General features: G+C 40.1%; 1 protein-coding gene across 5 annotated transcripts; it reads left to right on the forward strand.

Annotated features, from left to right (window-relative positions):
• Positions 1-13,456: 13,456 nt before the first annotated feature.
• LOC308262218 (acyl-protein thioesterase 1) lies at positions 13,457-55,888 on the forward strand (the record flags this gene model as incomplete). 5 transcript variants are annotated; one of them, XM_080694660.1, is made up of 9 exons in its annotated part: positions 13,457-13,609; positions 14,099-14,130; positions 32,979-33,044; positions 36,595-36,642; positions 41,460-41,530; positions 47,079-47,152; positions 50,303-50,404; positions 53,315-53,491; positions 55,835-55,888. In XM_080694660.1, the coding sequence occupies 9 exons, from the start codon at positions 13,457-13,459 to the stop codon at positions 55,886-55,888; spliced, it is 777 nt and encodes a 258-aa protein (XP_080550786.1). The 5 variants fall into 5 exon arrangements, with proteins under 5 accessions (XP_080550786.1, XP_080550787.1, XP_080550789.1 ...); XM_080694661.1 differs by having other exon boundaries at positions 13,457-13,525; XM_080694663.1 differs by having other exon boundaries at positions 13,457-13,525; positions 53,357-53,491.
• Positions 55,889-61,587: the final 5,699 nt, after the last annotated feature.

A 61,587-nucleotide genomic window follows, 5' to 3' on the forward strand; every position in this document is an offset into this window, starting at 1 on the left:
CCAGCAAGAGGAAACAATGATAATCAACATTTATGGTCCAAACTTAGGTGCAGCTACTTTCATAAACAACATATCAAAACCTCTGGGACAATTTGAAGGCAGTATTAAGAGTAAAATTTATAGCACTGAGAGCTCACATAAGAAAAACAGAAAATTATCAAGTAAATAACCTAATGACACATCTCAAAGCCCTTGAAAAACAGGAACAGTCTAACCACAAATCAGTAGAAGACAGGAAACTATTAAAATGAGAGCAAAAATCAACAAAGTATAAAATAAAAAAATACAGAAAATCAACAAAACCAAAAGCTGCTTCCTAAAGAAAATTAACAAGATAGGTAAACCACTAGCCAATTTAATGAGAGAGAGAGAGAGAGAGAGAGAGAGAGAGAGAGAGAGAGAGAGAGAGGATCAACCCAAATTATGAAGATAAGAGATGAAAAAGGAGATATCACTATTTTTTAATTTTTTATTGGTGCACTGTATTCATACATCATAGTGGGATACAAACTTTTGAAGACATACATGCACACATCGCCCAGTCAGCCCCCACCCGATCCCCACCCCATTCTCTCCCCATCCCTCCTTCCCATGCTTGGCTTAGTGGTTGACATCTAGTATTATAGCAATTTATCCAAAATTAAAAATGATAATCTCACATAACAGTTTCATTTGTCTGATACCAAGCTTTTCATAACTTAAAGATAACATTTCAATATTTCTTTTTGCTTTCTTTCTTACAAGAGTTTTTTTTTTCTTTTCCTTTTTTTAGGTGAAACTATCATATATTTATATATTTATTTTTCAGGAAAAAATCTATCCAAATATAGAATATGGACTCTAGATACCCAAAACGATCTTGAAAAAGAACAAAGCTAGAAGATATATATTTTCTGATTTCAAACCATATAAAGCTACAATAATTGAAACAGTGTAGTACTGTTATAAAGGCAGATATATAAACCATTGGAGTTAAATAAAAGCCTAGAGATAAATTCTTTCATATATTGTCAAGTCATTTTTGACAAGGTTTCCACAAACATTTGGTGGGGGAAATAATAATCTTTTAGCTGAATATTGTTGAAAAATAATAATTATATGAAAAAGAATAAAATTGGACCCTTACCTAACACCATATACAAATATTAACTCAAAATAGATAAAAGACCTTATCTTAAGACTATAAACTTTTAGAAGAAAATCTGGGTCGTAAAACCTCACAACATTGAAATTGGCAGTGATTTCTTGGATATGATTTCAATGGCACAGGCAACAGAAGAGTATACAAACTCCCTAAAAAAAATATTGTATATCCAAAGACAATGTAAACAGAGTTAAAAGTTACTGATTGAATGGGATAAAATATTTCTAAATGTTATATCTGAAGGTTTATTAATATTCCAACTAGAATTCCTAAAAATTAACAACAATAAAAGCAAAAAATACCATTTAGAGATAGGTAAAAGACTAACATAAGTAATGAATCTCCACAAATAACGAATCTTAGTTGTCTGTTGGATGGAAAATCTTGTTTCTCTGGTTCTGGTGTGTGTTACCTATTTCTTCTTTGTAGTTAATCTCTTTGAGTATTTTCTCTAGTGCTGGTTTTGAAGACATAAATTCCTTCAGTTTCTGTTTGTCCTGGAAGCTTCTTATTTCTCCATCTAATTTGATAGAAAGTTTTGCTGGGTAGGAAATTTTTGGCTGGAAGTTGTTTTCTTTCAGAGTTTGGAATATGTTACTCCAAGCCCTTCTGGCTCTCATGACTTGGTTTGGGAAGTCTGGAGTGATTCTAATTGGTTTGCCTCTGAATGTCACTTGGTCCTTTGTTTTTGTTGCCTTTAAGATTACCTGCTTGGCTTCCACATTGATCATTTTGACAATTATGTGGCGTGGGGATCCTCTTCTCCGATCCTGTCTAAAGGGAGTTCTATAAGTTTCCTGGACCTGTGTATCAACCTCTTGCTCTATGTTTGGAAAATTTTCTGCTATTACTTCCTTGAAGAGATTGTTGATCCCTTTGGTTTCACCTTCTTTTCTCTCCTCTATTCCAATTATTCTTAGGTTAGCTCTCTTAAAATGGGCCCATATTTCTTCAATGTCAGATTCCTGCTGTTGGATATTTTTTTCTAGATTAGAAACTATGCGTTCATTTTTGGAATGATCATCTTCTAAGAGCGAGATTCTGTTCTCCATGTGGTCTAATCAGTTGTTTGTGCTTTGAATTGAGGACTTTACTTCATTAATTGCATCCTTTATCTCTTTTTGGCTCTCTCTGAATTCTTTTCAAAACACCTCTATTATTTATACAGTTATTTTCCTGATTTGATCTTCTAGAAATCTCTGATTTTCTGTTTTATTGGGTTCTGATGTTGTGGGGTTGTGGACATTAATTGCTCCATTGTTATTCCTCTTTCCCATGATTTCGGAAGGTTGTGCCTTCTCTGGGTTCTTCCCTTGGGTCACTATGACTTTGCTTAAGGTGCTCTGGATTTCGAGTCTGTGGTATCTCAGACCCCACTAATCCTTTACTGGGTTGTATCACAGAGTTTCAGACCCAGAGAGTCGATAGAGGCAGCTCTAGACTATGGGGGGTGCCAGGTTGGGCATTCTCCTATGATGTGATCTCTGCCACCGCCACTCCCCCACTGGGTCAAGTCCCTGGGAGTACAGTACTGGGATTTCTTCTCTGGGGCCTGCAATTTGACTCACTGTTGTTGAGTACGCAGATGTAGCTGTACTGGACTTGGTGAATTCTCTGCTGCTGCCGCTGGTGGCAATATGGAGCCACTGCCACACCCTCGGCCATGAGGCTGACTTATTTGTTCTCTGTTTTTGAGCTCCGCTCTGAGTCCCTGCAGCATGTGCTGAGCTCAGCCACTGGGAGCTTTAGATTCTCCCTGCGCTGAAAAATCCTGCCCGGCTGTTCCACAGAGGCTCACCTCGGCTCACTGTAGCCATCTGGTGAATTCGCCGCTGCCGCCGGCAGTAAGGCACTGCTGCCGCATCCTCGGGCATGAGGCCAGTGTATCTCCTCTCTGGCTCTGAGCTTTGTTCTGAGTCCCCTTCCTCTCTGGAGCCTGGTGATTCTTTTGTTTCTCTGGTGATGGTGTTTTCTGGCTATGAAAGGCGCTGATTTTGTGGTAATGGAGATTAGTTGTTAGCGGGGCTCTTAAGCCCCGCTTTTCTCGGTCGCCATCTTCCCGGAAGTCCCTTGAGATATCACTATTGGCAATGTAGAAATCCAGAGGATTATCAGAAACTAATTTGAACATCTATACTCTAACATAATGGAAAATCTGGAGGAAATTGACAACTTTCTAGATAATTAAAACCTTCCTAAACTGAGTGAAGAAGATATAGTAAATTTAAACCAACCAATAGGAATCAAAGAGATTGAAACAGTAATAAAGAGCTTACTATCAAAGAAAAGCCCAGGACCAGATGGTATCCCAAGTGAATTTTATAAAACCTATATAGAAAAGCTAATCCCAATACTCTCAATCTATTTCATGAAATAGAAAAAAACAAGACTGTCCCAAATATATTCTAAAAAGCCAACATCACATTAATACCAAAACCAAATAAAGACAGTTCAAGGAAGGAAAACTAAGGCCTATATCTATGATGAACTTGGACACAAAACTGCTAAACAAAATACTAGCAATACGCATTCAAAATCAATTCAAAAAAATCATACACCATGAACAGATAGGGTTCATCCCAGGGATGCATGGCTGATTCAACATATGAAGATCAATTCATGTAATTCATCATATAAATAGAACCAAATATAAAAATCACACGATCATTTCAGTAGATGCTGAAAAAGAATTTGATACAATTCAACATCCATTTATGCTAAAAGCACTGCAGAGAATCAGAATAGAAGAAACATACCTCAACATCATAAAGGCAATCCACAATAAGCCCACAGCCAACATCATATTAAATGGGGGAAAACTTTGAGAATTCCCCCTAAGAACAGGATCAAGACAAGGATGTCCATTATCACCACTTCTTTTCAATATAGTACTTAAGACTCGAGCCAGAGCAATAAGGCAAGAAAAGAAAAAGGAGTACAATTAGGAAAAGAAGAACTCAAAATTTCAATATTTGCAGAAGATCCAACAAAGTCAACCAAAAGGCTTATAGAACTGATCAACTAATTCAAGAAAAGTTTCTGGATACAAAATCAATCTTGAAAAATTAGAAGCATTTCTGTATACCAACCATAAATCCACTGAAAAAGAAATTCAGAAAACATTTCCACTCAGGATTTCCCACAAAAAGTAAAATAAAATACTTAGCAATAAACTTAATCAAGGAGGTAAAAGACCTCTACAAAGAAAATTACAAAACATTGAAAAAAGAAATAGAAAAAGATCTTACAAGATGAAAAAATCTTTCGTGTTCATGGATAAGCAAAATAAATATCATCAAAATGGCCATACTTCCAAAGTGATCTACAAATTCAACATAATACCCATTAAATTACCAAGATCATTCCTCACAGAATAGAAAAATCAGTCCTTAAATTCATTTGGAACAACAAAAAACCCTGAATAGCCAAAATAGTTCTTAGCAACAAAAACTATGCAGGACACATCACAACACCTGGCTTTAAACTATACTACAAAGCCATTGTAATAAAAACAGCATGGTAGCCAGGCGTGGTGGTGCACGCTTGTAATCCCTGTGCTTGGGAGGAGGAGACAGGAGGATCGCGCTGGTTTGAAGCCAGCCTCTCTGGCTTCAGAGACCCTGTTTCCAAATAAAATATAAAACAGGTCTGGGAGTGTAGCCTGGAGGTAGAAGGGTTCCATCCCCAGTAGCAACAACGACAGAAACAGCATGGTACTGGCACAAAAACAGATACATAGACCAATGGAGCAGAATAGAAGACCCAGAAACAAATCCACACACTTACAGCCAATTGATATTTGACAAAGGGCCAAAAACATACATTGGAAGAAAGATAGTGTGTTCAACAAATTGTGTTGGCAAAACTGGTTAGCCGTATGGAAAAAAATGGAAATAAACTCCACTTTCTCACCCTGCACAAGAGTCAATTCGAGATGGATCAAAGACTTGAAAATTAGACCAGAGACCTTGAGGCTCCTTGAAGAGAGCATAGGTCCAACACTGCAACACGTAGGCACAGATAAAACTTTCTCAACAAGAGCCCAAAGGCACAAGAAACTAAAAAGTGAATCAATACATGGGATTGCATGAAACTGAAGAGCTTCTCTTCAGCAAAGGAAACTGTCAAGAACCTCAATCGAGAGCCAACAGAATGGGAGATTTTTGCCACCTACTCCTCCAATAGAGGTCTACCATCTAGAATATACAGAAAACTCAAGAAACTTAGCATTAAGAAAATCAATAATCCAATCAAAAAATGGGCAAGTGAATTAAATAGACACTTCCAAAAAGAAGAAATTCAAATGACCAATAAGTGCATGAAAAAATGCTCAGCATCATTGGCAATCAGAGATGCAAATCAAAACTACCCTGAGATTTCACCTAACTTCAATCAGAATGGCAATCATTCAAAGCACAAACAACAACAAATGCTGGTGAGGATGTGGAGAAGTGGGAACTCTAAAACATTGTTGGTGGGAATGCAAATTAGTGCAACCACTTTGGAAAAAAGTATGAAGTATCCTCAGAAGAATGGGAACAAATTTACTATTTGACCCAGAAATACCACTTCTGGGTATCTACCCCAAAGAAAGAAAACCAAACTACCAAACTAATGCATGTATATCTATGTTCATAGGTGCACAATTCACCATAGCCAAACTATGGAATCAGCCAAGATGTCCATCACAGATGAATGGATTACAAAACTGTGGGATATGTACACAATAGAATTTTACTCAGCCATAAAGAAAAACACTATTATACCATTTACAGAGAAATGGATCGAACTGGAGGACATTATGCTAAGTGAGTTTAGCCCATCACAAAACATAAGAAACTGGATGTTTCCCCTAATATGTGAAAGCTAAGGAGGAATTGGTATCAGGAGGAACTCTAGATGAAAAAGGAGATCCTATAGAGGAGCAAATAAGGCAACCTAACTGAGGGGATGGGAGGGGGAAAAGAAAAACTCTCTAAAGCACATGTTGTACTTAAACAAACATATCAAAGTCAATCACTAAGCCAAGCATGGGAAGGAGGGATGGGGGGAATAGGGGTGGGGATTGGGAAAGGGCTAATTGTGTGATGTGTGTATGTATGTCTACACAAGTCTTTTATCCCATTAAGATGTATGACTACATTGCACCAATAAAAATTTTTTTAAAAATTAAAGCTGGGCATTATGACATATGCTTGTAATCCCAGTACTTGGGAGACTGAGTCAGGAGGGTCGCTTGGGTTTGAAGCCAGCCTTAGCTACTTAGTGAGGATCTTGGCACCTCAATGAGACCCTGTTTCCAAATAAAAATATAAAATAGGTCTGGGAGTATAGCCTTAAGGTAGAATGGTCCCATCCCCAGTACCAAAAATAATAATAATAATAAAATAAATTAAATTAAAGAATTAGTGTTAGAATTTGCCCTAATTTAATGACAACTATAAACCTATAATTCTAGAAAAATAATTCCCCAAAGCAGGAGAAACTAACAAAGACTAAACCAAACCTGGGCATGGTGGGGGCACACCCGCAATCTCAATACTTGGTAGGCTAAGACTGGAAATTTGCAGATTTGAAGCCAGCCTCAGCAATTCAAAGAAATCCTCAGCAACTTAGATCATTTCAAAATAAAAAAATAAAAATAGCTGGAGTAAGCTGGGTGTGGTGGTGCACACTTGTAATCCCAGTATTTGGGAGGCTGAGTCAGGAGGACCATAGGTTCAGCACCAGCCTTAGCAACTTAGTGAGGCCCTCTACACTTGGTGAGACCCTGTTTCAAAATTATACATACATACATATATATATATATATATATATATATATATATATATATATATATTTGGGGGTGTAGCTCAGAGGTAGAATTCTCCTCTTTTTAATCCCCAGTACCACATACACACAAAAAGGGGGGAGGAGAGGGCTTGGTGTATATTTCAGAGATAGAATGCCTCTGGGTTTAATTCCTAGTTCCAAAAAAAAAAAAAAAAAGGAAGAAAGAAAGAAAGAAAAGGGAAACTTAGACACATAGACCAGTGAAGCAGAATAGATATCCCAGAAATAAACCCATCAATAAGTAGTCAACTAATTTTATATAATTGTACCAAAAATACACAATGGGGAAGGGATAGTCTCTTTTAATCAGTGTTGTTGGAAAAACTGGATGTACTCATGTCCAAGAATGAGTTAGATCTCACACACACACACACACACACACACACACACACACACACGATACACAAACGAAAACTGGAAATGTATTGAAGTCTTAAACTTGGGACTTGAAGCCATGAGAATCCTCAAAGAAAACACAGGAACAATGTTGACAGTGGTTTTAGCAATGTGATATTTAACAGCACCAGCAACAAAAGTAAAAATAAAACAACAATGAGTAGTAAAAATGAGAAGCTGCCCAACATTGCTCACCATCAGGGGATGCAAATCAACCCACAGAGAGATGTCAGTGTACACCTGTTAGTGTGACCTGTTAGCAAGAAAGCAAATAAAAGCAAGTGTTGGCAATAATATGCAGAAAAAGGTACACTTCATACAATGTTAATAGGAATGCAAACCTGCACAGCATCAAAAACATTATGGGATTTTTTTCAAAAAAATAAAAAGAAATTGAGTGTGGTGGTGTACCCCTGTAATCCCAGCATGGAAGGCTGCAATGAGAGGATTGAAAGTTTGAGGCCAGCCTGGGCAATTTAGAGAGATCCTGTTTCAAACAGAATATATCCAGGCGTGGTAACACATGCTGGTTATCCCAGCATTTGAGAGGCTGAGACAGGAGGATCTCTGTTTGATGCCAGCCTCAGCTACTTAGTGAGGCCCTTTGCAACTCAGTGAGACTCTATTTCGAAATAAAGAATAAAAAGTAGGGCTGGGGGTGTAGCTTGGAGATAGAATGCCCCTGGGTTTCATTATACACACACACACACACACACACACACACACACACACATGTGATGGGGGAACTAGGCGTGGTGGCACATGCTTGTAATCCCAGTCCTTGAGAGGCTGAGATAGGAGGATCAAAGTTTTGCAACCAGCCTCAGCTACGTAGTGAGGCCTTCCGCAAATTAGTGAGATCCTGTATCAAAATAAAGAAAAAAAAATAGGGCAGGGGGGTGTAGCTCGGAGGTCGAATGCCTTTGGGTTCCATCCCTAGAGCCACAAAAAAAAAAAAAAAAAAAAAAAGGGCTGGAAGCCAGGCAAGGTGGTACATGCTTGTAATCCCAGCATTCGGGAAATGGAAATCGGAGGATCATGGTTCATGGACAGCCTCAACTACTTAGCAAGGCCCTTTGCAACTCAGTAAGACTCTGATTCAAAAATAAAAAGACTAAAATATAGGGCTGTGGGTCTAGCTCAGAGGTAGAATGCCCCTGGGTTCCATCCCCAGTACCAAAAAAAAAAAAAAAGAAAAAAAAAGAAAAAGAAAAAAATATAGGGCTGGGCGTATAGCTTGGAGGTCGAATGCCCCTGGGTTCAGTCCCCAGGATTGTCCCCCCACCCCCAAAAAAAAATTGAAGGGAGGAGGGCCGATGTGATAGCCCATGCCTGTAATCCCAGTGTTTAGAAGGTTTAGACAGGAGGATTTCAGACTCAAGGCCAGGCTTAACAATTTAGTGAGACCTTGTTAGCAAACAAAATTAAAAATAGCTGGGGAAAGTCAGGTGTGGGGAGGCTGAGACAGGAGGATCAAGGTTTTTGGACAGCCTGGGCTACTTAATGAGGCCCTCTGCAACTTAGTGAGATCTTATTTCAAAGTAAAGAATAAAAAATAGGGTTGGGGGTGTAACTCAGAGGTAAAATGCCCCTGGGTTCTGTCTGCAGTAAAACACACACACACACACACACACACACACACACACACACACACACACACGGGATGGAGATGTAAATAAATAAATAATAAAAATAAAACTCTCCTAATGAAAGGCTCCATTTTAAAAGTCTCTCTTATATACTTGGACTCGCGTATCCCAAGGCTTGATTGAGGGTCTCCCCTCTGCGGGGGTCTTTCACTACTACTTCTGGCTATCAATCCAAAGGAATTAAAATCAGAATCTCAAGGAATTGTCTGCACTCCCATGTTTGTTTGTTTGTTTTCTTTTGTTTTTTGCGTACTGAGGATAAAACCCAGGGGGCATTCTACCTCTGAGCTACACCCCCAGCCTTAGTTTTTATTCTTTATTTTGAAACAGGGTCTCACTGAGTTGCAAAGGGCCTCAGTAAGTAGCTGGGGCTGACCATGAACCTTTGATCCTCCTGTCTCAGCCTCCCAAATGCTGGGATTACAAGTGTGTGCCACCATGCACAGCTAATAACCACCCTTTTAAAATTTTTTCTTTTGTAGTACTGAAAATTGAACCCAGAGACACTCAGCCACTGAGCTACATTTCCTAGCCATTTTTTATTTTACTTTTTAATTTTGAGACAGGGTCTCACTAAATTGCCAAGGCTGGCTTCAGACTTGTGATCTTCCTGCCTCAGCCTCCCAAGTTCCTGGGGTCAAAGGCGTGTGCCACCATGCCAAGCAGAAGTCATCCTCTTTTGTACATTGATTCAGTAATTGGCTCTATTGTTGAATTTTCTTAGTAATTTTTTTGTGTGTGGTATAGGGGCATTCTACCTCCGGGCTCTACTCCCAGACCTATTTTATATTTTATTTGGAAACAGGCTCTCACTAAGTTGATGAAAGCCTAACTAATTAGCTGAGGCTGGCTTTGAACCTGTGCGATCCTCCTCTCTCAGCCTCCCAAGCGTGGGGATTACAAGCGTGCGCCACCACGCCTGGCTTTTCTTAGTAATTTAAAAACAGCTTTTTATTGAGATTTTCTTTGTACAATTGTATCATCTGAAATAATTGTCTTTTTCCAGTTATCATATTTATTTCATTTCCTAACCCAGAGAAGAGAGAGGTCATTTACTTAGAACAGTATTTTATTTTTTAACTTAGATGATGCAGGACTTGGGGTGAACCTCATTGGGCAGTGGTATTTGGTTGGAAAGAAATATGTGACTAAGATACCTCAACATGAGTGATTCTACTTTCCACCTATGTAGTAGGCTAATAGAACCATTGGTAGTTCCCAGAATTTCTCATATTGCATCATAGTAAATTCACATAGGCCCTGTGTGGTGGCACAAACCTGTAATCCCAGAATTTGGGAGGCCAAAAGAGGAGGATTACAAATTTGGGATAACCTCGGCAACTCAAGGAGACCTTATTTCTCTCGCTTTTTTTTTCTTTTCTTCTTTCCTTCTTTCTTTCTTTTTCTTTTTCTTTTCTTTTCTTTTTTGTACTGGGGATTTCAGTACCTCTGAGCTTCACCCTTAGTCCTAATTTTTATTTTGAAACAGGGTCTTACTAAGTTGCTACAAGTCTCACTAAATTTCTGAGGCTGGCCAAAACCTGCAATCTTCCTGTCCTATCCTCCTGAGATTATAGTTGTGCACCATCAAAACTAGCTTCTATTAAAAAAAAAAAAAAAAGCTGGGCATGGTGGTGCATGCTTGTAATTCCAGTACTTGGGAGGTTGAGACAGGAGGATCTCAGGTTAGTGGCCAGCCTCAGCTACTTAGTGAGACACTGTTTCAAAATAAAAAAATAAAAACTAGGGCTGTGGGTGTGGCTCAGAGGTAGAATGCCCCTGGGTTCAATTCCCAGTACTACAAACAAACAGGCTGTGGGTACAGCTCAGTGGTATATTTCTCCTGAGTTCAATCCCCAATACCATGAAGGAAAGGAAGGAAGGAAGGAAGGGAGGGAGGGAGGAAGTGAGAGAAGAAAGGAAGGGAGAAAAGAACAAGCCAGGTGCTACCTAGTGAGCCTCTCTGCAACTTAGTGAGACCCTGTTTCAAAATGAAAAATAAAGCCAGGCGTGGTGGCACACGCTTGTAATTCCCACGCTTGGGAGGCAGAGACAGGAGGATCACGCAGGTCCCAAACCAGCTATGCTGGCTTAAGAGAGACCCTGTTTCCAAATAAAATATAAAATAGGTCTGGGAGTGTAGTCCAGAGGTAGAAGGGTTCCATCCCCAGTACCACCAAAAATAAACAAAGAAAGAAAGAAAGAAAGAAAGAATAAAAAATAGGGCTGGCAGTGTAGTTCAGAGGTAGAATAAATAAATAACAGAACTGCAAAAAAAAAAAGGAAGGAGGGAGGAATAAAGGAGGAAAGAAGGAAAGGAAAAGGATGGAACCAAAGAGAAGGAGGAAAGAAAGAAGGGGAGGGAAGAAAAAAGGGAAAAAAGAAAAATTTATATAATAGTGATTTGCAACATGTGATGGTTATAGTAATAATAAGTTGGGTCCCTCCTCCGCGTGATCTCACAGTGGAACAGGAAGCGGAACCATGGAAGCCAGAAGTGGAGATATCGCAAGACTCCAGGTGCTTCGAGACTCCAAACATCGTGATGCTACAGATGTTGCAAGAGAACCGGTATGCCTATAAAACATTGGTGCCTCCTATCCGCCAGGAGACTCAGCCGGTTGATGAGGACTATGCGCAACTCTCTAGAGGCGTGGCCCGTCGGTCCTTTCCACCCCGGCTGGCTGACTCTCCAGAGGGGCCGGGTCTGAATCAGCGGTCTCTGATAACCCGGTTAGTGTTTTTTGCCTCCCTCCTAAACCCCCTATTCTATTTTCAACCTAACAAGTAATAGTTAAAGAGAGTTTTATTTTCCATAGTAACATCCGAACTAGATGATTTAAAAGTGTGACACATATATTAGTATGTCCTGTGAGTTCTATTATTATCATTTTGATAAATCAGCATTGATTTAACACTGAGATATCAAGTCCACAAAATTCTCACAATTGAAATCCAAGGCAAGAATGACAAAAAAAAAAAAAAAAAGACCCCAAACCGATCAGCACTGAATTAAATAAAGTGAAGTGTGGTTTTCTTTGACCCTTTTGCTTCCCAGAAGCTCCCTAAGGACTGTGGACAACCTTTGAGTTGGCCTATGGGCACTGTTTCTATCTTTTGGCACCTCCCAGATCATACCACGTTAGCAATAAATTAAAGATGCAATAAGTCGGTTGAATAAACTACTTGTTATTTATTCCTTTATTTTTATTTTTATTTTTTGTCCTACTGGGGTAGAACCCAGAGGCCTTCTACTTCTGGTCTATACCCTCAGCCCAATTTAACTTTTATTTGGAAACAGGGTCTTGCTAAATTGCTGGCAGCCTAAGTTGCTGAGTCTGACTTTAGACCTGAGATCCTCCTGTCTCAGCCTACCAGGTACTGGGATTACAGGCCTACACCACCACGCCCGGTTTATACTACATTTTAGTAATCGAGCCACTGGTGCAGGAAAGGGACTGTCCAATCTCATCCTTGTTAGTACGGTTCTGTATCAATATCTGTATTAATATCTGATCTGTATTGGTTCTGTATCAATATCTGATCGAGTAAGTTGAGTCACATGCTTGTAACACGTTTCTGGGAGGGAGGCTGAGACAGGAGAATCACAGGTTGGCCACCAGTCCCAGCAATTTAGCAAACGATGTTTCAAAATAATAAAAAAAAGGCCATAGTGTACCTCAGAGATAGAATGCCTCTGTATTCAGTCCCCTGTACATCCCCACCCCCTTCCAGTGTCGATCAGTTCAGGGAAACTGAAGATTTCCTGGTGACAACTGAATGTTTTCCATTCTACAGTTTTAAGAAGAGGTGTCAAACCAGGTGTGGTGGCGCACACGTGTAATCCCAGTGCTTGGGAGGCTGAGACAGGAGGATCGCGCAGGTTCGAAGCTAGGCTCAGCAACTTAGTGAGGCTCTCAGCAACTTAGTGAGACCCTGTTTCCAAATAAAATATAAAATAGGTCTGGGAGTATAGCCCAGAGGTAGAGATCCCTGAGTTCCATCCCCAGCAACACACAACACACACACACACACACACACACACACACACACACACACACACACACACAGAGGAAGTGGCCCTAAAACGGAGGATACAGAAAAAGTCTGAAAGGGCTCTCCAGGTCACGCCCCTTTGGCGCGGGACCCGCCCTGCTCCGGTCGCTCCTCCCCGCGGGGCGGGGCCGCGAGTCTGTGACGCGAGGGCGGGGCGGGGCGAGGCCCTCGGGGGCGGGGCCGCGAGTCTGTGACGCGAGGGCGGGGCGGGGCGAGGCCTTTGGGGCGGGCGCGCGGGGAGGCGGTGCGCAGGCGCCCTGAGCGCCGGCGGCGGGGGCGGGGCGGCCGGACTCGCGGGCAGGGCCTCGCCGCTCGCACGCCCTTGGCGCGGCCGGGCCGGCGCTCCTCCCGCTGCCGACGCTGCCCGCCGAGCCGGTGGATGTGCGGGAACAACATGTCCGCACCGCTGCCCGCCGTCGTGCCCGCCGCCCGGAAGGCCACCGCCGCGGTGAGTGGGGCCCGAGGCCCCTTGCCGCCCGCCGCCCGCGGAGCAGGCCCCGCGCCCTCCGCCCGCACGGGCAGCGCGTGGCCGGCCCACCTGGCGCCCGGGTCCTGGAGCAAGGGGCTTGAGATGGTGTCTTAAGGATTAGACGTGCACGGTGCTTTTTTTTTTTTTTTAAAGGAAACTTGTGAATGAGAAATTGCAAACTTCTTTTTGCCCCCGGAAAGTCCCTTTTGTGATGGAATAATTCTACAGTATCTGTGAGGCTTCCATAGTTTGACTTGAAAGAGTTTGACTAGAACGTGATAATCTGCACTTGAATGTCTAACTGGGACCTCTAAGTGCTAAATACCCACGTTAATGGTCTCAGGAACGAAAAGGAGAGAAGTCGATTGGTATTTTGCCATTTAAAAAAGTCCGTAGAGAGGGATTAACTTGCTGAATAGTGTTATGGAATTGTGTGGCAGGCTTTTAAGAACCTTCGTTCCCTTTTCCACCTTAACCAAAAGGACAGTGTGTAACCGTTCTGCGAAGTCTTATTTAGGCATTACCTAATTATTTTTTCCTCTTCTCTTTTAGGTTATTTTCCTTCATGGATTGGGAGATACTGGGTAGGTACCATTATTAGTCATGGTAGTTAAATGATATTAAAAAAATTAGTGTTTAAGAAGGGGGGCATTGTATATAAAAAGATTGCTAGTAATAATCACAATCTTTTCAGTTTGCAAAGTCTCCAGAACTTCTCCCTTATCATCTTAAATTTATCATTTTTCAACTCCTATTTTTCTGGAATATATTAAAATTGTAAACTACTCCTTGGTTTACTTTGGGTATTGGATACCAGAGAACAGTGGAATGTTTGTACAGGCAGTGCGCGATTGAGAGCATTCCAGGAAAGTTAAAATTTCAGAGCAGGTTGAGAAAGACTACTTGATTTTGTTAAGAGAAATAGTTGCAGTAGAAGGCATACAGAGCTGTGAATGACAAATTAGGTAATTTCTTTAAAGAGAAGATCAACTGAAGGGTAGGGGAGACAGCTCAAAGATTTATTTATAGGCTTATCAAACACATTTTGTTGTATTAACCTCTTATTTTTGTGATACTGGGAATTTAACCCAGGGGCATTTTACCTCTGATCTACACCCCCAGTCCTGTTTTTTATTCTTTATTTTGAAACAGATCAAGTTGCAGAAGACTTTACTAAGTAGCTGAGGCTGGCTCTAAACCTGTGGTCCTCCAGTCTCAGCCTCCCAAGTACTAGTACAAGTGTATGCCACCACACCCTTGCTTGTATTAACTTTAGATTGTGATATTTTTACTTGGGCTTTTTCCATATTGAGAGCTTTTTATATTTTATTTATTTGGTACTGGGGATTGAACACAGGGCCATTCTGCCTCAGACCTACACCTGCAGCCTTTTTTATTTTTTTAATGGTCTCACTAAGTTAGCATACACTGAGCACAAACTTTCAATCATCCTATCTTGATCTTCCCAAGTACTGTGATTACAGGCATGCACCACTTCGTTCGAGTTATTTTTTGTGGTACTGGAATGGAACCCAGGGCCTTTCTACCTCCAGGCTACACTCCCAGACCTGTTTTGTATTTTATTTGGAAACAGGGTCTCACTAAATAGCTGAGGCTGGCTTTGAACCTGTGTTTCAAACTCCTGTTTCAGCCTCCCAGGTACTGGAATTTCAAGTGTGCACCACCATGCTCAGCTCTGTATTTAATTTAAATCAGTGATGATCTGTTTGAAATTTAGGTAAAATGGGCAATCAGGTTGTCCAATGAAAATGACAGATTTTTTTTACTGATTATAATTCAAATAGCAGAACTTCAGATTTATTTATTTATTATTTTCGGGTTTGGGGATGGAACCCAGGGGCATTTGACCTCAGAGCCCCATTTTTTATTCTTTTATTTGAAACAGGGTCTCACTGAGTTGCCAAAGCCCTCACTAAGTAGCTGAGGCTGTCCGTGAACCGCGATCCTCTGGTCTCAGCCTTCCAAATGCTGGGATTACAAACCTGCGCCACCACGCCCGGCTAGTTTTATTTATATATGTACTTGAGGCTCAACTCAGGATTATTCTACCTCTCTGCTATACATCCAAGTCCTTTATTTTTATTTTTATTTTTTGTGTATGTGTAATACTGGGGTTTGAATCCAGAGGGATTCTTTCTTCAAGCTACACCCTAGCCCTTTTTATTTTTTTGTTTTGAACAGGATCTCTCCAGATTATTGGGAATATCACTTCTTTCCTGAGGCTGTCCTTAAACCTGTGATCCTTTGTCTTAGTCTCCCAAGTACTGGGATTACACCATGCCTGTCTCAAGCCCACTTTTTAAATATTTTTTTGTTTTGTTTTGTTTTGATTTGTTTTGTGGTACTGGGGTTCTTGGAAGCCCTTCTACCTCTACCTCTGGGTTACACTCCCAGACCTATTTTATACTTTTTATTTGGAAACAGGGTCTTTTTATTTGGAACTTGCGCGATCCTCCTGTCTAAGCCTCCCTAGCTCAGGGATTACAAGCATGCACCACCACGCCCAGCCTAATATTTTGTTTTGAAACAGGTTCTCACTAGGTTACTAATAGTCTCACAATATTCCTGAAGCTGGCCTCAAAATCAACTATCCTCCTGTCCCAGCCTCCCTAGTATTAAGGTTACAGGCATGTGCCATTGACCCCTGGCTAGAACTTTTTTTTTAAGCAAACCTTTCTTGGTTCTGGGAGCCAGGAAGATGCTTGCTATTTTGCAACCTTGTTTATAACGAGAGCTTCCAGGCATGAAGAAACAGTCCAAGGAAAAATGCTTCAATGTAAGAGAATTTCTGTGGCCTCTACTGTAACCAGACTCCACACTGAAGAGTCAAATGGTGAAGAAAATCAAGATCAGGTTAAAAATACCAGGAGCATCCATGACATCTTGATTGGAGTAAAGTTTATATAAAAAAATAAGAGTTTTCCAGTTCTGAAAAGACATTGCCACACACCCTAAAGAAAAGCTGACTCATTGGTTCTGTGAATACGTGATGAAGAAAAATCAGTGCCAATCTTGACTAGTGGCAATTTAATGTTTAAAATGATTCCAAAAAATATACCTGACCATCAAAGTGCTCATACTTTTTTTCCCTTTTTTGCGGTACTGGAAATTGAACCCAAGGCCATTCTACCTCTGAGCTATACCCCCACCCTTATTTTTATTCTTTATTTTGGAACAGAATCTCACTAAGTTGTGGAGAGCCTCAACTGCAAACTTGAAATCCTCCTGACTCAGCCTCCCAAGTACAGGAATTACAAGTGTGTACCACCACACTTGACTAGTATTTATACTTATAATGTGTAACTAACCGTGATACTCATATTCAGAGAAACAGAGCATATTGTATTGCAGAAGATGTGTTTTCCTCCTAAAATAAAAATATCTTTTGATTTTGAAAATGTCACATTTGTGTTGTAAGTAAAAAAATTCAAAATGCAAATGTGTTTAAGGAGAATCATATGCGTGTGGTGACTCATGCCTATAATCTCAGTACTTAGGAGGCTGAGACAGGAGGATCACAAGTTTGAGAACAGTCTCAATGAGTAGTGACACTCATCAACCTAGTAAGACCCTGTTTCAAAATAAAAGTGAAATAGGACAAGATGTATAGCTTGGAGATAGAATGCCCCTGGGTTCAATCCCCAGGGCATATTTAAAAAAAAAAAAGAGTGACTGGTGGCATGTGCTTATAATCTCAGTACTTGGGAGGTTGAGACAGAAGGATTGCAGGTTCATTGTCATCCTCAGCTACTTATGCCCTCTGAAACCTAGTGAGACCCTGTTTCAAAATTAAGAATAAAAAATCAGGACAAGGGTGTTGCTTGGAGGTAGAATGCTCCAGGGTTCAATCCCTCATATTGTAAAAAAAAAAAAAAAAAAGAAAATGAGTTGAAATCCCACAATTCAGAGATAACATTTTTAAAAATTTTTTTTCAGTACCAAGGATGGAACTCAGGGGTATTCTACCTCCAAGCCCTATTTTTTGTTATTTTTATTTTGAAACAGGGTCTCACTGAGTTGCAAAGGGCCTCACTAAGTAGCTGGGGTTGCCTGTGAACTGTGATCCTCCTGTATCAGCCTCCCAAATGCTGGGATTACAAGTGTGCACCACAACGCCTGGCTCTTTTATATCATTTAAGAAATAATTTTATTTTGAAACGTATGGAAGAGTTTCAAGAAACTCTTTACCTCAATACTCTTTACCCAGATTTACTAATATCTCTACCTTTGGAATATATACATGCTGGGCATGGTTGCACATGCCTGTAAAGCCAGTACTTAGGAGGCTGAGATAGGAGGATTAAAAGTTCAAGGCCAGGCTTAGAGGTAGAAAGACCCTGAATTCAACCTCAGTACCAAAAAAAAAGAAAAGAAAAAAAATTTTTTGAGTATACATTCTGTGTACTGTACCTTTTAGGGCAAGTTGCAGATATGATTCTTTATTTTCACATACTTTAGCATAATCTTTTATATACTACATAAGTTATGTTATATATATATTATATATATAAAGATAATGCTATGTGATTATATAAAGATAGTCTTATATAACCACTGACCAGTTATAAAATTCAAGATTATTTTTTTCAGTATTGGGGATGGAACCTGGGCATTCTACCTTTGAGCTACAACCCAGCCCTATTTTTTCTTCTTTATTGAAGCAGGGTCTCACTGAGTTACAAAGGGCCTCACTAAGTAACTGAGACTCCTCGAACCGCATCCTCCTGTCTCAGTCTCCCAAATGCTGGGATTACAAGCGTGCGCCACCATGCCCAGCAAAATTCAGGATATTTAATGTTAACACTACATGTTCAGACTTTGCCAGTTTATCCCAGTAATGTCCTTTGTAGCCATTCCTTCTCTGCAGTCCAGTTCTCAGTTGCACTTTGCATTTGTCACATCTCTCTCTTTTTTTTTGAGGGACCGGCAGTGGAACCCAGGGGCACTCTACCTCCGAACTACACCCCCAGCCCTATTTTTTATTCTTTTATTTTAAAACAGGGTCTCACTGAGTTGTAAAGGGCCTCACTAAGTAGCTGAGGCTGTCCGTGAACTGTGATTCTCCAGTCATAGCCTCTCAAATGCTGGGATCACAAGCATGTGCTATGGTGCCTCTTTTTTAATCTGACAAAATCCCTCAGCTTTTTTTTGGTCTTTGTGTATATGTCTGTGTGTTTGTGGTACTAGAGATTGAACCCAGGGGCATTCTACCTCTGATTTAGACTTTAGACCTTTAGCCCTTTTTTTTTTTTTTTTTTTTTTTTTCTGGCTGTACTGGGAATGGAACCCAGAGGCATTCTACCTCTGAGCTACACCCCCAGCCCTATTTTTTTATTCTTTATTTTTGAAACAGGGTCTCACTAAGTTGCGGAGGACCTCACTAAGTAGCTGAGGCTGTCCGCAAACCGCGATCCTCCTGTGTCAGCCTGTTGAATGCTGGGATTACAAGCGTGCGCCACCATGCCTGGCAATGTTAGCCCTTTTATTTATTTATTTTTTAAATTTTGAAACAGGGTCTTATAAGATTTCTCAGAGCCTTGCTAAATTGCTGAGGCTGGCTGTGAAATCTTTGATTCTCCTGTACTTTGATCCTCCCAAGTACTGGGATTACAGGTGTGTGCTACCACACCTGTCTTTTTGCTCTTTGTTTTGTTTTATTCTGTAGTACTGAGGACTGAAACCAGGAGCAGTCTACCTCTGAGCTATACCCCTAGCTCTATTTTTTTAAACAGGTCTCTTTAGGTTGATGAGATTCTCACTATTTGCTGAGGCTGTTCTCAAACATGTAATCCTCCTGACTCAGCCTCCCAAATACTGTGATTATAGACAGACACATCATGTCTAGCTTGATTTTTTTTTTTTTTTTTTTTTTTTTTTGCAGTACTGGGGATGGAACCCAGGGGCATTCTACCTCTGAGCTATACTCACAGCCCTATTTTTATTTTTTATTTTGAAACAGGGTCTCATTAAGTTGCAAAGGGCCTCATTAAATAGCTGAGGTTGTCTTCGAACTGCAGTCCTCCTGTCTCAGCCTCCCAGATGCTGAGATTACAAGCATACACCACCATGCCTGGCTGCTTGGTCTCTCTTGATGTTCAAATTTTTGTAAAGAGCAAGTTAGCCAATGTGTGATATTTCTTATGATTAGATCCATTTGCACATCTTTGGTATGAATAATATAAGAGTGGTGTGTTTTATTTAAAGCATCATATCAGGAGATAAATGATGCCATTTGTCTCAATATTAGTATTAATTAGGACCACTTGATTAAGATGGCATCTTTTCAGGTTTCTGTATTTATTTTCCCTTTGTAATTAACAAAGTTGTGGGGAGATAACTTTGTGACTATGCAGATTTCCCTTACCAAACTTTTCACCTGGTATTTTAAGCATCTATGGCTGATTCTTGCTTGAATCAGTTATTATGATGTATTTGTAATGTGTGTGTGTGTGTGTGTGTGTGTGTGTGTGTGTGTGTGTGTGTGTTGGGGGGTACTAGGGATTGAAACTAATGGTGTTCTACCTCTAAGCTACACCCCCAGCCCTCTTTTTATTTTTTGTTTCAAAGTAATGCGCTCTTTGATACAGGAGCCAGTCCTGGATCTCATTCCTTGATCTTCAGTCTGAAACAGTCCTTCCTTGTCTTTGATGACCTTGATACTTTTGAAGAATACAGGCCAATTACTTTGTAGACTGTCTTTCAGTTTGGGTTTTTGATGTCTCCTTGTGATTTATGTCTTTGTAGCAAAAATGTGGTTCCTGTCTCAGTGCATCAAATCAGGCACCACGGTCTCTTAGTTAAGACAGTACCTGTTGGGTTTCTCCAGGGTAAAATTGATAATTATTAAACACAAGATATTTAAATTTTTATATATTTACATTTTTAAAAATGTTTTTGTGGTACTGGGAGTGGAACCCAGAGGCTTTCTACCTCTGAGCTATACTCCCAGAATACTTTATATTTTATTTGGAAACAGGGTCTCACTAAGTTGCTTAGAGCCTCACTAAGTAGCTGAGGCTGGCTTTGAACCTGTGGGATCTTCCTGTCTCAGCCTCCCAAGCACGGGGATTACAAGTGTACACCACCATGCCTGGCTACAGAGTGAGGATTGAATCCAGGGACACTCTACCTCTGAGTTACACACCCAGCCCTTTTTATTTTGAAACAGAGCCTCCTTAGGTCTTACTTGAGTCTTCTTGAGGGTCTAAGTTGCTGAGACTGGCCTCCAGCTTGAACTCTTCCTTTCTCACCCTCTCAAGTACTGTGGTTACAGGCCTGTACAACCACAGCCAGCTTAATACTTAGAATATTAAATATTTTGTGGGGGGATACCTTGACATCATGAAGATATTCTTGGCCTCATAATATTTTCACTCATGGGTTTAGCATCTATCAATGGTTCTTGCCTGAATCTATTATTATGATAGTTGCTAAGTTTATTTATTTATTTATTTATTTATTTATTTATTTATTTATTTATTTATTGTACTGGAGATTGAACCCAGAGGCATTCTACTCTGAGCTACACTCCCAGCCCCTTTTTTGTGTGTGTGTGTGCGTGTTTGGGTCTGGGGATGGAACCCAGGGGCATTTGACCTCCGAGCTACACTTCCTGTCCTGTTTTTTATTCTTTATTTTGAAACAGGGTCTCACTAAGTTGCGGAGGGCCTCACTAAGAAGCTGAGGCTGTCCATGAACCACGGTCCTCTGGTCTCAGCCTCCCGAATGCTGGGATTACAAGCGTGTGCCACCACGCCCGGCTCTATTTTTATTTTGAAATAGGATTTCACTAGTTTGATGAGGGTCTCACTGCTAGCTGAGGCTGTCCTTGAACCATCCTTGAACCTGTGATCCTCCTGTTTTAGCCTCCCAAGTACTGGGATTAAAGCACATGCCACCATGCTTAGCTATATTTTAGATTATTTAAACATTGAAAGATAAAATATCTTTAGAAAATTTTCTCCATTCTTAATTTATTATTTTGCAGACTACCATAGGGTAGAACTTTTGCTTCTCCTTTAGTTGTTAAACATGTATGTATGTATATATTCTCTTAAAAAAAATTTTTTTTTTTTTTTTTGTGCTACTGGGGGTGGAACCCAGGGGCTTTCTACCTCTGGGCTCTACTCCCAGACCTATTTTATGTATTTTTAAAATTTGGAAACAGGGTCTCACTAAGTTGCTGAGAGCCTCACTAAGTAGCTGAGGCTGGCTTTGAACCTGTGCGATCCTCCTGTCTCAGCCTCCCAAGTGCGAGGATTACAAGTGTGCGCCACCATGCCCAGCTCTTAAAAATTTTAAATCATTACAAACTCTTGGATTTTTGTTTTACTCTTTTGAATCATTTATTTTGATACTCAGGTTGTCTTATACTTTGTGTTATTGGGTTTTTTTCAGTTTGGCTCTCATATCTTTTGGGCACATATTCATCATTACTTGAGAACTTCTGTACTGTGGTACAAAATCTTTTCCAGCCAGGTGCAGTGGCCTGTTATCTCAGCTACTAGGGAGGCTGAAATGGGAGGATTGCAAGTCCAAGGCCAGTGTGCAGTAACTTAGCAAAACCCTCTTTCAAAATAAATAAAAAAGGTTAGGGATGTAGCTTGGAGGTACACTAGTCCTGGGTCCAGTCCCCAGTGGACACATATGTCACATGGACACACAAACACACACACCTTTTCTAGATTGGTTATAATGCTCTTGTCCTGATTTAGCCGTTTTTCTAAGGACCAGATTCCTCTTGGTGGAGAATGATATTTAAGAGCCAGGTCTGGGTGCTGTGTGTATTATTGCTTCACTTGTCTCTTGAGGTCCTTCACAGAGCAAGGGATATGTATGTGTACACATGTGCAAATCCATACATAAATCTCTGGGTTTTGTTTTATTTTTTGATTTTGCAGTACTAGGTTGAACCCAGGGCCGTGCATACTAAGCTACACCCCCAACCCTTTTCAGTTTTACTTTACTACAGAGTCTCACTAATCTGCCCACACAGACCTCAAACTTGCAGTCTTAACCACAGTCTCCTAAGTTTCTGGGATTACAGGCATGCCACACCATGCCCAGCACATCTCTATCAAGTTTGATATGTATAAATATGAAAAAATTTGAGCTAACATCGATTCCTCCAATTCATTTCCAGTATCACAGGGTTGTTGTGGTCTACCCACTTTACTTCTGGCAGTTGTGGTCTGTAGTGCAGCTCTGGTATGCCTCTTCACTGTAGTAGTACACAGCTGTTCACACAGGAGGACCTTCTCCTACCTTCTGACTGATACCTGAAACCTCAGTTTCAATGAAGGGGACTGAGCAAGGAGGATAAGCCAGGTAGAAAGTTAGTTATTTTCATGCCCCCAACCCCAGTATGCCCAGCCCTTGATATATTCCTGGAATTGCTGGCCTGTACTAACAGTCTCTATGAGATTTTCTAGGTCAAGACTATTATAAGAAGCTGGGTGTGGTGGTGCACGCTTGTAATCCCAGGACTTGGGAGGCTGAGACAGGAGGTTTGTAGGTTTGCAGTTAACCTCAGCTACTTAGTCCCTCTGCAACATAGTGAAACTGTTTCAAAATATAGGGCTGGGGGGTGTAGCTCAGAGGTAGAATGTCCCTGAGTTCCAACCCCAGTACCACATACACACAAAAAGAATATTATAAAAGCATAGAAAAGACACATACATAAATACCACAATAAAACAAATTTATTTATTTATTTGTGGTACTAGGGATTGAATCCAGGGGCATTCTAACTCCAAGCTATACCCCCAGCCCTATTTTTTTTTTTTATTCTTTATTTTGAAATGGTCTCCCTAAGTTGCAGAGGGCCTCATTAGCTGAGGCTGGCCACAAACATGCTATCTTTAAAGATAAAGACTTGCAGGGCGTGATGGCGTACACTTGTAATCCCGGCATTCAGGAAGCTGAGACAGGAGGATCGCAGTGTGTGGACAGCCTCAGCTACTTAGTGAGACCCTCCACAACTTGGTGAGACCCTGTTTGAAAAATAAATAAGAGCCGTGCATGGTGGTGCATGCGTGTAATCCCAGTGCTTGGGAGGCTGGATAAGAGGATCGTACAGGTTCAAAGCCAGCCTCAAGCTACTTAGTGAGGCTCTCAGCAACTTAGTGAGACTCTGTTTCCAAATAAAGTATAAAAATAGGTCTGGGAGTGTAGCCTGGAGGTAGAAAGTCCCTGGGTTCCACCCTCAGTACCACACACACACAAAATAATAATAATCAGAATAAAAAAGAGGACTGGGGTTGTACCTCAGAGGTAGAATGCCCCTGGGTTCTATCCCCAGTACTGCAAAAAAAATATAAATAAATAAAGACTTAATTGACTGGGTCACATTTTCAGTAATCAAAAACTGATAGCATTATGGAATGTGATTTTGATTCATGCTAATCCAAGAGAATCAATGCCTTCAAATCTTTAGTTTTCCTATTCATAACCTGAACTAGTTGTGGATAATTTCAAAGGCCCCTATTGAGTATAAAATATTTTTACTCCAACTATATAAAAGTACATTTAACTTAAATTGGGTGGAATCATGAATAGTCAAGATTTAAGATGAAATATTGCTGCATGTTCTTAAATTTGGATTGAATGGTTGAAATATAACTCTTATCAGGCATAGTGGACCACACCTGTAATTCTAGCAATGAGGAGATAGAGGATCATAGTTTGAGGCCAGCCTCAGCAATTTAGTGAGACCCTGTTTGGAAAAAAAGGGGGTGAGGACTGATGGTATAGCTCAGAGTTAATGCCCCATGGATTCAGTCCCCAGTACCAAAGGGAAGAGAGGGGAAGATAACTCTTCAGAGGCCTCTCTTCCAAATGAGGTAAAAAATAAGTAAATTTGAAAGCTTTGAACTGCAGAGTCTATATCCTCAGGCTCTTAGACTTTACCACAGTAGATTCTGGCTTTTTTAGTTTTAGTCAGATGTTCATGTGTATATGGGGGAGTTACAAAGGTCACAAGAATTTTTAAAAGCTAGCCACATAGAATTCTTGTTATGGATAAAATGGCCAAGGTTTCATGTGTTAAGAACAATTCTAAAATTAACATTAAATTTAAATCTTAACTGTTACTATAGTCACCATAGCTTTATTGTTTTTTGTTTTTTGCGGTACTGGGGATGGAACCCAGAGGCATTCTACCTCCGAGAAGCACCTCCAGCCCTATTTTTTATTCTTTAATTTGAAACCAGGTCTCATTGAGTTGCAAAGGGCCTCACTAATTAGCTGAGGCTGCCCGCGAACCATGATCTTCTGGTCTCAGCCTCCCAAAGGTGGGATTACAAGCGTGCGCCACCACGCCCGGCAGATTTATGTTTTTAATAATTTATTAAGTGGCTTTACTTTGTAAAATATAAAGGTGTAAGGCTGTCATCCACCCTAGCCAGCCGTATTCATGCTTTTATTATATGTAATAATATTCTGAGGATTATAATTGAATCTGTGTTGCATTTGGACTCTTAATAAATAAGTGGGAAATTGTTTGATAAATGTGATTTTTAGTGGCTGTGTATTCCCAGAGCTATAATTAGCTGAAATAGCACCATGATGTTTAGGGCTTATTTAGTTATCCCTGAGGTCATTAGTACAAATCCTGAGATAGAAAATAAACTAATGATATACTTAGAAATTGAAAATGAAGGAACTGAAACAGCATACGTAAAATCAGCCTTGGTGGTGACCTTGAAGAGAATATTTTGTGACATGGCTATATTTTTGTCTTTTGCAAGAGGTAGCAGATAGGATTTATTTATTCATTTATTTACTTGTACTGGAGATTGAACCCAGGGTGTTCAGTCTCCAAGCTATACTCTCAGCCCTTATTGTTGGTTTTTGTGGCTCTGGGGATGGAACTCAGGGGCATTCTACCTTTAAGCTATACCCACCAACCCTATTTTTATTCTTTATTTTAAAACAGGGTCTCACTAAGTTGTGGAGGCCTCACTGAGTAGCTGAGGCTGGCCACAAACCTCGATCTTCCCATTTTAGCCTCCCAAGTACTGGGATTACAAGTATGTGCCACCATGCCTCAACTCCTTATTTTTTATTTTGAAATAAGGACTTGCTAAGTTGCTGAATTTGGCTGCCTGTTTCAGCCTCCCATGTACTGGGATTATAGGTGTGTGCCACACCTGGCTAGGTTTTATATTTTAAATACTCCCTGGATCACTGTGTTGACAAGATCTCTAAATCAGTAGTGGTGGACACCTGTAAGCCCAGTACTTGGGAGGCCGAGACTGGAGGATTCCAGGTTTCAGGCCAGCCTCAGCAGTTTAGTGTGAGCCTCAGCAAATTAGCAGGCTCTGTTGAAAAAATGAAAAGGGCTGAGGGTGTAGCTCAGTTGTAAAATGTCTCTGGGCTAAATCTCCAGTACCAAATAAATAAGTAAATACAAGTAAAAATAGCTGAGGGTATAGCTTGGAGTTAGAATGCTCTTGGTTTCAACGTGGGAGTAGGAAGGAAAAAAGATCTCTCAATGCTCTGAAGTAGTGCCTTGATTGATTGATAACTTCTGGTCTAGGCCCATAATTTGGGAGTGATAGACTGCCAGGTATTTATCATTACTAAATAATGTTGTTTATTGTATACATTAAAGGGTAAGTATACTATTCACAATGCAAACTACACATATATTATAAAATATTATTCCTAATTTTCCTGAAAATACTAAACAGAAAACTCAGTGATCATTAACATCAAAAAGATACATTGAGTAACTTATTACAGGGTATAATAAATTGGAATATAAAATAAAAAGCAAAGGAAAACTTACTAAAGGTCTTATTTAACATAGACTTGTAGTATGTACTTGAATCATTTAATAAAACACATACCATTACATTTCTCTACTTTTTTATTAGCATGTGGCACAAGGTGCCTTTACCTGCATATTCTATGATCTTTATTTTTATCATAAAATATGTAAAATATTTATAACACATTAAATACATATATTAAGTAATATATATAATCTTTAAATGATTTTCTCAGTCTTTTCAGACTAATCTCAGAGCAGATAGTACATTTCCTTCAGCTTTATCTCTTGTACTTCTTACCCTGGAGTCAGTAGTTTGTGTCTGCAGTGAGCAGCTGGACCCCCACAAAAGCCACATTGCCAGCTCTAGTGACCTTTCACCCAGTATTTCCGTGATGGCCAAATCTGGCAGGTAGAAGAGAATTTACTAGTTGTGTTGCCTCTGTTAACATGGTTCTTAACTAAGATTTGCTTAGTCTAGGAGCCTATTTGAGTTGGATGTGCTATTTTTAAAAAATGGACTTTAGCTGGGCATAGTGGTGCCCACTTGTAATCCCAGCTTTTGGGAGGCTTGTGGTTCGTGGGCAACCTCAGCTATTTAGTGAGGTCCTTTGCAACTCAGTGAGACCCTGTTTCAAAATAAAGACTAAAAAATAGGGCTAAGGGTGTAGCTCAGAGAGGTAGAATGCACCTGGGTTTCATCCTAAGTACTGCAAAAAAAAAAAAAAAAGACTTTATTTTAAAAACTACATTGGGGTATAATAGTGACCTATTCATGTCTTAAAATATTTCACTGGATAAATTTATACACACACCCATGGAATCATTAAACTTAATACAGAATAATTGCTGTTCTTCAGAAGTTTCTTCCTTTGACTTCTGTTGGTATAGAGTAGTTTTGTCTGTTACTGACTTTCATGTAAATAGAATCATTGGTAAGTTCTCTTCAGTGTCCAGTTGCTTTTGCTCATTTTATTTGTAAGATTTATTCATTGGGACATAATTTTTACCGTACCTACAGGGGTGGTGTGTGTGTGTGTGTGTGTGTGTGTGTGTGTGTGTGTGTTATACAAAGACATCCCATGGAGCGGAGAGTGGTGGCACATGCTTGTAATCCCAGTAGTTGGGAGACTGAGACAGGAGGATCACAAATTCGTAGCAGGCCTCAGTTACTTAGCGAGGTCCTTTGCAACTTAGTGAGACCCTGTTTCAAAATCAAGAATAAAAAATAGGCTGTGGGTGTTGCTCAGAGGTAGAATGGTTCTGGGTTCAGTTCCTAGTACAGCAAAAACAAAGACAAACCATGTTTCTGTCACAGAGCTTTCCTAGTTGTCTTTTGCTTCGTAGTTTTCTTGTGCACTCACTCAGTTCTGTGTGCTTGTGTTTGCTGGCATTTGGGCTCCCTCCCCCCAACTCATCTGATGGTTGTAAGTCTTGTAAATCTTTTAACTCTTGAGGGCCACCTGCAGACAAATGATCTTCCATCGTGTGTGTGTGTGTGTGTGTGTGTGTGTGTGTGTGTGTGTGTGGTACTGGGGATGGAACCCAGGGGCTTTCTACCTCAAGGCTATACTCCCAGACTTATTTTATATTTTATTTGGAAACAGGGTCTCACTAAGTTGCAGAGAACTTCACTAAGTAGCTGAGGCTGGCTTACAAAATGTGCAATCCTCCTGTCTCAGCCTCACAAGTATTGGTATTACAAGCATGTGCACCAGGCCTGGCTTTCTGTTGTTGTTGTTGTTGTTGTTGTTGTTGTTGTTGTTGTTGTTGTTTTCTGGTGGCTCCAGGGATTGAGCCCAAGGCATTGAACCTCTGAGCCAAACCCCAGTCCAATTTTATTTCTTATTTGGAAGCAGGGTCTCACTAAGTTGCAGAGGGCCTCACTAAGTTGTCGAGGCTGACTTCAGACCTGTGATCCTCCTGTCTCAGCCTCCCAAGTACTGGCATTACAAGTATGTGTCACCATGAATCTTCCTGTGTGTATGTTCCATGCAGAAGGACATTTGTACAGACCAGGAAATAGCACTTCAGATTAGGAAATCATCACTGGTCTGACTCAGCCCCTTAGTTCACAGGCTCCATTCAGTGTTTTGCCAGGCGTTCCTTTAGCAAGATCTGTTTCCTTCCTGGTTCAGAACCCTGTCCAGGAATGTGTGTTACTCTTTTTGGTGCTGGGGATTGAACCCAGGGCCCAGAGAATGCTAAGCATGTGTGTGCTCTATTGCTGAGCATATCCCAGCTCTCAGCCTTATGTATATTCTGTTGAGTGACCTTCAGCCTGAGTTTATCTCATGGCTCCTCACTACTGGCCTATCATGTGTTCTTTTTCTTTCCATTTTGTTTTGACAATAGTTTTATTGAAATGTAATTCATATATCATATACCACAAAATTCATCCATTTGGAGTATGTAATTCAGTGGTTTTTAATATATTCATTACAGGTTGTTCAATCATTACTATAATCAATTTTTGAATGTTTTTTGTTGACCCCAAGAGAAACCTTTGCTTTTTTTTTTTTTTTTTTGTGGTGCTGAGAGTGGAACCCAGGTTTTTCTACTTCCGGGCTATACTCCCAGACCTATTTTATATTTTATTTGGAAACAGGGTCTCACTAAATTGCTGAGAGCCTCACTAAGTAGCTGAGGCTGCTTCGAACCTAACTTTGGCATTTCATAAAATACTTGGTTCTTTGTAACTGGCATCTTTCGCTTATAATATTTTCAAGTTTCATGCACGTTATAACATGTATCAGTACTTTATTCCTTTCTGTTGTTGAATCATACACCATGGTGTGGATGTGCTACATTTTGCTTATTCATTTGTTTGATAAACATTTGAGCTGTTTCCACTTTGGGGGTGAATAATGCTTTTAAGAATATTTGTGGGCTGGGCATGGTGGCGCACTCTTGTAATCCCAGCATTCAGGAGGCTGAGACGAGAGAATTGCAGTTCGGGGACAGCCTCAGCTACTTAGTGAGGCCCTCTGCAACTTAGTTAGACCTTGTTTTCAAAATAAAGAATAAAATATAGGGCAGGGGGTGTAGCTGGGAGGTCGAATGGCCCTGGGTTCCATCCTCAGACCTGCAAATAAATAAATAAGTAAATAAATAAATAAATAAAATATTTGTGTACAAGTTTTTATATGGACATAATGTTTTCAGTATCCTCAGGTGTAGGCCTAGGGGAAGAATCACTGAATCATACAGTAATTTCATGAGGAATTCTCAGGTGGTTTTTAGAAGTAGCTGTAACATATTTCCACCAGCAGTGTAGTAGAGCTGATTTCTCATGATCCTCTTCAATTCTTTTATCTCTCTCTCTCTCTCTTTTTTTTTTTTTTTTTTTTTTTTTTTTTGGTGGTCCTTGGAGGTAGAATGTTCCTGAACCCAGGAACATTCTATGTTCAGGAACATTCTACCTCCAAGCTACACCTCACCCCCAGCCCTATTTCTTATTCTTTATCTTGAAACACGGTCTCACTAACTTGCAGAGGCCTCACCAAGGAGCTGAGGCAATCCTCCTATCTCAACTTCCCAAATACTGGGATTACAAGAGTGCACCAGTGTGCCCAGCTATCCCTGTCTTTTTTTGTTATAGCCATCATGGTGGGCATCCTGTGGTATACTGTAGTGATTTTGATTTGCCTTTTCTCATAACTAATGGTGTTGAGCATCTTTCAGTGTGCTTATTAGCATTTACATATATTTTTGGAGAAATGTCAGTTTGTTTTTATATTTAATTGGGATATTTTTTAAATTAATTAATTATTATTTATTTTTGCAGTACTGGAGATGGAACCCAGGGACATTATACCGCCGAGCTACACCCTGAGCCCTATCTTTTATTCTTTATTTTGAAAAAGGGTCTCACTGAGTTGCAAAGGGCCTCACTAAGTATTAGCTAAGGCTGTTCGGGAACCGTGCTTCTCCTTTCTCAGCCTCCCAAATGCTGGAATTATAAGCACCTGGCTCTAACTGGGGTATCTTTTTTGAAAAAAAATTCTTTTTTTTTTTTTTTTTTTTTGTGGTTCTGTGGGTTGAACCCAGAGGCATTCTTTGAGCTACACCCCCAGCCCAATTTTAGTTCTTACGTGGAAACAAGATCTCACAAGTTGATGAGAGTCTCACTACTTGCTGAGGCTGTCCTCGAACTTGTGATCTTCCTTTCTCAGCCTCCTAAGTACTGGGATGACAGGCATGTACCACCACACCTGGCTTTTATTAAATAGACTTCTAAATGAATAAATTCTAAATAAGTAGACTTCTATTAAATGTATGATTTACAAATATTTATTGCATAGTATATGTTGCCTTCCAAATTTCTTCACTATGTCTTTTTTTTCTTTTTTTTTTTCCTTTTTTTCAGAACTGGGGATTGAACTCAAAGACTGTACATTCCAGCTATACCTCTAGCCCTATTATTTATTTTTTATTTTGAAACAGGTTCTCACTAAGTTGCAGAGCACCTCACTATATAGCTGAGGCTGACCGCAAACCTGTGATCATCCTCTCTCAGCCTCCCAAGTAGTGAAAGTATGAGCATGGGCCACCTCGTCAGGCTTCAACAACCTTGTGAGGCCCTCTACAACATAGTGCAACCCTGTTTCTTTCTTTTTCTTTCTTTTTATTCTTCTTCTTTTTTTTTTTTTTTCTGATACTGGGGATGGAATCCAGGGGCATTCTCCCTCTGAGTTCCACACCCAAACCTATTTTTTATTCTTTATTATGAAACAGGGTGTCACTGAGTTTCAGAGGTCATCACTAAGTAGCTGAGGCTGTCCGTGAACCGCTGTCTTTCTGTCTCAGCCTCCCAAATGCTGGTATTACAAGTGTGCACCCCAACGCCTGGCTGTGAGACCCTGTTTCTAAATTAAGAAAATGAGTTGCTGACAGTGTAGTTTGCTGAGGCTGGTCTTAAACCTGTGATCCTCCTGTCTAAGTCTCCTAAGTACTATGATTATAGGTATACACCACCATGCCTGGCTCTGTTTTGTAGTTTTCAGAGTAAAATCTTTAGTATGGGTACACAGGCATATACCCATAACACACATATATAAACTTGTACCTATACACAGGAACACACACACACACACACACACACACACACACACACTGAACTAAAATAGTATGGCTCATAATTGGTGTTATGTGCCAGGCATGGTGTCCCACCCTTGTAATCCCAGCACTTGGGAGGCTGAGATAGGAGGATCACAGGTTCGCTGACAGACTCAGCTACTTAGTGAGGCGTTCAGAACTTAGTGAGGTCCTGTTTCACAATAAAGAATACAAAATAGGGCTGGGAGTGTAGCTTGGAGGTAGAATGCCCCTGGGTTCAATCCCCAGTACTACACCAGCACATAAATATTGTAAAACCCTGCAGACATATATGAAGGAGCACACATTGCTATTTAATACTGTTGTGTTAAATCTTTGTATAGCCGGGCGTGGTGGTGCATGCTTGTAATCCCTGCACTTTGGAGGCTGAGACAGGAGGATCGCACAGGTTCAAAGCCAGCTTCAGCTACTTAGTGAAGCTCTCAGCAACCTAGTGAGACCTTGTTTCTAAATAAAATATAAAATAGGTCTGGGAGTATAGCCCAGAGGTAGAAAGCCCCTGGGTTCCACCCCCAATACCACCAAAAACAAAATTTAAAAAAAATCTTTGTATATGTGTCTCATATATACAAAGGTAGATTAAAACAGAAAAATAGTTAAAGTATTATTGAAGTTGTTATGAATAACAACTTTGTTCATATGAAATCTGAATTATATGCCTTGCCTATGTGATAGATATACTGTTGTAAAGTTATAAAGCAATTAATATGCATACCTATATATGTGTATATGTACATACATACAAACATACATCCTTATGTATATATGTATATATAAAATTGTAGCCAGGAGTGGTGAACACCCGTATTCCTAGTACTTGAGGCTGAGACAGAAGGATCACAGGTTTGCCACTAGCCTCCACAATTAGCATGGCCCCTACAACTTAGCAAGATCCTATTTCAAAATAAAACATAAGTCTGGAGGTGTAACTCAGAGATAGAATGCTCCTGGGTTCAATCCCCAGTACCACACCATCACATAAATATTGTAAAGCCCAGCAGACATATACGAAGGAGCACACACTGCTATTCAGACACCATGAGAGATCATCTTTATCCATAGGTAAAGATTAAATAACAGCTCTTTGGGACTCTCAGAGGTTCATGGTGTTGTGTAAATAGCATGTTTAAGATTTTTTTTTTTTTTTTTTTTTTTTTTTTTGCGGTACTGGGGATTGAAACCCGGGGGCATTCTATTTCTGAGCTATACTGCAGCCCTGTAAAAACAGGGCTTTACTTTGGAACAGGGTCTTGTTTGGAATTCTTTACTTTGGAACAGGGTCTCAGTAAGTTGCAGCGGGCCTCACTAAGGAGATGAAGCTGACTATGAATGTGCAATCCTCCTGTCTCAGCCTCCCAAGTGCTGGGATTTCAAGCATGTGGCACCACTCCTGGCAACTTTTAAGATATTTTAAGGAGCTAATGTTAATCCTCACAAAATGTTGAAGTACTATTTTGTTACTTATTTGTTGGACTTTAAAACAGTTTATTAACAGCAGTATTCAACTATTTTTTCCACCAGGCATGGATGGGCAGAAGCTTTTGCAGGTATCAGAAGTTCACATATCAAATATATCTGCCCGCATGCGTGAGTATTTCTAGTCTTTAGGCTTGTGATTCAGAATCCGGGAAAAACATGCTTTACTTTCTCCCAGAGCACTTGAATATAGTGGTTTTTTTTTTTTTATCTTTTAAATATTCAGATAAGAATAAAGCTTAATGGAATTCCTTAAAACTAAAAAGGCTTTTGGTTACATTGAATATCCCCCCCAACTACCTATTTTTGAGAAATTTAAGATAATGTCTTAAGGGTCAGTTGACTGTAATGCCAGAAAATTTCTTTAAGATATATAAATATCTCAAAGTTCTACAAATATGCATTGGTATCTGTAAAGCAGATTCACCTGCCATATTTTCTTTTTTTTTTTTTTTCTTTTTTTTTTTTTAGTACTGGGGATTAAACCTAAGGGCATTCTACCTCTGAGCTACACCCATAGCCCTATTTTATATTCTCTCTTTTGAAACAGGGTCTCACTAAGTTGCAGAAGGCCTCACTAAGTAGCTGAGACTGACCGTGAATCCCCGGATCCTCCTGTGTCAGCCTCCTAAGTACTGAGATTACAAGTGTGGGCCACCATACCTGGCACCTGCCAGATTTACGAAAAACCTTTAGTTTGAAAACATTCCTGAATGCCATCCAATAGCATTCAGGCACTGTGAGGTCATATGGACAAAACACAGACTTTGGTGTCTTATAAATTTGGTTTCGAGTTCTGACTCTAGAAATGTTTGTGGATGTCAAAAAGAAAATACCAAGTTTGAGCAAACTGAGAAAATGAGTAGGCTTGGCAGGTTTTAGATCAAGTGGTTGCTGAGAAGCAGCAACCATGGAGAGAGATACCAGAGATTACACACGTGCTAGTAAGTGACTAATCCACCCGCAGAAGTGGCAGTAGCAATAAACTTGAGCTGCATGTGTGAATGTAAGTACTTGGGAGTCGAGGACAGGAGAATCTTAGCTTTGAGGCCAGCACATGTTAGTTTAGCAAGATTCAGTTTCAAAATAAAAAAAAGTAAACAGGGCTGGGGTATGGCTCAGAGGTAACCTCTGGATTTAATCCCCAGTTCCGCAAAAAAATAATTTAAAAAGATATATGAATATGGGGAAATAAATTATATTCGAGATTAAGGAAGAAAACCTTCCTTCTTTTTATCCTGAAATAAAGAGCAGCTGTCTTACCGCTTTAGGTTATAGCAGAATACTGTGGCTAGTGCAGCTGTGTCCTCTATGATTTGGTTCAAACAAGAAACAGAATTCTTGAGTATGTTGGAATTTCTGTTATATTGCTATTTGCCCCAGGATTAAATTGTTAAAGAGTATTTCCTATTCTCAAAATTAAAAAATCACTATTTTTTTATTTTTAGATACGAGGGATTGGGAATTGAACCCAGGGGCATTCTACCTCTGAGCTATACCTCTACCCCTATTTGTTTTAGAAACAGGGTCTCCCTAGGTTGCTGAAAATCTTATTACATTGCTGAGGCTGTCCTTGAACTTGCAGTTTTCTTGTTGGCCTCCCAAGTTCTGGTATTACAGGCCTGGGCAGCAACTCCAGGTTCAATTTTTTTTTTTTTTTTTTTTTGCGAGTCTGGGGATGGAACCCAGGGGCATTCTACCTCTGAGCTACACACACCCCGCCTGCCCTATTTTTTCTTTCTTTCTTTCTTTCTTTCTTTCTTTCTTTCTTTCTTTCTTTCTTTCTTCTTTCTTTTTTTATGGGTCTGGGGATGGAACCCAGAGGCATTTGACCTCCGAGCTACACCCCCTGCCCAATTTTTTATTCCTTATTTTGAAACAGGGTCTCATTATTCTTTATTTTGAAACCAGGTCTCACTGAGTTGCAGAGGGCCTCACTAAGTAGCTGAGGCTGGCGCGAACTGTGATCCTTCGGTCTCAGCCTCCTGAATGCTGGGGTTACAAGTGTGTGCCACCACACCTGGCTCAAATTTTTTTTTTTTCTTTTTTTTTTTTTGCGGGTCTGGGGATAGAATCCAGAGGCATTTGACCTCCAAGCCATACCCCCTGCCCAGTTTTTTTTTATTCTTTATTTTGAAACAGAGTCTCACAAAGTTGCAGAGGGCTTCACTAAGTAGCTGAGGCTGTCCTTGAACCAGGGCTTCCCAAATGCTGGGATTACAAGCTTAAGCCACCACAACTGGCTTCAAAAAGTTTTTGATACAGTTGTATAACCTCCAAAGTAGATTTGTTCCAAGAATCAGGATAGTGCTGAGATATAAAGTTATTTATTTTTCTTTCCTTTTGTACTTGGTTAAATTCAGATTGTCTTGTTCAGCATAGGCTTTTTTTCCCAGGCTTGAACTGGATGTAATGGATATGTAGGCAGATCATGTTTACTTATCCGTCCCTTAATTAAGCAGGAATATAGCTAAGAAAGCAACAGTAAGTGAAATGCAACCAGCACACATGGGAAGCACTGTTATAGTATCTGTGCAGTACATTGCTCATACCAGCTTCATGTTGAATGCATTTCCAGCTGTCTTAGTTCTTGGGCTTCCCTTCTCATGTTTGAGAAGTTACAAGTATTTAAGTAAGGATTTGAGAAAGGAAAATTTTTTTATTATTTATTATTATTATTATATATATATATATATTTTTGCAGTACTGGGGATTGAACCCAGGGACATTCTACCACTGAGTTACATTTCCAACCTCATTTATTTTTTTATTCCTTATTTTGTATTTTGTTTTTATTTATTTTTTGTGATACCCAGGCTATACTCCCAGACCTATTTTATACTTGATTTGGAAACAGGGTCTCATTAAGTTGCTGAGAGCTTCACTCAGTAGCTGAGGCTGGCTTCAAACCTGTGCTATCATCCTGTCTTAGCCTTCCAAGCGCTGGGATTACAAGCATGTGCCTTTATGCCAAGTTTTTTATTCTTCCTTTTTATTTTTTTTTGGTAGAGGAGATTGTACCCAGAGGCAGTCTACCTCCAAGCTACACTGCAGCCCAATTTTACTTTTTTTTTGTGTGTGTGTGTGTGGTGCTGGGGATGGAACCAGGGGCATTTCTACCTCTGGGGTATACTCCCAGACCTATTTTATGCTTTATTTGGAAACAGGGTCTCATTAAGTAACTGAGGCTGGCTTCGAACCTGTGCAATCCTCCTGTCTCAACCTCCCAAGCGCTGGGATTACAAGTGTGCGCCACCACAAGCGGCTTATTCTTTATTTTGAAACAGGGTGTCACTAAGTTGTGGAGGGCCTCACTAAGTAGCTGAGGGTGGCTGTAAACCGTGATCCTCTTGTCTCAGCCTTCCGAATGCTGGGATTAGAAGCGTGCGACACCGTGTCTGGCCAGAAAATTTATTTTTAATACTTATTACTTGCCAAGCTTAGTCCTTCACAGCTGTTGCTCTGTCTTCAGAGCACACTTGGTGGGCATAGAAAACAGAATTGTTTAAAGGTAACTACATAAAACATATGTAAGTATATAATGTATGTTAAAACTATAGCATACAGTTTTGTGTGAGCCTAAAGTAGTTATTGACTGATGGAATTTATCAAGTTTTGTGTTTTATTTTTCTAATTTTGCTGTTTTTTATTTTCTTTGTAGGCCAGTTATGCCTGTTACATTAAATATGAACATGGCCATGCCTTCTTGGTAAGTACTAAATAATTTACTTAGCCGAGCATGGTGGCACATGCCTATTATAAACTCAGTACTTGGACAGAAGGATGACAGGTTCAAGGTCATCCCCAGAAAGACTCTCAGCAGTGTAGTGAGACCCTATTTCAAAAGCAAAACATCAAAAAGGGCTGGGGGTGTAGCTCAGTGATAAATACCCCTGGGTTCAATCCCCAGCACCATAAAAACAAACAAAACTTAGCTATCCAATAAGAACTTTTTAATTTTTTATCAGAAGTACTTTTGCCTACAGCAGTTTATTTAGCTATCTTATCTTTTATTTTGTATTGGTACATTGTAGTCATACATCTTAATGGAATGTAAGATGGTAGAGGCATACATGCACACATCATTTATTTAGCCCTTCCCCAATTGCCATCCCATTCTCTCCCCCCCTCCTTCTCATGTTTGGCTTAATTATTGACTTTGATATGTTTGTTAATGTACATCATGTACATTTGGGAATTTCCCTCTTCCTCTCTCCCATCACTTTCAGTTAGGTTGCCATATTTCCTTATCTATAGTTTCTCCTTCTTTGTCTAGAGTTCCTCCTATTACCCATTTTCTCCCAGCATCCCTATATTGGGAAGAACATCCAATTTTTTACTTTTTGTGACCAACTAATCTCACTTAGCATAATGTTCTCCAGTTCCATCCATTTCCCTGCAAATGATGAAATTTTGTCCTTCCTTAAGACTGAGTAGAATTCCATTGTATACATAGCCTATAGTTTTGTAATCCATTCATCATTTGATGGACATCTTGGCTGGTTCCATAGTTTGGCACTTGTGAATTGTGTGGGTGTGAACATGAATATGCATGCACTAGTTTGGTTTCCTTTCTTTTAGGTAGATACCCAGAAGTGGTATTGCTGGATCATATGGTAGTTTCATTCCCATTTTTCTGAGAATCCTCCTTACTGTTTTCCATAGTAGTTACACTAATTTGCAATTTAACCAACAATGTATTAGAGTTCCCACTTCTCCACATCCTTACCAGCATTTGTTGTTGTTTTTTTTGTTTTGAATGATTGCCATTCTAATTGGAGTTAGGTGAAATTTCAGTGTAGTTTTGATTTGCATCTCTCCAATTACTAATGATGTTGAAAATTTTTCATACATTTATTGGCCATTTAAATTTCTTCTAATGCCGGGCGTGGTGGTGCATGTTTGTAATCCCTACGCTTGGGAGGCGGAGACAGGAGGATCACGCAGGTTCAAAGCCAGCCGTGCTGGTTTAAGAGACCCTGTTTCCAAATAAAAATATAAAAAATAGGTCTGTGCGTGTAGCCCGGAGGTAGAAGGGCTTCCAGGAACCCCAGTACCACGAAATAAATTAAATAAATAAATAAATAAATAAATAAATAAATAAATAAATAAATTTCTTCTAAGCTGGGTTTGGTGGTGCATGCTTATAATCTCAGCATTTGGGAGACTGAGACAGGAGGATCGCAGTTTATGGACAGCCTCAGCTACTTAGTGAGCCCATTTGCAACTCAGTGAGACCCTTTTTCAAAATAAAGACTAAAAAATAGGGCTGGGATGTAGCTCAGAGGTGGAATTACCCTGGGTTCTATCCCCAGTACCGAAAATCAATCAATTAATCAATCAATCAGTTTCTTCTTTTGTGAAGTGTCTATTTAGTGTCTTGCCCATTTTTTGATTGGGTTATATGTTTTCTTAGTGGTGCATTTCTTGAGTTCTCTATATATTCTTTTTTTTAATTATTAAATTATTTTTATTTTTATTTATTTTTTGCTGGTTTGGGGATGAAACCCAGGGGCATTTGACCTCTGAACTACACCCCCTGCCCTATTTTTTATTCTTTATTTTGAAACAGGGTTTCACTAAGTAGCAGAGGGCCTGTCTAAGTAACTGAGGCTGTCCACGAACCGAATCCTCCCGTCTCAGACTCCCAAATGCTGGGATTACAATCATGCGCCACCACACCCGGCTTCTCTATATATTGTAGATATTAGTCCTCTATTGGAGGAATAGTTGGCAAAATATTTCTCCCCTTCTGTTGGAGGATTCTAGTAACTAGTGTACATCAATTAGGTGTAGTAATATGAAGTGGATTTATTTATTTTTGGTGGTATGGGGATGGAACCCTTCTACCTCCGGACTACACTCCAGACCTATTATATATTTTATTTGGAAACAGGGTCTCTTTAGCCAGTGAGGCTGGCTTCAAACCTGTGCGATCCTCCTGTCTCCGCCTCCCAAGCGTAGGGATTACAAGTGTGCACCACCACGCCCGGCCTATTTATTTATTTTTATTTATTTAATTTTTTTTTGTATGTGTGTGGTACTGGGGGTGGAATCCAGGAGCTTTCTACCTCTGGGCTACACTCAGACCTATTTTTTTATATTTTATTAGAAATGGTCTCACTAAGCTGGGCATGGTGGCGCACACTTGTAATCCCCGCGCTTGGGGGATTACAGATTCGAAGCCACCCTCGCTGGCTTAAGAGACCCTGTTTCCAAATAAAAATATAAAAATAGGGTTGGGAGTATAGTCTGGAGGTAGAAGGGCTTCCAGGAACCCCCAGTACTACCAAAAAAAAAAAAAAAAAACAACAGAAAAGAAAAAAGAAACGGTCTCACTAAGTTGCTGAGAGCCTAAGCAGCTGAGGCTGGCTTCGAACCCATGTGATCCTCCTGTCTCAGCCTCCCAAGCACTGAGATTACAAGCGTGCGCCACCACTCCTGGCTTTTATGAAGTAGATTTAATGGACAAAGAAAAGAAAAAAAGGAACGGAGATAAAGAGTAGATATGAAAGAAAGAAGCTTGTAAAAGGGGTGGGGAGGAGAGCAAACAAATAAGCAAAAACACAAAAAACAATAACAAAACAACTCTACAGATAGATCAGTATAGAGCTGACCTGACCTTTGCAGTCCTCCAGGTTCTGTGGATTCTTTTAGACATTTTACAGTGTGTGTGTGTGGGGGGGGGTACTGGGGATGGAACCCAGGGGCCTTCTATCTCCAGGCTACAGTCCCAGACCTGTTTTATATTTTATTTAGAAACAGGGTCTCACTAAGTTATAGAGGGCCTCATTAAGTAGCTGAGGCTGGTTTTGAAACTGTATGATTCTCCTATCTCAGCCTCTCAAGTACTGGGATTACAAGCATGCACAAGCATGCACCACTACGCCCTGTAAAGTTGACTTTCTATATTAGGTTCTCAAGCATGTTCCAAGCATACTCATTTACTCATAACCTAGAGTAAAGATGTTAGTTTGTAGCCTCACTTTTTGGTCTCCTTCATTGATTGGGACCCTGGCCTGGTATGTCTCTCTCTGCAGGGACCAAGTGCCACTAGCACTTTTCCCTCTATAAGCCTGGGTCTCTGAGCTCAGTCTCTCTCGTCTACACAGGCTGCTGTTATCACCGGGGTTGGATCTAGTGTAAGCAAGGGTGACCACATTTTCCACAAGCCCTGAGCATATGTTTCTCTCCACCAACATAGGTGGCATACACCTGTAATCACACTACTAGGGAGGCTGAGACTGGAGGATCACAGGTTCAAAGACATCAGGTAGTGAGTCTAATCAATTTAGAGAGATCTTGTTTCAAAATAAAAATAAAATTCGGTTAAGGTGTAGTTCAGAGGTAGAATGCTCCTGGGTTCAATCCCTAGTAACACACAGACAGGAAAAAAATGACAGGAGAAAAAGACAAAATAGACTGACACTTACTTGATGGGTGCTTTGCTTTCCCCCAGTCCTGCCCAGTGACACATTTTATAGCCCCACCCTTCTCCGGGATTTCTTTAGCTTTGGTCATCCACAGTCATTCCTTGCAACTCTCCCATCTCTGAAGTCACTTAAATCACATTTATTAGTGTGCAAACTTGTTACAAATCCTTGAATTTTTTTCTCTGTTCCTACACTGTTCATTCTGAGATGCAGCCAGGGACTCTAGTCTGTTTTCTTCTTGTCCCCTCCACTTATCCTAACCACCTAGAACTTCCTTTTTTATCTACTTAGATTCCTTGGCAAATTTTGCAAAATCTCCATTCCTGAACTAAAAATTTCTACCTAATGATGCTAGAGACCATAATGTGAGTATGTAAGCATAAAACCAGGTAGAGAATTAGGGCCAGCGGAAGGCTTCCCTTGGTTTCTGGTTTGAAGAGGCTACAATGCATAATGGAAGTTTTGCAGAATATGGACAAAGATCAGAATAAGAACCTATGTTTGATGGATATGAGGTAGCACATACAATAGCAACGTGATACAGAAAGGTAACTTTTCCACTGCAGTGACTGCAGTATAGCAGAAGGGGTATGAGGAGCTAGAATGTATTACAAATATTTCAGGACCATGGAATGAAATCCTGAAAGATACTTTTGCTTGAATGTAAGTTGAACTAAGGAATTTTTTAAGCTTTTCTCACCATAAAATTGTATGATGCTGTAACTTTTCAGTATTAGAAACTGTTTCCTGTTCTATAATGTACCTTTGGTTAGTGCTTCCCATCCAACCATGACTTTAGGAAAATATATTTACCAAGAATATACTATCTTAAAGCTGGGCATGGTGGTACAGGTTTGAATCCCAGCATTTGGGAGGCTGAGACAGGAGGATTGCAGTTCGTGGCCAGCCTCAGCTGCTTAATGAGGTGAGGCCCTTTGCAACTCAGTGAGACCCTGTTTCAAAATAATAAAAAATATGGCTGGGGGTGTGGCTTGGGTGTAGAATGACTCTGGGTTCCATCCCCAGTACTGCAAGAAAAAAAAAAAATCTTAGAATCAAATGGCTTTTTTAAGATTTGGCCTTATTTTTCTAGGTTTGATATTATTGGGCTTTCACCAGATTCTCAGGAAGATGAACCCGGAATTAAACAGGCTGCAGAAAATGGTAAGTATAGAATTAAAAACAAAAGGCATCTATAAATGTTTTAGTTGGTCCAGTAGTTCAGTTCATATTGACTAAAGATGGCATAGCTATACAATCTCAGGAGGCAGAGCTGTTTCCTTCCTTTTTTGTCACTCTCTAATTTGTTTGCCATGGTGGTGGTCTGCATGGTGGTCCACCATGTCTGCATTACTTGCCTACAGTGGAGGTAAGGTGGATGGGGAAAGTGGCATTTATCAAGCTTCAGCTCTGGTGGCTACCTAAGAGTGTAAAGCAGTGGAGAAAATAGCGCAGTCTTTAGTAGTTGTGGCCAATTATCTTCCCTCAGGAGACTTGAAGTAGTAATAAAAGTGATGACATAAGTCATGTAAAAGTAATAAAATGAAAATGGTGTTGTGATTTTTAGTGTGGTAATAATGGATGCCACCGTTTAACTGCTTAGCTTTTTTTTTTTTTTTTTTTTTTTTTTTGTGGTAATGAGAGTGGAACCCAGGCTTTTCTACTTCCAGGCTATACTCCCAGACCTATTTTCTATTTTATTTGGAAACAGGGTCTCACTAAGATGCTGAGAGCCTTACTCAGTAGCTGAGGCTGGCTTTGAACCTGTGTGATCCTCTTGTCTCGGCCTCTCAAGAGCTGGGATTACAAGCATGTGCCACCACGCCCAGCTGCTTAGCCATTTAAAAGCTGGTTTCCTCCTGTAAATGACCTCACTTAAAACCTGTTCAGTATGTTAGGTTTTACAGAATTGCCAGAGCCTATCCATTCTTTTTTTTTTTTTTTTTTTTTTTTTTTTGGTGGTACTGGGGTTCCTGGAAACCCTTCTACCTCCGGCTACACTCCCAGACCTATTTTATACTTTTTTATTTGGAAACAGGGTCTCTTAAGCCAGCATGGCTGGCTTCGAACCTGTTCCATCATTCTGTCTCTGCCTCCCAAGCGTGGGGATTACAAGCATGCACCATCACGCCCGGCTCCCCATTCTTCTTTATGGTAACTGAGCTTTTTTTTTTGTGGGTGAAAACATAAAGAAAACTAACTCAGCGACAGATAGTTTGTAATGCATGGAAGAAAACATCCTTTTCTTTTTCATGTTATCTACTGAATATTTATAAGAACTTTTATTTTTGCAATACTGGAGATGGAATCCAGGGCATTCTACCTCCAAGCTACATCCCCAGTCCTATTTTTTATTTTTTATTTTGAAACAGGGTCTCACTAAGTTTCAGAGGACCCCATTAAGTAGCTGAGGCTAGCTGCAAACCTGAGATCCTCCTGTCTCAGCCTTCCAAGTACTGGGATTATAAGTGTGTACCTCCACACCTGGTTCCATGTGATGATATGGATTGACTTCAGAGTAATTTGGGTGTGGGTGGGAATTAGTAAAGCAAGCCTGGCTGTGAATTGATAGTTGCAGGATTGAGGTGATTTAAAAAGGGCCAAGCAGGACATGGTGGCACACGCTTGTGATCCCAGTACTTGGGAGGCTGAGACAGGAGGATCATGGTTTACTGCCGGCCTCAGCTACTTAGTGAGACCTTTTGCAACTTAGTGAGACCCTGGTTCAAAATAAAGAATATAAAATATGGCTGAGGGTATGGCTCAGGGCTAGAATGCCCCAGGGTTTCATCTCCAGTACCATTAAAAAGGGGGGGGGGTAGGCAAAGGAAGGATTCCAAGGGAATCAGTCTACTGCTCTTTTACTTTTATCGTTTTTGAAACTTTATAAAATAGATTAAAAACCTAATCAGGTAAGCCTTTCATTCTTTTTAAAAAGCTCTATTAAGATCTTGGAGAGCCAGGTTAGTGTAATTACACTTGCAATCCCAGCATTTGGGAGGCTGAGACAGGAAGATCTCTGTGGACAAACTCAGCTACTTAGTGAGGCCTTTTGCAACTCAGTGAAATTTGTTTCGAAATAAAGAATAAGAGCCAGGCATGGTGGTGCACACTTGTAATCCTAGCATTCGGGCGGCTAAGACTGGGTCTCACTAAGTTGGTTCTCAGACAATCTCAGTTACTTAGTGAGGCCCTCCGCAACTTAGATCATTTCAAATTAAAGATTAAAAAATAGGGAGCCTGGCATGGTGGCGCACATGCTTGTAATCCCAGCATTTGGGAGACTGAGACAGGATGATTGCAGTTTGTGAAAAGCCTCAGCTACTCAGTAAGGCCCTCTGCAACTAAGTGAGACCCTGTTTCAAAATAAAGAATAAAAAATATGACAGGGGCCGGGTGTGGTGGCGCACGCTTGTAATCCCTGCACTTGGGAGGCTGAGACAGGAGGATTACACAGGTTCAAAGCCAGCCTCAGCTACTGAGTGAGGCTCTCAGCAACTTAGTGAGACCCTGTTTCCAAATAAATAGAAAATAGGTCTGTGAGTATAGCCCAGAAGTAGAAAGCCTCTGGGTTCCACCCCTAGTGCCACAAAAAAAAAAAAAAAAAAAATAGGGCAGGGAGTGTAGCTCGGGGGTCAAATGCCCCTGGGTTCCATCCCCAGACCCACAAAATAAACAAACAAACAAACAAATAAACAGGGCAGAGGGTGTAGTTCAGAGGTCGCATGCCCCTGGACTCCATCCTCAGACCCGCAAAAAAAAAAAATAGAAATAAAAATAAATTATAAAATAAAAAATAAAAAGTGCTGGGGTATAGCTCTAAGAATGCCCCTGGGTTCCATCCCCAGTACTGCACACAAAAAAATCAACAACAACAACAAAAAGATTTTGGAGAAAGAGCTGTGTGTGGTGGTACATACCTATAATTCCATTACTTGAGAGGCTGAGACAGAGGATTGTAGATTCAAGGTGAATCCCAGCAAGTAGTGAGACTCATCAACCTAGTAAGACCCTGATTCAAAATAAAAATAAAATAGACGTGGGAGTGTAGCAGCTCAGAGGTAAAATGCCCTGGGTTTAATATTTAGTATCACACACACACGCACACACACACACACACACACACACACACACACACACACATCTTAGAGAGCCAGGTGTGGTGGTATACTGCAATCTCAGTACTTAGGCAACCTAGCAAGACCCTGTTTTAAAATAAAACAAAATGCATGTATGCCTCTACCATCATGTACTCGATTAAGGTATATGACTATAATGTACCAATAAAAAATTAAAAATAAACAAAAAGTAAATTAAAAAAATGCTGAAATTAAAAGCATGCGCCTCCACGCCTGGCTTTTGTCCTGTTCTTTTTGCATTAGTCGGATTTCCCTCCCTTGCTTTTTCATACTAATTCTAAGAGCTAAATTTTATGTAAAACAAAAATAACATATTTTTTGTACTGAGGATTAGGTCCAGGAGCATTCTTCCTCTGAGCTGTACTCTAAGACCTTTATAGTTTTTCATTTAATTAATTCATTATTTTTATGGTACTAGGTATTAAACCCAGATGCGTTCTACCTTCGAGATACATACCCAGCTCAATGTTATTTCTATTTTGAAACTGTCTTGCTAGGTTGATGATATTCTTGCTACTTGCTGAGGCTATCCTCCAGTCTTCCATCCTCCTGCTATGGCCTCCCACATACTGAGATTACATGTAACCACCACACCCAGCTTTTTTTTTTTTTTTTTTTGATACTAGGGGTGGAACCCAGGAGCTTTTCTACCTCCGGGCTATACTCCCAGACCTATATTATACTTTATTTGGAAACAGGGTCTCATCAAGTTGCTGAGAACCTCACTAAGTGGCTGAGGCTGGCTTTAAACTTGTGCAATCCTCCTGTCTCAGCCTCCTAAGTGCTGGGATTACAAGTGTGCACCACCACGTCCAGCTTATTTTTTATTTTAAAACAGGATCTTGCTAGTTTGCTGAAGGGCTCACCAAACTGCTGAGGCTGGACTCAAACCTACAGTCCTCCTGTCTAAGCCTCCCAAATATTCAAAAATAACTTTTAAACCAGGCATAGTGCCTGTAATCCCAGCTATTCTGGAGCCTGAAGCCGAAATTTCACAAGTTAGAGTGTAGCCTCTCCTCTCTCTTTTCAGTACTGGGGATTGAACCCAGGGGCATTTTACCTCTGACTATACCCCCAGATTTTTTTTCTATTCTTTATTTTGATACAGTAACTCAATATGTTGTAGAGGGCCTCACTAAGTAGCTGAGGCTGCCTACGAACCTGTCTCAGCCCCCCAGATACTGGGATTACAAGTACCTCACATGTCTGTCTGTCTGTCTTTCTGTCTGTCTGTCTGTCTGTCTGTCTGTGCTGGGAATTGAGCCCAGGGCCTTGAGCATGCTAGGCAAGTGTCGTACCACTGAGCTATATTCCCATTTTTTTTATTTTGAAACAGAAGTCTTGCTAAATTTCCCAGGTTGGCCTTGGCCTTTTTAGTAGCTGGGATTATAGGTGTGTGCCAGCACATTTAACAAGAATGTCCATCTTTATTTATTATTTTATTTTTTTATGTGATAATGGGGGTGGAACCCAGGGCTTTTCTACATCCCAGACCTATTTTATACTATTTTATACTTTATTTAGAAACAGAGTCTCACTAAGTTGCTGAGAGCCACACTAAGTATCTGAGGCTGGCTTCAAACTTGTGCAATCCTCCTGTCTCAGCCTCCCAAGGGCTGAGATTACAAGCATGCGCCACCACATCCAGCGAATGTCCACCTTTTGATGAGGGAACTGGTACAAAGTATGTAACAAGAAATAATTGAAATTTTAGGTTGTGTAGATCCTGCAACATCTGAGATGTTTTATAATGAAAGTATATTTTAATGGAATTCTTTTAAGTTTTTCACTCATTTCCATCTGAATGTACTTTTATTTTCTGTTCCTTTTTATCTTTTTTCCTTTATTTTATTTATTTATTACTCTTTTGATGGTACTGGAGATTGAAATCAGGGGTCTTCTACCTCTGAGCTATACCCCAACTATATTTTTTATTCTTTATTTTGAAACAGGTTCTCACTGAGTTACTGAGGGCCTCACTAAGTACCTGAGGCTGGCTTCGAACCTGCGATCCTCCTGTCTTGGCCTTCCAAGTACTGGGATTATAAACATGAGCCACCACACCTGGCTTTTTCTTATCTCTTTCCTATTTTAAGTTATATCAGTGGGCTTAACTTTGAAAATATCTGTGGAGCCAGGCATGATGGCTCACATTTGTAATCCCAGTATTTAGGAGGCTGAGACTAGAGGATCATGGTTTGCGGACAGCCTTAGCTACTTATGAGGCCCTTTGCAACTAAGACCCTATTTCAAACTAAAAAATAAGGCTGGGCTGGGCGTGGCTCACGCTTGTAATTCCCACGCTTGGGAGGCAGAGAAATTAGGATTGTGCAGGTTTGAAGCCAGTCATGCTGGTTTAAGAGACCCTGTTTCCAAATAAATATAAAAATAGGTCTGGGAGTTTAGCCCGGAGGTAGAAGGGTTTCCAGGAACCCCAGTACCACACACACACACACACACAAAAAAATAGGGCTGGATGTAGCTCGGAGGTAGAATGCCCCTGGGTTTCATCCCAGTACCAAAAAAATTTTTAAAAAGAAAATATTTGTGATTGACTTTCTTGTTGTTTCTAGTAAAAGCTTTAATAGATCAAGAGGTGAAGAATGGCATTCCTTCTAACAGAATTATTTTGGGAGGATTTTCTCAGGTAAGATAAAGTTCATAGTATCTTAATATTTATCTGAGAATTGTTGGTTTCAATCCTTTTTCTATGAAAAAATTATTTTTCTAAGAAGTTACAGAATCTTGACTAATATTAATACTGAATTAAGTTCAGTTGAACTGAAACTCATTTCTACTGCCTATACATTTTTGCTTTTATGCTTTCCTATCTCTTTAGCAATAGTCTTTACCTGTTATATTGTTTTCAGAATCAATTAAGTTAATTGATTGGAACCTGTTATGGTATGAGATGTTGATGTGGGTCTTGTGCTTAGCTACTTTTAGAAAAGAATAGCCAGCACTATTTACTGTAAGTTTAATCAGTTTTTATTATTACAAAGGCAGAAAGATGGGACAGAAATTATAAAGCACTATATCAGAGAGTGATATGGTGAAGTAACTTGAAAATAAGACACCGAAGCCGGGCGTGGTGGTGCACGCTTGTAATCCCCGCGCTTGGGAGGCGGAGACAGGAGGATCGCGCAGGTTCGAAGGCAGCCGCGCTGGCTTAAGAGACCCTGTTTCAAAATAAAAATATAAATTTAGGTCTGGGAATATAGCCCGGAGGTAGAAGGGCATCCAGGAACCCCAGTACCACCACCACCACCCCAAAAAAAATAAAAGAAAAGAAGACACTGAAATTTTTGGATATAGAACAGTTTTTATATGAATTCATTATCTTCTTTTTCCCATCATACTTAGCTAATAGTCTTTTTACCCCCCCTCCCCCCCCACCTAATGCAGGTACAGGTCCACCAATTATTTCCATAGTGTTAGCCTTTCTTGTTAGGTTTATGACCAAGATGTGTTACTTAGTTAACAAAGGCAGGAGTTACATGATGTGCCCACTTTGGAGAAGGCCTATACCATATTCCCGTGTCCTTGGGGAGTTTTTAACCATTTTTATCTGTATCTATTAGAAGTTATTATGTACAAGCTTGCCATTAAAGTATGAAGACTTTGGGCTATAACTCTTTTGTGTACTTGGTAATTAATATAGGGTTCTCTTAATTTAAACTACAGTGAGAATTGAGTGTTTGTTTTAACATTCCATGGTTAGCTGGGCTAACAGCTAACTTTTAGCTGACCGAGGTCAATATTGGCTGCAGCTCTTAGCTGACAGCTTAGAGGCAGAAAAAAGGATTTTATTGTTTTGCCTAAGTATGAAATCTTATTATTAGCCATTAGTACAGCTCTTATTAACAATCAATACAGGCTCAATCCCCATTAGAACCTACAATATATTTTCTTAAAATAACCATAATACACTACATATAGGTTTCTAATACCACATACCATTTTAATTAACTAGAATCTGCTAACATAGGCATATGCCCCTGTAGTAGGAAAGAGACTATTAGCAGGAATAATAAGATGAGACAATTGCTTCCTCTTTTTGGCCATGTAAAATAAATAAGTTTTTGGTATAAATAGTGTGATGTTTATTTTGGCATCTTTGTTTCTTTGTTGGAAAAAGAACTTTCATCAACATTCTCTATGTTAACAGCCAGTTTTTTATATTGGCTTTACACCTTAACTTCAGCTTTTTACCCTTTGTTCACGTAACATGTCCTGAGAATGTTCTAGTATGTAGATCTTCTTTTTTTTTTTTTTTTTTTTTTGGTGGTACTGGGGTTCCTGGAAGCCCTTCTTCCTCTGGGCTACACTCCCAGACCTATTTTATATTTTTGAAACAGGGTCTCTTACGCCAGCACGGCTGGCTTGGAACCTGCGCGATCCTCCTGTCTCCGCCTCCCAAGCGCGGGGATTACAAGCGTGCGCCACCACGCCCGGCGCTAATATGTAGATCTTCTAAATCAACAACTTAGTTTTCTTTTATGGAAATGTCAGAATTGTAGAATCATTTAGACAATAGAATTCAACATAAACATATTGTTGATAGAGACAGAAAAAAGTATTATTGTTATGATTGTTAAGATGTACACACTTATGCACATCTTTCTGGTTTTTTTTTGGAGGGGTACTGGGGGTGGAACCCAGGGGCCTTCTACCTCTGGGCTACACTCCTGGACCTATTTCATACTTTATTTGGAAACAGGGTCTCACTAAGTTGCTGAGAGCCTCACTAAGTAGCTGAGGCTGGCTTCAAACCTATGCAATCCTCCTATCTCGGCCTCCCAAGTGCTGGGATTACAACTGTGCACCATCATGCCCAGCTAATTATACACATCTTGAGACAAGAATTGTTTAATTTAAAATAAGTTCACATCATAGTCATTGAGATACATTCATTATTGCCTACAAAAAAACATTTCTAATATCTTAAAACCCATCATGTCTTGTGTCCTATAAACTTTTACAGGTTTTATAGATGTTCTATATGTAGGGTGATGGACACAGTGGGATTGAGCAAGAAGGAATAAGTTCTGGTGTGTCATGTGATATTTAAGAGACTGTGGATGAAGATAGAGCAAGGTCTCCGGAAGTAGCTAGGACCTGGAAAACCATCAGGACTTTCTCCCCCACCTGCATCTCTTTTTCTCTTTAGCAGCTTTGTTTGCTTTTCCATCTAATGTTGAAACTGTAGCTTTTGAAACCTGTAGCTTTTCTTGAGGTGAGATGTTATATAGTTCCAGCGGCACAGAGACTGCCTGGCAGTTACTGAATCCCAAGTCTACAGTCCTAGGAAAAAGAACATCACTGTCTGGGGTGAGAAGGACTTTTGTGTTCTCCTGTGCTAAAGTGAGTCTTGGGCTCTGTCGGAATGACAAACATCTAGGTAGCTGACAGTTGTTGGCCTGTGGCACAAGATACTGTGAGCTGGGGAGCAGGCACTCTCAGGTGTCTGCCCCATAGTCCTTACTATCTTGACCTCCTCTTTGAGAACATAAGATCAATTAAAGCCTGATGATTATGAATTCAGAACATTGCTCAGGCATGCTGTTAGCTATTTATAGTACTATCACAGTTTGTTGGTTGATCAGGTGGTTGGTATGTTCTGGTGGTGTACAGAACTGTGCCCCTTATGAGCAGGCATTTCTTCTGTTGGCCTAATTTGATTTGTTATCGGCCACTCAGTTTGGTTTTCTTTATGAGCATCATTAATAACAGGAAATCTCCTGCCTCGCTCTTGGCAGATTGTGCATCCTGGTGACTGTCCCTGCTTGCTTTCCAGGGAGGAGCCCTGTCTTTATACACCGCTCTCACCACGCAACAGAAACTGGCAGGGGTCACTGCGCTCAGCTGCTGGCTTCCACTTAGGTCCTCATTCCCACAGGTAACCTGATTGATGCATACCATATGAAATCTCAGAGCTAAGTCGTAGCAGATAATGTTGGGGAGACGATCATCATTTTTCCTTAAATTAATGAACGTTATTTTTTTTTTAAAGAGCCATTTTAGATTTATAGCAAAATTTAGCTCATAGCACAAAGTCCCATTTACCCTCTGTAACCTCTGGTACAGTTGGTGAACCCAGAGTGATATGTCATTCTACCTGGAGTCCACAATTTATATCAGTCATCCTTTAAAAGAATTTTCTTGAGCTCAGTGTGGTAGCACACACTTGTACTTGGGAGGCTGAGACAAGAAGATCGTAGGTTTTGAGCCAGCTTCAGCAATTTGTGAGGCCCTCTGCAAAATAAAGAATAAAATAGAGCTGGGAGTGCAGCTCAGAGGTAAGAATGCCCCAGAATTCAATCCCTAGTGAGACACACACACACACACACACACACTTTCCTTGGACTTTTGTGATGTTACTAGGTTTTATCTATATACTCTACCATCTTTGTTGTGGATTGTATAGAAATGGGTAAAACATAAGCCATACTGTCATAAATTTTATATTTGAAGATTTGATAATATTTTAGGATGTATTTGAAAATTAGAGCTATTTGCAATGTTTAATATTTTCAGTGATAATAGAATTTTACCATAGAAAATAATTTCTCAATATTCAACAGCAAAGCAGTATTTAGTACACACAGGAGATATAGACATTTATTTTCAGATTCTTTTTTGTCTTCTTTTTTTTTCCAGTGCCTGGGATCAAACCCAGAGCCTTGTACATACTGGGCAGGCAAACTATCTCTTAGCTGCACCCCCATCCACAAATGTATTTTTCCTTTTTTTTTTTTTTTTTTTTTTTGTGGTTCTGGGCATTGAATCCAGGGGCATTCTACCTCCATGCTACAACCCCATCCCTATTTTACTCTTATTTTGTTTTCTTGTTTGTTTTGTTTTGTTTTGTTTTGTTGGTGGTACTGGGGTTCCTGAAAACCCTTCTACCTCTGGGCTAAACTCCCAGACCTATTTTTATACTTTTTTATTTAAAAACAGGGTCTCTTAAGCCAGTGCACGTGGCTGGCTTCAAACCTGTGTGATCCCCCTGTCTCCACCTACCAAGCGCAGGGATTACAAGCGTGTGCCACTGTGCCCAGCCCTTTACTCTTAATTTGAAACAGTGTCTCACTAGGTTGAGGAGAGCCTCGCTATTTTTCTGAGGCTGTCCTTGAGCCTGTGATCCCCCTGTCTCAGCTTCCCAAGTACTTGGATTATAAGCATACGCCACCCTTCCTGGGTCCCAAATAGTTTTCAGCCTGAGATTTTGTTATGGCACTAGTAACTGTTAGGTGTCTTGCACATAATAGGTATTATTTATTGACTGTTTTATTTAATTCAGTTACATAAAAACTGAAGAGAACATGTTTTACCTAATGTTTCTTAATAGTTACTGATTAATTCTCATATCAAGAAAGTGAAAATAAAAGAATGAATTTAGATATAATTGACTTTAAGAAACTAATACTTGGGAGGCTGAGATAGGAGGTTCTCAGGTTTGAAGACAGCCTCAGACTATCAGCAACCTAGCAAGACTGTTTCAAAATAAAAATGGTTGGAGCCTGAGACAAGAAGATCGAGCAGGTTCAAAGCCAGCCTCAGCTACTTAGTGAGGCCTTTTGCAACTCAGTGAGACCCTGTTTCAAAAAATAAAGAATAAAAAAATAGGTTTGGGGATGTAGCTCGGAGGTAGAATGCCTCTGGGTTCCATCCCAGTACTGCAAAAATAAAGTAAAATAGCTGGGCGTGGTGGCGCACGCTTGTAATCCCCGTGCTTGGGAGGATGAGACAGGAGGATTGCACAGGTTCAAAGCCAGCTTCAGCTACTGAGTGAGGCTCTCAGCATCTTAGTGAGACCCTGTTTCCAAATAAAATAGAAAATAGGTCTGGGAGCGTAGCCCCAAGGTAAAAGGCCTCTGGATTCCATCCCCAGCACCACACACACACACAAAAAGTAAAATAAAATAAAAATGGATGGGCCTGAAAGTATTATGTTAAGTGAGATTAGCTAGTCACAGAAAGTGAAGGGTCAGTCATATGTTTCTCATTTGGAAGCTATGGAGTAATTGGAATACAAGAGGGACTTTAGATAAAGGAGGACAAACCCCAGCGGTGAGCGAATGTACAGGAAAATGGAGGGAGGGGAATTAATAAAGGAAACACTTCCATTGACATTATGTACAAATAAGAAGCTATCAGTGCCAATCTCGATATCATGTATGGGGAAGGGGAGAGTGGGGAAGGAACTGGAGGAAGCTTACCAAGTGCTGTGTGCACATATGTCCCTATCGCCCAGGACTTCACAGTGATGTGAAAGTATAATGCATCAATAAAAGTATATTTTAAAAAATAAGACAGGGCTGAAGGTGTAGCTCTGAGTTAGAATCTTGGGTTCAATCCCCAGTACCCCTCAAAAAAATAATTTGTTGGGAAGGCATGTATTACAAGGCAAGGTAATCATTCAGACTACAGAAGTTTAAATAAAGATGTGAGACCTGGGCGTGTTGGCGCATGGCTTCTAATCCCAGTATTTGGGGGGCTGAGACAGTAGGATCACAGGTTCAAAGCCAGCCGTTGCAACTTAGTGAGGCTTTCAGCAACCTAGTAAGATCTTGTTTCAAAATAAGAAAATTGGGCTGGAGTGTATCTTGGAGGTTGAATGCCTCTGGGTTCAATCCCCAGTACCAAAAAAAAATGAGAGGAATATAAGGATGAAAGGAACTTTATTTCTTTGGCCAAATATAACCTGAATAATAATGTCTGTGCATATCTATCTACAATTTTAAGTGTCTGGGATACTGTTTATACATTTGAATAACACTGTTTTTTGTTTTTGTTTTTTTGGCAGGGTCCTATCAGTGGTGTTAATAGAGATATTTCTATTCTTCAGTGCCATGGAGATTGTGACCCATTAGTTCCTCTAATGTTTGGTTCCCTTACTGTTGAAAAACTAAAAACATTGGTAAATCCAGCCAATGTAGCCTTCAAAATTTACGAAGGCATGATGCACAGTTCTTGTCAACAGGTAGGTAGCTAGAGTGATCAGAGCCATAGATGCAACTTCTCCCATGTTATACTTTCAGGATATAACATTTGATACTTCTGGATTTAAAGGAGTTAAAGAGCCGGGCATGGTGGCGCACACTTGTAATCCCAGCATTTGGGAGGCTGACACGGGAGGATTGCAGTTCATGGACAGCCTCAGCTACTTAGTGAGGCCCTTCCCAACTCAGTGAGACACTGTTTCAAAATAAAGAATAAAAAATAAAGCAGGGGGTGTAGCTCAGAGGTCGAATGCCCCTGAGATCCAGACCCACAAAAAAGGAAAACAAGAAGTTAAAGAGTTCATACTAAATTATAGGTCTTTGAGTGAAATTTATTCGTTAAATTTAACAAAGCTGGGTGTGGTGGCCCAGGCTTGTAATCCCAGCATTTGGGAGGCAGAGATAGGAGGATCATGGTTCATGGACAGCCTCAGGTACTGAGAAGGCCCTTTGCAACTCAGTGAGACCCTGTTTCAAAATGAAGAATAGAAAATAGGGCTGGAGGTGTAGCTCAGGGGTAGAATGCCTCTGGGTTCCATCCCCAGTGCCGCAAAAAAAAAAAAAAAAAAGAAAAATCAAATATTTAGCTGGGTGTAGTGGCACATGCCTATAATCTCAGGACTTGGAGGCTGATACAGGAGGATTGCAGGTTTGAAGACAGCTTTAGCAACTTAGTGAGACCCTTTTCAAAATAAAAGAATAAAATCAGGCTGGGAGCAACCTAGCAATACCCCATTTCTTTCTTTTTTTTTTTTTTTTTAATCGAGGTCACTTGATAAAAATGAAGGGAATTGTGATCCTAATACTTGGGAGGCTAAGACAGGAGGATTGCAGGTTCAGAGCCAGCCTTAGCAACTTAGTGAGACCCTTTTCAAAATAAAAGGATAAAGTCGAGCTGGGAGTATAGCTTTGAGGTAGAAAGCCCTTGACTTCAATCCCAGTACCCCCACTTCAAAAAATGAAGGGGCACTGGATAAGGGCTTGAAAAGGCTTAAAGACTGAATGCTAAGCAGCACAGTAGTCCAAGTAAGCACTGTTATCTAGCCACTTGGCCTGGTTAAATCATCATTTGTTTTAGGACAAGAAGTGAGTAGTAAAATGATTTATCCAGAAGGACAGGGGTGTTTGACATCTACTCAGGAGAGATGAGGATTCAGTGCATCATGAATCCCTGCTCATAATGAGGGAGTGCCTATGCAGTCATACTTGAGGACATTGCGCTGAATGAGCAGGAGGGGAAGCGCAGCAGGATGTGGGAGTGGTGTCAGGGTCTCAGGATGTTGTAAAATAGAACACTTTCACACTTTGGTTCTTGTCTTTTTTTTCTTTGTGTTTGTGTGGGGGGGAGTGGTTTTGGGATTGAACTGAAAACCTCACACTTGCTAGGAAAGCACTCTGTGTTTCTCTTTTCCGAGTGACCACATTATAAGGTGGAAGCTTTTCTGCATGGCTAATTTGCAGAACAGTGAGGCCAAATCCTTGAGATGCAAGAGCTGATGGCAGGCAGAGATGTGTTTGAGGGAGATGGGAAACTATGAGCCAGACACGGGGGCTTCCAGGAAAAATCTGTTCCATAGTAAATCCTTGGTATATTCATGTCTTTCCAGACCAGTCTCAGGCACATGCTTTCTTTCAGATGGTTAGTTGTTTACAATTCCTTATGAAAGGCACAAAGCAGTTCATGCTGTGGATCTAGCATTTCACTCTAATGAGGGAGTGGTAAAAGCTAGGCTTTTACCCCTGACAGTTCAGAAATTGTACACTTACTGAGACTTATTGGTGTAGGTACTATCACTTGTAAACTTCCTCATTCCCCAGTGTTTTATTTTACTTAAGGATTGGGAAATGCAGCCCATGTTTGTAGAAGTAAATAATAATTGGGAACTATCATTTTAGTGTGCAATAATACTAGAGGGAATGTTTTAACATTGCTGTTAGAGCCTCATTATTTTTTCTTTTTTTCCTTAGTACTGAGGTTGGGACCCAGGGGGATTCTACCTCTGAGCTATACCCCAACCCCCCCCTTTTTTTTTTATTATTCTTTATTTTGAAACAGGGTCTCACTGAGTTGCGAAGGGCATCACTAAGTAGCTGAGGCTGTCCGCAAACCACGATCCTCCTGTGTAAGCCTCTTGAATGCTGAGATTACAAGTGCGCGCCACCACACCCAGCCTCATTATTCTTTTATACCTTTTTGTTACAGTAATAAAAACGGTGGTTTCACCTTACTTATACACCCACTTGGAATTCACTAATGAAATCTTGATAAGAATTTTATTTCTGGCTTACAACAGCTGTTTACTAAATCACTTTATCCCAAACAGGAAATGATGGATGTCAAGCAATTCATTGATAAACTCCTACCTCCAATTGACTGACATCCCTCAGAGGCCTGTGTGGAAGCACACCAGCATCACTGCAGTAGAGGTCTTCTCCGTGCCCCATCCCGAGACTTCCCATGTTTGCAGTGTTAACATGTTTTGCAAATACACCAATGATACAGACTAAGTGGCTCTTCATGGGAAGTTGATGATCTTCAAGTTTCTTTACATATATTTGTATATGATCTAAAATATACTAGTATTATAGTGGGTGAAGCAGCTTGCTTCTTTTTCTCAAATGTAATTCAGTAAAATAATAAAATATTTCAACCAGATTTTTTATTACCTCCTTTGAAAGTTACTAGTATGCTTAATGAAAATGTGTTCAGAAAAAAGCAAGCAGTTAAGGTATCAACAGTTACACATGCTGTGGCTGGTTTGTGGATTTCTCAGTCACCATGCACTGTCTGCGTTTTTACATATGTATTCATCAATACATGACTGTAATACATGAAGATTGGATAATATTACACTATTCCTGATACTAGGAATAGTGCTCTAAAGTGTTAATAAAGAATACTGTGGCTCTCTTCAGTTAACGGCTCTTAATTTTGGGAACCAGGCTGTTCTTTTTTCCTGATATTATTTCTATTTAATATTCTTTTCTCCTCTCAAGAAAAAAATTCTTTTCTTTCTTGATTTTCCTTTATAGCAGACCAAATATTGTCTCCCTGCGACAGACATCTACTGTCAGTACATGCTGTTATTTAATATTCGGAATCACAGACACTTGACATTTAAAACCTATGTATACTTTAAAAGAAACCAACCATTGCTTAAACTTCCTTCATTGTGTATTTCAAATAATAATATCTTAGTCCAAATTTAGATCTATGTAGTTATTAGCGTCTTCAATCCATGTAATAAGAGTAATTCTGTGATTTTATTTTTCTGTAAGCAACTGAAATAATAAGTAGATCATGTTCTGGTATGGCCTGAAATATTTTATTTTAAAAACTAACTTCTAAAATAATTGGTCTCTTAAAAAAATATCCTTTAAGAAATAAATGAAATGACCTAGGCATGGGGGAACATGCCTATAATCCCAGTACTTAAGGAGCCTGAGAGAGAAGGATCACAAATTCAAGACCAACCTTAGCAACTTAGACTCTCAGCAACCTAGCAAGATCCTGTTTCAAAACAAAAAATAACCGGGCATGGTGACACACGCTTGTAATCCCAGCATTTGGGAGGCTGAGACAGGAAGATCATGGTTCACAGACAGCCTCAGCTACTTAGGCTTTTTGCAACTCAGTGAGAAAAAAAAATAAAAAATAGGATGAGGGGTGTATCTCAGAGTTAGAATGCCCCTAGGTTCCATCCCCAGTACCACAATAAAAAATAAAAAAGGGCTGGGGGTGTAGCTTGGAGGTAGAACATACTTGTTCATTCCCCAATACTACCCCCTCCCCCACACACCACATAAATAAAATTAGGTTACTTTTTAGCATAGAATTTAGTTTTACTTTTTCTGTACATATGTTTGAAACCAACTACAGTAGAATCTGAGCAATTCATTAGAAAAATTTTCTCTTTTCTTCCAATGAACTTGTTTGAAATTTTTACCTTAGTCAAATGACCTTTTTTTTTTTGGTGGGGGGATTGGATGTTCTACCTCCAAGCTACACCCTCAACTCAGTTTTATTTTGAAACAGGCTATCCTTGAACCTGTGATCCTCCAGTCTCATCCTCCCAAGTACTGGAAATAGGCGTGCACCACCACGCTTGGCTTAGTAAAAAATCTTTTTTTAAATTAGTCTTTTGTGCAGACAAGAAAATAGCCATCATTCGAGTTTCATTAGTAAGAATTTCTAAGTTACTGGTAAAAATTATTTGAAAATAAGTTTATAAGAAATAAAGGCTAATCAAAATGTCCTATATACAGTATAGTTTCCACACAATAATGTGTAACAAGAATGTATGTTTATTTTTGAACTATGTTAATTTTTCTGCTGTATTCCATCTGGCCAAAACAATATTAAAGAGTGCATCTTTATAAATGGGTGCTAATTGATAATGGAAATAACTTAGTAATGAACTATATAGGATTTTAATAATGAAGCCATAAGCTTATGTGTCTAGATTTGAAATTTTTAAACAATCACTAAGTCATTTTGCTTTATCTTGAACATACACTTATTTTAGTTATAAAAATCAGTAAACTATTCATGGCAAGAAATATTCCATTGAAATACTGTGTTGTAATATGGAAAAAATGTTTTTCACAGTTTCTATCAATGTGAAATAAAACTTAATTCTGACTTTTCTGTGACTTTTTGGTTTTATTATTTAAACCCATTTGAGTTTACTTTGAGATGGGTGTCTGCAGTACAAAAAAGAAAAATGATAATCACTAGAACATGAGAGATTTTAATAATGGTATAATTGGCTTAGAATGATATCAGGTATGAAAAATAATATGCTATTCAATGTTAATGTGTAAAAAGAAGAATTTCCAAAATTTGGCTTTCAATGTCCCTAGTTTACTTAAGTGTTTTTGTTTTTTCCCTGCGGTACTGGGGATAGAACTCCGAGGCATTTTACCTCCAAGCCACACCCCCAGCCCTATTTTTTATTCTTTATTTGGAAATAGGATCTCACTGAGTTGCAAATGGCCTAAGTAGCTGAGGCTGTCACTGAACACTGGAATTACAAGTGTGCACCACCACACCCAGCTGTATTTAAGAAGTTTTATTTCTGCTTTTATTGTCTTTTCCTTTAATGCGGTATTCACTGTGACTTACAAATTAGGTTCATAAGTCAGTTATCCAAATATTCATCTAATTTAGTTTTTCTCAGCAATACATGGTGGCACTTGTGCCTGTAATCCCAGCAGCTCAGGAAGATCTCAAGTTCAAGGCCAGCCTGGGGCAATTTAGCAAGACCCTGTCTCCAAATAAACAATAAGGGTCTGGCTATGTAGCTCAGTGGTAGAGCACCTTGGGGTTTAATCCCTCGCACCCCCACACACTCCCAACAAAAACCCAGATTTTGCCGGGCGTGGTGGCGCACGCTTGTAATCCCCGCGCTTGGGAGGCTGAGACAGGAGGATCGCGCAGGTTCGAAGCTAGCCCCGCGCGCTGGCCTAGGAGACCCTGTTTCCAAATAAAAATGCAAAAATAGGTTTGGGAGTGTAGCCCGGAGGTAGAAGGGCTTCCAGGAACCCCAGTACCACAAAAAAAAAAAAAAAAAAAAAAAAAAAAAAAAAACCCAGATTTTCTCATTTTCTCTTTTTAATTTTCCACTGACATCTAACTTCACAACAGGAATTCTTTCTGTTTTAAGTAGTCATTCAGTTTCTACTTTTGAATACCCTCCATCTTACCTTTTGCTGAGTCTATTCAGTTTTTCATAGTTTCAACAGTAAGTTCTGTGCAAAAAATCTTTTTTTTTTTTCAATATGGGAAATTGAACCCAGGAGCATTCTACCTTTGAGCTACACCCTCAGCCCTATTTTTTATTTTTTATTTTGAAACAGGGTCTCACCAAGTTGTTGAGGCCTCACTAAGTAACTGAGGCTGTCCAAGAATGTGATCCTCCTGTCTCAGTCTCCCAAGTACTGGGATTACAAGCGTGTGCTACCATTCCCTGCTTAAAAATATTGTGTCTAACTTGTACTCTTGTAGATTTCTCTTCTACAGCAGCAACCTATGTCATTTGGTAATCTGTGTTTTGTGTGTACGTGTGGTGCTGGGATTGAATTCATGGTCTACTGAATTCTAGGTAAGCTAGTGCTCTACCACCTAGGTACACCCCAGCTCTCATATGGTGGTGGCACATTTTTCTTTTTTTTTCAGTACTAGGGATGGAACCCAGGGGCATTCTACCTCTGAGCTACACCCCAGCCTTATTTTTTATTCTTTGTCTTGAAACAGGGTCTCACTGAGTTGCAAAGGGCCTCACTTTGTCCTTGAACTGTGATCCTCTTGCCTTGGCCTCCCAAATGCTGGGATTACAAGTGTGTACCACCACACCCGGCAGGTGGCGCAGACATCTAATCCCAGTATTTGGGAGGCTAAGAAAGGAGGATCACAGATTTGCAGCCAGCCTCAGCTACTTAGGCCCTCAACAACTTAGTGAGACCCTGTTTCAAAATAAAGAATAAAAAACAGGAGCTGGTGTCAGAGCCAGCCGGCAAGAGTACTGGTCCTGAAGTGAGGCGTGAGGATGAAGAGTTTTTAACCCTAACGTCGGGGAGCCGCCAGCCTACTATCTCTACTGGTCGACCCCTGTTCGTGGGTCAATATTTCCTACGGGTCGACGACTATGCCTGGGTCAGTATTCTCTATCGCACGGACACTCCTGGCCAACGCAGCTTCTGGGTCAATTTCATCTTTATTGCGCCGACGCCAACTTTGTTTTTCCAGAGGTATTTATACACAGCTACATGTCAGTCAACATTCTCATGCTACCACCACCAGAATACAATAAAGACCAATACAAAACACATATTACAGATAGGTCAATCAGTACCCTCGTGTCATCGCCACCTGATCCTCTCTCAGACCTCTTTGAACTTTCCATAACCCCAAACCTTGTTTACTCTGGGCGAAAGACAATCAGCTGAGTCAGAGACTCCAATCTAGGGGAAGGTCTTAATGGCTCCCAACAAGCTGGGCATGGTGGCACTTGCTTGTAATCCTAGTACTTGGAAGATTAGGATAGGAGGATTACAGGGTGGCAGTCAGTCTCAGCAATTTAAATAGGGCTGGAGGTGTAGCTCAGAAGTAGAAGGGTTTCCAGGAACCCCAGTACCACCAAAATTAATTAATTAAGAAAGGGCTGGGGGTGTAGCTTGGAGGTAGCATGCCCCTGGGTTCCATTCCCATACCGCAAAAAAAAGAAAGTTAAAATAATGTTATTTGTATTTTGCTACAGTAAAAACAAAAAACCGACCAGCCAGGTGTAGTGGTACATGCTTGTAATCCCAGCATTTGGGAGGCTAATACAGGAGGATCACGATTCAAAGACAGCCTCAGCTACTTAGGCCCTTGCAACTCAGTGAGACCCTGTTTCCAAGTAAAGAATAAAAAATAGGGCTGGGGGTGTAGCTCAGAGGTAGAATGCTCCTGGGTTCCATGCCCAGTACCGCAGGAAAAAAAAAAAGGCCAATCAACTTAATTTTTTTTGGGGGGGGGCCTAAAAATGACATAATTATTAGAATAAATGAACAAATCCCTGGCTGGATGGAACTGGGTATTGAACCCAGGGCCTCACGCATGCTAGGCAATGTCATTCATGCTACCACTGAATGACACCTCCAGCCTTTATGTTTTTTATTTTTATTATTTTTTGGTATTGACTATTGAATTCAGGAGTAATCAACCTGCAAAGCTACACTCCTAGCCCTTTTTATTTTGAAACAAGGTCTTGCTAAGCCACCCAGATGGCCTCTAATTTGTGACTTTCCGACCTCCACCTCACCTTATAGGCATGCACTATCACATCCTGCTAAAAGGAATTTTTTAAAAATTAATTGATATATGAAGCAGACAGAAAATGGGGATTTAAATACTGGAACAATACAATCTCTGGCCAATGAATAGGTACAAAACTTCGTATTTTGCTTTACCACACACAGTTTATTTATAAAATTTGTAAAATTTATTAAGACAATTTTTTTTTGGCGGGTCTGGGGATGGAACCTAGGGGCATTCGACCTCCGAGCTACACCCCCTGCCCTATTTTTTATCCTT

Source organism: Muscardinus avellanarius, assembly GCF_963383645.1.
Source record: "Muscardinus avellanarius genome assembly, chromosome: 4".
In the NCBI taxonomy this organism is placed as follows: domain Eukaryota; kingdom Metazoa; phylum Chordata; class Mammalia; order Rodentia; family Gliridae; genus Muscardinus; species Muscardinus avellanarius.